General features: G+C 46.2%; 1 protein-coding gene across 2 annotated transcripts; it reads left to right on the forward strand.

Moving 5' to 3' along the window:
• Positions 1-344: 344 nt before the first annotated feature.
• Positions 345-38767, forward strand: SEPSECS (Sep (O-phosphoserine) tRNA:Sec (selenocysteine) tRNA synthase). 2 transcript variants are annotated; one of them, XM_054999345.1, is made up of 11 exons: positions 345-481; positions 1981-2135; positions 12884-13002; positions 13098-13256; positions 18017-18170; positions 27006-27108; positions 29344-29473; positions 29807-29898; positions 35355-35448; positions 37072-37162; positions 37470-38767. In XM_054999345.1, the coding sequence occupies exons 1-11, from the start codon at positions 368-370 to the stop codon at positions 37747-37749; spliced, it is 1491 nt and encodes a 496-aa protein (XP_054855320.1). In that variant the 5' UTR covers positions 345-367; the 3' UTR covers positions 37750-38767. The 2 variants fall into 2 exon arrangements, with proteins under 2 accessions (XP_054855320.1, XP_054855321.1); XM_054999346.1 differs by lacking the exon at positions 345-481 and adding an exon at positions 893-986.
• Positions 38768-71541: the final 32774 nt, after the last annotated feature.

Genomic DNA, 71541 nt, shown 5'->3' on the forward strand with positions numbered 1-71541 from the left:
CTTCTCTTGCTGTGGACTCCCAAGGGGTTGGCCCCGGGAAGGCTTCGTGGAAACCCGACACAATCCAGCACTCGCCTCTGCACCCGCCGGCTCCACCCGGGCCCCGCAGCCACGCGGGAGAAGCCGCGCCCGGGCGCCGCTCGCGAGGACTCGGGAGGCGCAAGAGCGGCGCCGGAGGGGGGGGGGAGGCCGCACCGCCGTCCCTTCCTCCTCCTCTCCGGCAGAGGGCGCTGTCCGCTCCCTGGCGCCCCTCCGCGGCGGCCGCGTCTCGCCGGCGAAAGGGGGCGTGGCTCCCTGGGAGGGGTCCGGACCGCGCAAGCGCGGGCGGAGGGGCTGTTGGGCGGGCGTCGCGGCCGCTGCCTCAGCCATGAACGCGGAGAACGTGGCGGCCAGCGAGCGGCTGGTGGACGCGGCTTACGTGCGGCAGGGCTGGCAAGGCCGCCGCGCCCACGAGCTCCGCCTGAGGACGCTGCTGGAACAGGTGGGGCCGGCGGCGGGGGCGGCGCGGGGCGGGGGCGGCGAAGCCCCGCCCACAGGGGAGGTGCAGGCCGCGCCCCCTTCCCCCCTCCCGGGAAGGGGCGGAGGCGGCGCTTGGGCGCCCCACGTGACAAGCAGCGCCGCCTCTGTCCAAGGGGCGCCTTCCGGTCTTGGTGGTGTTGCGCAGTGGTTAGAGCTCCCCGCCTGGCATGGGACCTGGCTGGGCGGCCTTGGGCCAGTCCTACCTCGCCATGGCTCTTGTGAGGGGGGAAAGGGAGGAGCGGAGAAAGGCCTGAGCCCCCTTGGGTCCCCATTGGAGAGAATGGCGGGGAATAAATGAAGGGAAGAAATAATCAATGAAAATGAAATCCTGCCCTCCTGTCTTAGCTGACTAATGGCGACCCCGCTGGGGTTTTCGTGGCACGAGACTAACAGATGTGGTGGTTTGCCATTGCCTGCCTCTGCAACCCTGGTCTTCATCAGAGGTTTCCTATCCAATTACTAACAAGGTCGACACTGCTTAGCTTCTGAGATCTGACGTGATCAGGTTCACCTGGGCTATGCAAGGCAGGGTGTATAGAAGCAATAATAAATGTTATACATGAGCCTTTCTTGGGCAACTACTATTAACATGAGTATACTCATTGACCTAATTATGGAATCTTAATGCAGATCTGGGACTCTCTTATTCCTTGAATGTGCTACGGCTGGCCTCGGGCCTCTGCAGGAGAATCTGGCCTCTGCCCCTTAGCACCTACAGTCTACCCATGTCTGTAAAAGGAAAAAAATCATCTTTAAAATGGAGTTGTTTAGAAATGTAACCAATAGTTCCTAGTTGGTATTTTATTTTCTGTGAAGTGGTTACATATGTTTCTGTAGCTGTCTAGCGATACATGGGTAGCATTTCTTAAGAATTTACTGTCCTTTTTTTGTAATAGCATATACCGTGCTTATTGGTGGAAGGGAAGGAGAACAGATACTGGACTGGTTCTGCCACCCATCACAGTTCGGATGGTAGGGGGACAGGGCGGTCTCTGCAAACCCAGCAGAGTACAGCATCTGGCTGTGTTCACAGTTCCTTGAGTGGGAGTCTTGCTCTAAAGCTTTTTGTTTTTTAAATTTCATATGTACCCTGCTTTACTTCCTAATGGGGAGGCTTTCTCCATTTTCAGGTAGTGTATCTGTAGCATCACAGACTCAAAGACTCCCATACAACTGTGGAGCTAAATTTAGTTTTATCAGACTAGCAATATTGGCAAAACTTTCATCAATCTAACTATGGTAGAAATATTTTATTGTAGGTTTGTTGATGTAAAAGAATTACCATATAGATGCTTTAGTATTTGAGAGTCATTGTATAGTTTTTCAATTTTAGACTTCTTTTCATTTGCAAACCAAATTATTTTAGAATAACTTACTGTTTTCCTTATTCTAGCCTTGCTTATTTTGATAAAGAAAAATATGATATATATTAACTGTATTTAATTGTTCTGTTACCTGAAGGGCAAATGTCCTGAAGAAGGATGGGATGAAAGTACCATTGAACTCCTTCTTCATGAGCTTGCAATTATGGATAGCAACAACTTTCTAGGCAACTGTGGTGTGGGTGAGAGGGAAGGAAGAGTGGCGTCACAGCTAGTAGCCCGCCGGCATTACAGGTAAATGTGGTGTTTACTGGCTGTGTTTATGTCATTTTATATGGGAATCTAACTTTTTAAAATGCCTGTAGTTTACCGTGGTTAAGTCAAGGGCTGTCGCTTTAATTCAGTTTATCTCACAATCCTAATTTGCTGAAATGGGAAACTGCATTCTTGGGGTGTGGGAGTGCCCATCTTTTCACCATTAGGCTGCGACCAAACCGTGGCATCCTGCTGGTGTGGCAGGCAAATAACACTGAAGTGTTAGTTTTGTTGGAAATAGCAACGTCTAGTGTGCAAGAAGGAAGAAGAGAAGAAGAACCCGGGGGCAGCAAGGATCAGTTAGATAGGAATGTGAGGGCAGCACGTCTCTGCTAAAGGTCATTTCCTTGTCTCCTATTGGAGGGCAATCTCCTCCTCCTCCTCTCTCCTCTGAGTAGACACTCTCTGTAAGATGTAGTTAGACAGCAACTATCCTCTCCTCTTTACTGTCTGATAGTTCCTAAATAAACTTTTACACCTTTAATCAGTACTGCATAACTACTGCTGCTTTATTTGCTGCTCTGCCAACAGGGTTAATGGGCTCCAGAGTGCACATACTGATTTAAAGGCATAAAAGCCGCCTGACACTTTCTTGTTTGCAACGCTTAGAAGCATGGCGGAGAACAAAGGGAAAAAGATGGCAGCCCCCTGGGGTGCACAGCAGGGCCTCTGGATAGACAGGCTCGGAGATGAAAACTACTAGATATGGTCTGAAAGGATGAAAGACCGCTTGATAAAAAAAGATCTGTGGGGTGTCACGCAAACCGGCAGGCCACTTGATAGAGCTGAGGAACAAGCTGCTTGGGACCAGAATGACAATTTAACACTAATACCCCACTAATGACTGATCAAGCAATTGCAAATCAGGCAAGGAGAGCCTAACTGTTGCTTCGAGAAATGGAAACCAATTAGAATGGTTAATTGACTCAGGTGCAAGTTCCCACCTGGCAGGAGACAAAGATTTCTTTGACGTGCTGAATGAACACAAAGAGAGTTTGTGGATCGCCAATGGGCAGTTGATTATTGCTGAAGGTATTGGAAATGGGACATTGTATTGCGCGCTGCCTGGTGGTGAAGCCTGAGAAATGGAATTGACTAATTGCTTGTATATGCCTCGACTGAAATCTAACCTATTGTCTGTACCAGCCATGGGAAAGAAAGGACCAGAAACTGTGTTTAAAGGAGAGAAATGTTTTATCAGAGATGAAACTGATTTGATTTCTCAAGCTACCTTAAGTGAAGACTTAAATAAACTTGATTGCTTTAAAGGAAAGGTGAATTTGGCTGAGACATGCAATCATAAAGGGTTTGCATAAACGTGCAAACTTGAAAGGGATATCCTAACTAATGATATTCAAATGAGAAAATGTCCTGATGCAGAAAGATGTACTTACTGTGTTGAAGCTAAAGGAACTAGACCAAGTTTCAACAGGCAAAGTGAGAAACAAACCAAGAGACCACTGGAACTGATTCACAGTGATTTCTATGGGCCGATGGGAACAGCGACACCCAGTGGAAACAAGTATGTACTGACTTTTACTGATGATTTTTCAAGATTTACTGTGATTTATCTGATCAGAGAGAAAAGTCAACTGCTGGAGAAACTTAAACTGTACCTAGCAGTGGTGAAGAACAGATTCCAGAGAAAACCACTGGCTATCTGGACAGATAATGGAGATAAATACGAGGGAAAGGAGATGACAAGCTTCCTAGCAGCGGAAGGAATAGAGCATCATCTCACAGTCTCATACACACCAGAGAATAATGGAGTAGCAGAAAGGAAGAATCGCGCTGTCACAGAAATGTGCAGAAGTATGCTCTATAAAGCAGAGCTCCCTGAGAAATACTGGGGAGAAGCCATCAACACTGTTACTTACCTGCAAAACATACTGCCTATGAAAGGTGCAAGTAGCACACCATGTGAATTGTGGTACGATCGCAAACCCAACGTACGTCATCTGAGAGTGTTTGGATCAAAAGCCTACACTTAAATTCCAAAGGAGAAAAAGTCTAAGATGGATCTCAGAACAGAACAAGGCGTATTTGTTGGATATGTACAGGGATGTAAAGGATACTGAATCCTCAGCCCAGAAACAGAGATGGTGAAGATCTTCAGTGTGGTCTACATTAATGAAAGGGAGAAACCAGACAAAAAAGAGGAAGTATACATCAAAGAATCTGCACCAAGAGAAATGGATGAAGCAGAGCAACCAGAAATGATGCAACTGTGTGAGATGACTGACACACAAGAGACGCCTTCAAAGCCTACAGAAAGAGAAGGGGATGCAGAACAAAGTGTCAGACCTTCAGCCAGGCCAAACAAAGGAATACCGCCGAGGAAGTTTTCCTACCTGGCAAGAACAGAAGCTGTATCAGAACCTTCTAGCTGAGAAGACATAGAAGGAGTGCCAGGAAGAGAAGCAGAGACATGGAGAAAAGTCATAAAAGAAGAAACTGAATCCATGATCCAGAACAAGACATGGACTCTTACAGAACTACCACCTGGAAAGAGGACGGTAAGATGCAAATGGATCTTAAAGCCCAAGCACGATGCAGATGGAGAAATACAAAAGAACACAACCAGACTGGTTGCAAAAGGATACTCTCAAAAATATGGAGAAGACCAAGTGAGACCTTTGCTCCAGTAGTGAAACACACTTCAGTAAGAACGCTACTGAGTGTAGCAGCCGTAAGAAAGATGCATGTGGAGCATCCGGGTGTGAAGACTGCCTTTCTACACGGAGAGCTGAAAGAAGATGTGTATATGGACCAGCCTCCCGGATTTGAACAGTTCGAATACAGATGACTTGTATGCAAACTGCAGACGAGTATCTATGGGCTGAAACAGGCTGCAAGGGCCTGGAACCAGAAACTAAACCAAATGCTCATCAAGGAAGGATTCAAACAAGGCGGGGCAGACCACTGCCTATACTCAAGAAAGAGAGACAACAAATGGACTTTTATCCTGGTTTACATTGATGACCTGATACTTTGCTATGAAGATCAACAAGACTGCGATGAAATAATTCATCACCTGAATCAAGAAGTAGAGAGAAAACATCTTGTAAATACCAGTTTTTACCTTGGCATACAAATAGAACAAGAGGAAGCTCTCTTCTCAGTCGAAAACAGAAGATTACGGGCTTCCCTGGACTACATGAATATGAAGGAAGGCAGACCAACATGTACTTCTATGGAAACAGATTTCCTGAAACAAGATGGAAACAGTGAACCTCTAAGAAACATCATATGTACAGAGAAGCAATTGGAAAACTGCTATACATAAGTACAGTGACAAGACTTGACATAGCAGCACCAGTGGGCATACTGTGCAGGAAAAGTGCATCACCAAGTGTGAATGACTGGAACGCAGTCAAAAGCCTGGCAAGATACCTGAGAGGCACCGCACAACTGAAGTACAAGTTACTAGCAAGCAACAATCCCGGACTAGTGGGATACATGGATGCTGATTGGGCAGAAGACACTACAGACAGAAAGTCCACCAGTGGACATGTGTTCTTCCACAGCAGAGGAGCAATCAGTTGGACAAGCAGAAAACAAGAACTTGTAGCAGCATCAATTACTGAAGCTGAATACAAATCAGCAGTGGAAGCATGCCAAGAACTTAAGTGGATCCTGCAATTAATGGAAGATTTTGGGATAGATGAACCTAAACCCATACATCTCTTTGAAGATAATCAAGGGTGCATAAAGCTTGCAAAGACGGAAAGAATCGAACTAAGAACTAAGCACATTGACATAAAGAGTGACATAGTAAGAAATACGCAAGAAGAAGGGCTTGTTGAGTTACAGTATTGTCCTGCAGAAGAAATGATTGCAGATGTTCTCACCAAGCTGCTTGCCAAAGAGAAATTTCAAAGTCTACGTGAGAAGATGAATCTTGTGGACTTTGTACACTAGACATTGAGAAGGGGTGATGGGAATAGCAATGTCTGGTGTATGAAAAGGAAAAAGGAAGAAGAGAAAAAGACCCTTCTATACAGGGGGCGGCAAGGATCAGTTAGATAGGAATGTGAGGGCAGCACTTCTCTTCTTTGCTAAAGGTCATTTCCTTGTCTTGTCTCCTATTGGGCTAAACAGGGCGATATCCTCCTTCTCTCTCCTCTGAGCTCACACTCTCTCTAAGATGTAGTTAGACAGCATCTATCTCTATCTCTCCTCTTTACTATCTGATATGTAGTTCCCAGGGCTTTTTTTCTGGGAAAAGAGGTGGTGGAACTCAGCGGGTTGCCAGCACAGGGGGCGACTCTTGGCGGGAGGTGGTGCCCCTGGTACCAAGGCCAATGACATCACTTTGGTCAGCTGGAACAAGGGGGGAGTTTTTAAAAGTTTAAATCACTCTTGGCGAAAATGGTCACATGGCTGATCTTAGGGGGCGGGGCCACCAGCCATGTGACCATTTCCAAGAGGTTCCGGAACTCCGTTCCACCACGTTCCAGCTGGAAAAAAAGCCCTGGTAGTTCCTAAATAAACTCCTTTACACCTTTAATCAGTACTACATAACTACTGCTACTTTATTTGTTGCTCTGCCAACAAGTTTTACCATAGTCAATGAAGGGGGGGGGGCACCAAGGCTAAACCCAAGAAAAAAAGGGTAATTGCACCAATTGCCCTTTTTTCCTTCTACAGTAGAGGTTGTGGCTTCCGCTCGCACAATAGTCCAGAATTCTCCCTCCATACATTAAAGACAAAAGCATGGTAAATGTCATTTATATGCAGATGTTGAATTAGGGCAGTTGCATTTTTAAATGATTCTTTGTGACAGATTAATTGCTGGTAACATGAGAAAACAACCCTGTTAAAATTGATTTTATTTGAAAGATGCAGAGCTTATGGCAAGACGATCTGCTAATAGCGCAAAGTCCTAGGTCAGGTGGCAGCTGATTAGGCTATTTGATATTTTAGAGATGACAGAGACTTATGTGACTGCTCCAGACTGAATGGACTTGATTAGTTGTCATTCTAGCTTTTATGTCTGCAAAGCAAGTAATTACTGGAATTCCAGTTCTTAAGATGTTGGCACAGTTTTATGCAATGGATTTTTGCCTTTGCTTATCAGCAAGCTGTTATTCATAGTCTCATCTCTGTGTGCACTGGAGGGCGGGATGGTCCCTCTAATCTTGTAGAGGCCTTGCAGGAAGCAGGATTGGTGCAAGAGACTCGTGGCTTCCGCAGGAGCCCGATGAGAAATGAAACAAGATTCCAGGCCCTCTGGCACATACAAGACTTGCAGGACAGGCAGGGTTTGTCATGAAACAAAGCCATGGAGAAGGCAAGGAGCATTTTCAGTCCCTCATGTAGTTTCTTTCCCTTCCCCGGCAGTACAGCTATTGGGGAAGGGGGGGAGTGACATGAAGAATTCCTTCTTGCCTTCTCCAGACCACTACGTGAAGTGAAGCAAGGCCATCCCCTGAGTCTTCTCTCTGTGTCCCAGGGACTGGTCTCGTTTGACTATGCAGAGAGGGCCCTTACAGGAACAACGTGGGATTCTTCTGCCAGCATGAAGAGACGCACTCCCCTGATTTCTGTGCAGTTCACAGGAGGGCCAGTTGCCATTGGTAGCCTTGGGAACTCTGTTTCAGCACATGATTCAAGTCAGTTTAGACTTCTTGAAAGTTTCGAACACCCAGCCTTGCAACTGTTAGCACCAGGGTTTCTGAGAGTTTGGCTCCCAGTACTTTTTTTTTCCAGCCACTTGGATCATCTGTGATTCTCCTGTAGCTACTAGAGAAAAGAGAAATAGGTGGGAGAGAATACAAAACAGCTGAAAATTTGAATTAAAATCTTAATAATAAAAAAGAGAATACAACCAGCCCTGCTGTTCTTCTTGAGCCAGCCTTGCCCTTGTTAAGCCCGGTTGGTTGGCCAGATGCAGGCAAGCCAAAGTTCAGATGAGCCTCACAAAGTCAACAGGTGAACCTTGGCAGGAGACTTGGTCGCCCTGCCTTGTTCTGCCAGACGTCAAGAGGACACAGGCTTATTTGGCCCCTTGGACCAGCCGGCCGTGAGGAAGGGACCAGAGTAGTCAAATGAGTGAAAGGAGCTCCTGCCTTTTTCTAGGACTTTGTCAAGGCAGCCGTTCTAAATCAGCACTCTACTTCGTCAATAATCCTATTTCCTTTCAGTGGCAGATTTGAATCAGTATGACGGTTAGTCTTTTTGGCGTGGGGGAGATGGCATCTGATTGGAATTAAAGTCCCTCTCTTCCCTGGCAGGTGTTCTTGTCCTTTCCAGAGAAGTCCTGCTTGAGCAGGAGAAACAGCCCTTGCTTTGCTCCATAGTTGCTTAGAACCCACCCCTCACTTTCTTTCCCAAATTTCCCTTGGACAGAAAGCTTCTCTTCCATTTCATTGGTCTTTAGGAGAAGATGGTAGCAGCAATGGCCTGCTGGGGCTTCCTATTACTGCAAGAGCTAGGAAACGAACCCACCCCTCTTCACCCTCCAAGGAGAACTTGGAGGAGGAACAGAGCGGTGGCTTCTCTCCTTCCTTATAAGGAGTTTGCTTACATCTTGTAAAGCAGAAGAGTGGGATTGGCCAGGACCACAAACGATGCTTGGCTGGTGAGCCTCGTGAACAAGGTCAGAGCATGTGAGTCTGTTCAAATTGTTGTCTCGGGCCATGGTGGTGTCACGTGTGGGACATCTTCGCTGTACTAGGCTGCCCTCCGGACTATTCTGCTAGTCTGTCTGGGTCAAGTGAGCCAACAAAACAAAACTCGAAAGTATGGATTGAACATAAAAACAGCCCTGCTGGATCAGACCAAAGGTCCATCCAGTCCGGCATCCTGTCTCACACAGTGGTCAACTGGCCAACTATGGAGGGCAAACAACAGGGCACAGAAGCGGAGGCCTTCCTAAACTGTTGCCTCCTAGAACTGGCATTCAGAGATTTACTGCCTCTGAATGTGGACGTTTCCTTTAGCCACTGTGGCTATTGTTCGCTGATAGATCTGCCCTTCATGCATCTGTCTAAGCCCCTTTTAAAGCTGTCCGTACCTGTGGCCATCACTATATCCTCTGGCAATGAATTCTACATGTACTCGTTATGTAAGAACAGCCATGCTAGATCAGCCAGTGGTCCATTTAGTCCTGCATCCTGTTCCATGCTGTGGCCTGCCAAATACTCTTACTGAAGGCCTATAAGCAGGATAGAAATCTTCCCTTGCCGTCGTCCTCCCATTTAGAAGGCAACTGCTGCCTGTGAGCATGGAAGTTCCATTTAGTGACACATCCTTTGGCTGTTAATAGACCCGTCTTCTGTGAATTTGTCTAATCCTCTTTTAAAGCTGGCTTAGCCAGTTGCTAGCTCGGCTACCGGCAGATGGAACAGTTGGAACGATCCCTGGACCTCCAAAGTATTTGGACAGATTGCAGATCAGCCCGAGCTTCCCATGTTAGATGTTCACTCAAAGCAGCTGAGCCAAAAGATTTGGAATCAAAAGTCCTGGCCCTAGGAATTTTATTTGTATTTTCTTTGGTCTCATGAAAGAATTTGGAATTTGGGAGCAGAAATTTTTGGTTGGCCTCCAAATTCTTGGTTGGCTTCCCTGGTTTTTAGAACTGCCAACCCTCTCAATTGACAAATCATGTCTCTTTTAGCAATAGGGGTCACCTTCTGGATTTTCAATTATTCCACCTGCCTGAAGGTTGGAAGCTGGACAGTGTTAACTGTGGGCTGCCAACCTAGGTGGATGTCCATTGTTTGGGCTTCTCGCAAGGCTTCCAAGCTACGATAATTCATGGCAGGCTTCTTCCTTGGTAAAACCAGTCAGGGAACATCTACCCTTGTTAGTGAAGTTGAACATAATTACATTTTCTTTAAGATGGTTTAACTTCTATGTCCCAATATATTAAGATGGGACATGTCTTGGAACTTTTCCAGGAATGTATTTTTTTCTTGATCATCCACTGATCAAGAAGCTTCTCCCATCCTGCCTCCTGCTCTCCCCCAGGTCCTGTCATGGAGTCTGTGTTGTGGCGTTGCCAGCACGTACTGTAAGAGGCAAGAAGAGTTCAATTGCCCTGCCCTGCTGGCTGCTAAAACCAAGGGGAGGGCGGCTTGGTACAGATTGCAGCATTTGTGAGGCTGAGGCAGTGCTAAGAGCTCAGGATCCCACCCTGCAGTCCCCTCCATCTGTTGCAGTAATAGAGATTAAAGCACATTATACTAATCAATACTAAGCTAATACGTAGTAATGGCTTGTGTTCTGGGTGAACTTTTAAACTTTTCATGAACTGTCTATGCATTTTTTTAGAGTGTGAGGTAACTAAAACAGGTGCGCTTTAATATTTTGACAGCTAATTAAAAATAGTGGACTCCATCTAGATTAACGTTTCTTTATCAGAGACTGGACCAGCAGTGATCAAGCATCTTAGCTCCTCCTGTCATTTCTCACAGATTTATGGCTTTGTTTTGCTAGTTAGATATAACGTCATTTTTTGGCTAATTAGAAGGTTATACAATAGATGAGTTAGTTAGGAAATGTTAGCAAATTTAATTCTGATTGCCTTTCTGTGTTCTATTTTTGTAGGACTTATATTAATAATCTTATATTTTTAACTACTTGCTTCATTAAAAAATAGAGTGTATTTTCAATAAAAGAAATAAACTCTAACAGGTGTCTGAGTACTTTGATTAGAAGCGGCAAAGCAATAAAGAACTAAATAAATAAATAATAAATAAATGTACTGATAAGCAAACAGTTCAAAGAAAAATTTTGCTTGACAAGTCTTGAACTAATTGCTGAACACTATCCAAGAGAGAAGATAAATCTTTCATTTGAGGTAGTGGAAACTTAGTTAAGACACTGGCCAGAGAGCCTGTTTCGCACCCTTTCCCTGTCCTCAGAAATCCACTGAGAGCAGGGCAAGTGCCACTGCTGTGCATAGGGGGCCCCTCCTCTGCCTCCCAGGCAGCCGTGCAAATCCGCCCTCAGCCTCTGTTCTCTTGGCCCCCCTGCCTCCCCTTTAACCTTTGTGCAGAGGGAGACTCTTTTCCGGCAGTCACTTGAGACCCAGAAAGTGAGTTTTGGGCCACCTGCAATACAAAGATGCTCAAGAGGCCTACAGTACAGAGACACTCGAGCGCCTCCTGCCCATAAAATGCAGGTTACAGAGTCGAGCAGCCTCAGTTTTCTTTAGGGCTGTGCAGGGAGGGGGGTGGGGTGGGGCTTACAACCTTTCAAACTTCTCTTGGCTTTGCTGTTAGAAACCAGATTGTTTATTTCATTAGCGTTTCAAAGAAGAAGATGTATTTTTAAAGAAGGACAGGTCACTTGTTTCAAAATGCTAATAGCAGAGTGGAAGACCCATTTTCTAAAAGGGAAATGGAATGGAGGTTGAAGGGTTGTCCTTCCTACCATCCCTCCACAGTCCCAAAGCAAACTGAGGTTGCACGAGTTTGCACTTTGCATTGTATGACCAAGAGGCATGATTTTTCTTTCCTTTGAGCCCTGAGAACCAGTAGAGGGATATGTGGATCCTACCACTATCCTTTCACTCCACTGAGCAAAGTTTGAAGTTCTCCTCCAGCCTAAGGAGGCTTCCCCCAATGGAAATGCCACTTAAGATGGAGGATGGAGGAAGTTCTTCCAGTATAAAGTTGTATCTATGCCATCTTATGGATCTTGGCCCTGGCTTTGGTTTTATTCTTTTGGATTGCTGGCTGAACAGACTTTTTAAAGGTTTGGAGTTTTTGCCTGGGACCAAGCTAAGCAATACATACTGTGCTCCGTGTGTGTGCGCGTGCGCGCTTGTGCAAGCATATACGTATGTGCTTGAAATATTTAATCTTAAGGTGAGCGTTATAGTGTTTAGATTATGTTGCTGAGTGTGTGACACCAACATGACTTCTTGTGTGCCAATTATCCCCCTAATAAGGTTATCTTTAATTTTTGCCCTGTTCAGTGAGTCAGTAGCTCTTCCAGACTCTTGTGCTGGGAGCTCCTTCAGTTTCTCATTGGTTGCTGCTTTTCTCAGTCATTGGCCAGATCGTTCCTTGAGCCAGGCTGGTTATAAAACTCCTACTGCTGGAAGGTGGCAAAAGGAAGACTTGCTTCTTTGTGCACAGCTGCCTTAGATAAAGCCAGGCCACATCCCTACATGGAGGCACTCGGTGCAGAGAGAGAGCTGCATTGGAGCAAGAGGAGGGTGAGATCTCTTTCGAGTGGCTCTCAGACCCATGGGTGCAATCCCATGCGCAGCAAAGCACGGGATCTGGCTCCGTGATCTGCTGCATCTTGCAGGCCCCTAAGCTGAATGCGACACACCAGCTATGTATTGTGGCCTTCCCAGGAACTCGTCTTTCTCTCATCTTTTTTTTTCTTTCTTTTCCAGCTCCACACATCCAGAAAAAAAAAGGAAGTTTGCTAAGCTTTGGCTAGGCCACCATAGATCACTTATAACCAGTTGTGGAGATGTTCACTATAATGCATACAGTTGCCAATTTCATGTTAGTTAAACATTAACATCATTCATGCATTCAGGTTTCATCCGCTAAGGTGTGGCGCAGAATTTAGGATCCATCCAAATATTTACCACAACCGTCTTCTATATAGGATTGGATCCCACGTCCCGTCTGGCTAGCGGTGGAGCCCTCTGCTGGTAGGAGACGGGTAGTCCACTGGCAGAGGCTCTCGTTGCTCGCAAAATGGATTCTTAAGATTCTGTATATTAATTTTTTAAAACTTTTTTTCTTGGTTTTCAGGTTGATCCATGGGATTGGGAGGTCAGGTGATATTTCTGCTGTCCAACCAAAAGCTGCAGGCTCCAGCCTCTTGAACAAACTTACAAACTCACTTGTCTTAGATATTATAAGACTTGCTGGTAAGTGGGGAATGGAGTGTGTGTTTGTTTACAGATGCTGCAGATAATGTAGCAGTGCCCTAGTGATTCCCCTCTGCCTTGCCTTTTCCTTGCAGGCGTCAGGACAGCGAGTAGCTGCTTTGTGGTCCCCATGGCAACCGGCATGAGTCTGACGTTATGTTTCTTAACTCTGCGGCACAAGAGACCACAGGCAAAATACATTCTTTGGCCGCGTATAGACCAGAAGTCCTGCTTCAAGTCCATGATTACTGCAGGTAAAGAAAGTGTGTTCCTTGTTCTGAAATGAAGCATTTTGTAACTGAAATCCTGTAGAAGCAGGTGGCAGTTTTATCATATACTCTAGCAGGTGCTGTGGCATAGCACTTAAATGGTCAGGCGGTGAATCAGCACTCCACTGGTTCGAATCCCACTCCTGCCATGAGCTCAGTAGGTGGCCTTGGGTAAGCCACTCCTCTCAGCCAGTTCCCCAGCTGGATTGTGGGGATAATAATAACACTGACTTTGTTGACTACTCTGAATGGGGCACTAATCTAGAAGAGTGGTATATAAACACAGTTGTTGTTAATATTATTATTATTAATAATAATAAGCAAGAAATCAGTCTTGCAGAATTTGTGGTCCAAATCCAATGCATGCGGCCCCTTTCTCAGAACCTTCTGGGCCCACAAGGACAGAGGGAGCCTAGAGGGGCCAGGCAGGTGTCAGGAGGTGTGGCAGATGGCTGGGTGGCTTGTTTATAACGGCTGTGTATTGTTATAGCTTACTTGATGCCTGACACCAAATCCTTGTGATTTGCTATAGCCAAACAATGGGCAGAATGCAGCCTTCTGTCTTCTGTCATGTGAACATGAGTCTGGTCATTGGTCTGTCAGTGTCAGTACTGCTTACTTTGACTGGCAGCAGCTCTCTCGGGTCTTTCCCATCACACAGCACCTGAGGCTTTTAACTGGAGGTGCCTGGGATTGAACATGGGACCTTCGGTATGTGAAACAGGCACCCTGCTGTGAAGCCATGACCCCACTGTCCTTAGCTCATGCAGCGCAGACCTCTGTCAATGGATGTAAGCTGGAGTAACTCTCCAAAAGATGGCACTGTCAGGGCTTGCCGCAGCCGCCGCAGCCACCGCTGGGTGGGGCACTGGGCGGTCTGCTCCTGACATCAAAGGGGGGCTAGGGATTCTGCGGGACCCTGCTCTGTGGATGGAGGGGCGGTATACATCACCCAGACTCCCTCTCACTCCACTCACTCCACTTGGTTTCTGCCATCTCCTCCTCCTTCATCCACTCTCCTTCTTGCCTTTGCTCTCGCTCCGCTCCATCACTCCTACTCAAACCCACCACCGCAGAGCTCTTCCCAGCCATCTTTTATAGGGTTTCCTTTCCCCGCCCCGCCCTTCTTCCAGCCTGGATCTGGGCTGCCCCAAGTAGTTGCAGCTGGGGTAGCTGATCTGGCTCCACTGACTGGCACCAGCTGTGTCGTGTTGCCTGATTGCCAAGCCTCCCTGACTCTGCTGATTGCTGAAGGCAGGTCCAGCTGTGGCCCCTTGGCTGCCTGCCCAGCTCCTCCCCCAGAATGCCTGTGGCAGCTCCACCTGAGGTTGCTTGGCTTCTGGCACTCCCTGGGCCTGGCTACTGCCTTCTAGCTGGTGTATAGGCTGGGGCGTGGTTCTGGGCTGTTGGGACTGCTTCTCCTCATTAGGTAAGGGCTCTGCTTGGGCAGCTGCTGGGTCACTATTTCCCCTGCCCTTGCCTTCTCCTTCTACTTTGCCCAGCCCCCTGCCTTCTCCCTGGATGGTAGGGCTAGCTGGCCTTGCCCTGCCCCTTTCAGCTCCCTGGGGCCTTGGACCCTTGCCCCTTTTTCCTGGCATAGGCAGGTTCTGGCTCTGATGGCTGGCTGGGGCAGCAGGGCCGCTGCCTCTCGGCTGTCTCTCACTGTTTCCTCCCAGCGAGGCTGGGGGCTGTGCCTCAGACCCCGGACAGGCACGGACTGTCGTGTAGCTTCCCAGCCCCTTCTGCAGCACCCACTGCTCTTGTATCTTGGAACTACTATCCTTCCGCCAGGACTGCAAGACAGAGTTGTTCCGCCAGGCATATGGCTGAGGCTGGGCCTCTGCCAGCCTGGAAAAAAGGGGTGTATAAAATCTTAACCCTCCCTGTGAAGGCTGCCCACCATCCTGTTTTAAATGTGTATGGATTTTAATGTTGTTTTTGTTGTATTTTAATACGTTGTTATCCGCTCTGAGGCCGCTTGCGGGGAGGGCAGAATAGAAATTTGAAATAAATAAAATAAACTATGTGAGGATCATTCTGAAGCCTCGTAGACACTGTATTTCCCCTACAGCAGTCATTGCTGATGTTTGAGATGGGCGATCTGTCCACTTCAGAGGTTAAAATGCTTGTTGTGAACCTTCTGTGGTATCTGAGCAGCTCGTCGTATGATGGCAGGGAGCTTGCAGGGCAGCAGCAGCAGCAGCAAGAGTCAGTGTATGTGATCATTGCTGAGAGAAGTAGAAGGCCAGTGTGGGCTCTTCAAAGGCTACCTGATTACACACATTCTGATTAATCAGTATTTATGCTCAAGTGAAGCATTCTGGTGCATCTGTTTTCAGAGCGGAGAATGGATGTTCAGACTGCTCCACCCCCCTCTTGTGCTCCAGTCCCTAGCCATGTGCTTTCTTTTAGCTTGTATTCTTTGCAATCTCACTCCCCCCCCTCCATCCTCTTCCTCAAACCATTTTCTCTGACTCTCCCTCCTTTCCATTCTCTGACTCCTTCATCCTTCACCATTCCTCCAGTATACCTTCTGCAGGTTATTCTAGGTGTGTGTGTTTTTCCTCATCCATCCCTTTCCATCTGTTCCTTCTGCATTTTAATCTCCTCCTAGCTTTCCAGTTCCTCCGCTCTATTAGTATCCATTTCTTTGCTTCATTCAGGCTGCCTTTTATCCCTCACAGAGGAAGCCTGAAAATTCAACATGTGTGTGTGTGTGTATATATGTATACAGTTTCTGTGAGACAGTCTTGATCAGCATTGTTTTCAGCACTGACTGCCGAAGATTGATTGCTGTGGTGTGTTTCAAATCGTCAGATATGAATAAGCCTTCTGCGTTTTAAGTATAATGCAGTTGAGTTATGCTGACAGGGCTTGCTTAGGGTGAAATCCCAACTCTAATGTCAATGTTGAAATGCCCGTTGATTCCAGAATTGAAAGACAAGCTGCTTCTCCATGCTTTAAATTTTACTTTGGGTTATATGGGTGGGGGAACTTAAGCTCAGGCAAAACACAAAAATGTAGTGTATAAAAGAGCAAGCCTGACACCGCCCTGGAGCCGGCTGCTACGCACAAAAGCAGATGATCTTCATTGAGCTGCTTTGCGTAAGATGTAAGGAGGCGCCTTATACTGAGACAAACCCTGGGCTTGGCTTGCCCTGTGTGGTCTGCTCCCGCTGATAACGGCCCTCAACAGACTTGGGGGGGGGGGGCGGCTTTCCTTGACCTATCACTGCATTTACTTTTAAGTCAAGAACCCAGGATGGGAGCATGAGACATTCTATGAGAAAACTGCACAGGCTTCCGTGTCCCCCCCACTCCCTCCTGACACATGAATAGATGCCACTTAGGTTTGTTGACAGCGAAAGGAATTCACCACAAGCCAAAACCAGACAGGGGCATCAGTCTGCTGAAGGAGAAGTGAGCAAAAGACGGTGGTGTGTGTGTGGGAGTGGGGGTTCTTACAAAAAAATGATTTGTGCCTCAGTCCAGCAAGGGGAGGGGGTCTTGGACCCAAACCCCTCCTCTCCTTTGGAATGGGTCTCTTTCATTGGGTAACTTGGAGGATGTGTGCTTGGTTTGGAGTCCAAAGTGGGGCAGCCTCTGGTGCCCTCTTCTGGCCATGGCAAGAGTGTGCCTTCCCCGGCAGAGTTCCCTACGAGTACCCCCTTTCTCTTACTAAGAAGGAGGACTTCCAGCAAGGTCGAGGCTCCAGGGCCCTTGGGTGTCACTGTACAGTATGCGGAGCTGTGTGCAGTGATGATGGGAACCGTGGCGGGGGTGTGTGTGTAGTTCCCGTTTCTTTTGGTGCCTACAGACCCTGTGGTGAGCCTGCATGGCCACAAGAGGGAGGGAAGGTCCTTCTCAGGGTTCCCAGCACCCCCACACAAGGCTGCCAGCACGCAAGTCTCCACTGTGGCAGTTGCTTCCCGTTACCTTGTAGTGCATCTCAGAGGAAGCTCCTGGCACTATTTTGGGCCTGAAGTGCATTCGTTTCTGATTGAGTGGAAAGTTTAGAGAGATTTGGACTTTTAAAAAAGGAAATTTGCACTTTCCCCATTATCTGTGCACCCATTGCCAAATCCAGTGCCGTGCTACATATGCTTAATTCCCGTTAAAAGTTGAGCAGGTGTAGCCATGTGCTGGTTTGTGGCCAGTGGGGAAGACCTGGGCGCCGGCATGTACCAGAGCTTTCCATTCTCCTATACTGTCCTGCATCTGTTCCCTTTTTAGAAAGGAGTCACCTCCTCACTAGAGCCCCTTCCTTACGATCTGGAATGCAAAATAAGTGTTTCCCCCAGAAATGTCCATAACACTCTTGAACTAGCTCTTGGTGAAAGTGTGTGTTTTTTCTCTTTGAGATCAAAGTCCATCACAGTAGGACTAAAAAGAAATCTGTAGTTAAGGGGTTCATTGGCTACGCCATGAAACCCTTTAAATCTCTTGCTTGCTTTCCTTTAATTCTATGAGGGTTGTTCTGCCCCAAATATTATGCATGAAATTTGCCAGAGCAGCAATTTACTAGCATGATAATGTGATTAAAAAAACACTTGTTTACTAATGTTCATGGTAATCAGTATTAACTTGGATAGTAATTGGTGGTGGTTTTATTGTTTTTGTTATGAATGGCATTGAACAAGAGGGATAAATTCTGATTCAGGAGAGAAACTGGTATGCAGTCTGAAGGTTGAATTCTAGAAGTTCCTTGATGCCCACTCATACACTGTTTTTGTTGGCTGGACTAGGTTTTGAGCCAGTGGTGATAGAAAATACATTAGAAGGTGATGAGCTGCGTACAGATCTCAAGGCAGTGGAAACTCAAATCCAGGATCTTGGGGCTGATAATATTCTCTGTGTTCATTCCACCACATCATGTTTTGCTCCAAGAGTGCCTGACAGGTAAATAAATCCACATGTAAATATTCAGTAGCTGTAATCTATATTAAGAGTTGGTGAAGCTTCTAGCCATGATTGGCTGAGCTTTTCTGATGTCACAGAAGATGTGGGGGAGGCAAGAGGGTCTCTGGTTGCTATTGGCTGAGCTGCTCAGATCATAGAATCAAGACAGGCAGAAAATCTTATGGTGATAAGAGTGAGGAGGAAAATCATAGCAGAGCAACAGATGGGAGAGGGTCCTGAGGAGGAACGTTGTCAATGGAGATGCATCGAGAAGGCCTGCAGAAGAAGTTTTAGCCGAGAGAGAAGACTGGGTGACCTTTAGTCCAGAGCGTAATCAAGTTATAAACACACACGTTTTGGTCAGCGTTCGGAACTGACTGTATTCTTGACATGGTTACAGCTGAGCTACAGAAACAGTACAGTCGTACAGGACAGGTTTTATAGTTATTTCAGATTGTGAGTAGGGGATTGCATGTGTGAATGCTCTCCCATATTTAAAAGCAAACTCACATGGGAAACCAGTGTTTTAGAGAGAAGGGTTCCAGCCTAGATTTTTTTTTCACTGGCACACTGTGTTTATATGTACATATTCATTTAATAGCCTGACTTTAAATCTCCTGTCTGATACGATACAGTCTACCCAGGGCTGCTTGACATGAAAGTGGAGGTTGGCTCTTAGGAACCCAGGTTGCATGCTAGCTAGTCTACCCAGGAATTCAAGGAACCCAACGATAAGAGTTTCTCTGTCTAGGAGGATTTTGTAGGAAGAATGATAGAGGAGGAAGATTAGATTAATGATCCTACCATCGCTATGGTTAAAATGGTGACATCTGCACATTGCTTTTTTGTGTGGGCCCGTGATCAGGATGGTCTTCAGCTGTTTATTTTCCTTGTAGTCTGCCTTTCTCCCTGAGACTTGAGGCAGATTGCACAGTGCGAGTCAGTACAGTCAATATCAAAGACATTTCAATAAACGTGTAATAGGTATATGCTAATAAGCATCTTGACGTATGTTGTTTTTGCTGTTTCTCTGTTAATACCCTATTCTAACAATCTGATGCGCCTAAGGCATTTTGTGGAGTCTAAAACAGCTTATGTCATTCATCTTAGCCTCACAACAACACTATGTGGTAGGTTAAGCTGAGAGTGTGTGACTGGCCCAAGGTCACCTTCCATGACACAGTGCGGATTTGAACCTGGGTGTCCCAGATCCTAGGTCAGCACTCTTGAACTTTTCACTCCAGATCTGCAATAATCTCTCTCAGAATTTGCATAGCAATGTTGAAAATCTTGCAAAGTAAGACAGAACCATAAGCACACAAAAAGAGCCTTGCTGGATCAGACTAGTTCAGCAGACTAGTCCCGACTAGTTCAGCATCCTGTTTCAAACAGTTGTCCTAGTAAGCCAACAAATGGCATAGAAGTCTTTCATCTGATGTTGCCTCTTAGCTCTAGAATTCAGAAATGTATAGGTGGATGTGATGGTTCCCTTTAATCACCATGATCAGAAGCCATTGATGAACCTTCCCTCCATCTATCTGCCTTTTAAAGCCATCTAAGCTTGTGGCCATGATTACATCATAGAATCAAAGAGTTGGAAGAGGCCTTATAGACCATCTAGTCCAACTGCATGCCCATGCAGGAACAGCCTAAAACATTCCTGACAAGTATTCGTCCAGCCGCTTCTTGAAGACTGCCTGTGAGGGGGAACCCACCACCACCCTAGGCAGCCAATTCCGCTGCTGAATTACTCTTAACATGAAGAAGTTTTTCCTAATGCCCAGTTGGTACCTTCCCTCCTGTAGTTTAAACCCGTTGTTTCGAGTCCTGTCCTCTGTTGCTAACCAGAGCAGCTCCCTTCACTGCCCTAAGTGACAGCCTTTTAAATACTTAAAAAGAGCAATCATGTCTCCCCTCAACCTCCTCTTCTTCAAACACTATGTTTGGAGCTTGGTTTCCAGGCCCCTGATCATCCTGGTTGCTCTCCCCTGCACCCGTTCCAGTTTGTCCACATCCTTTTTGAAGTGAGGCCTCCAGAACTACTCACAATACTCCAGGTGGGGCCTGACCAAGGCAGTATATAGTGGGACAGTGACACCCTGTGAGTTGGATGTTATGCCTTTGTTGATACACCCCAAGATTGTGTTCACATTTTCTTGCTGCTGCATCACACTGACTGCTCCTATTTAGCTTCCCATCCATCCGTATCGCAAGATCATCATGTTCACACGCACTGCAACCCAGAAGTGCATCCCTCATCCAGTATGCCTGCTTTGCATTTTCATTACCCAGGGGGAGAACATGGCACTTACACATGTTAAATCGCATCTTATTCAAATCTGTCCACTTTTCCAGTGTATTCAGATCTCATTGAATTCTATCACTTTCTTCAAGAGTGTTTGCTACTCCTCCCAGTTTGATATCATCTACAGATTTAACAGTAATCTTTTCACACCCTTGCCCAGATCATTTATAAAAAGATTGAAAAGCACAGAACCAAGCCCCGTGGCACTCCACTGGACACCTCCCTCCAATCAGACATGATGCCATTGACAATCACTCTTTGGGTGCGGTTATCCAGCAAGTTCCCTGTCCACCTAACCATCCTAGAGTCAGTCCACAGTTCACCAGTTTACCCATCAGAACATCATGAGGAACCTTGTCAAAATCTTTATTGAAATCTAGATAAACTACATCGATAGCATTCCCGAGATCTAGTAAGCTCGTCACTTGGTCATAGAAGGAGATGAGGTTGGTTTGGCAGGAGCTGTTGGGGACAAATCTGTGCTGACTTCCCTGTATCACCATGTTGTCCATCAGATGCTTGCAGATTGATGCCTTTAATATCTGTTCCAGTATCTACCCTCCGGCCTGTAATTTTCAAGATTGGCCAGTAGGATTGTCTTTTCTCCTTTTCTTGAAGAACTGGGATGACATTGGCCCTCTTGTGGTCTTCCGGCATATCACCTGTCCTCCAAGAGGCCTGGAAGATGATCAACAAAAGGTCTGCAAGCTCTTTCAAAAGTTCTCTTAAGCACTCTCAGGTACACCCCACCTGGCCCAGGAGATTTGTCCACATCCAGTGCAACCAGGTGCTTCTCCACAACTTCTCTGCCCATGTCAACCAGCAGCCCCGAAGCCATGTTTTGCCTGCTACCTTCTCTTGGTGGGCCTGTTCTCTCCTTCAGGAAGAAAACTGAGGCTAAGTAGGCATTGAGCCTTTCTGCTTTCTCTGTCCTTTGTCAGAGTTTCTCCACTTTCACCCAACAATGTGGGTATCGCCCCCTTTACCTTCCATTTGCTCCTCATATATCTGAAAAATATCTTTTTGTTACAATGAGCACACACACACACACACCCAACCAGTCCCATCTCATTCTGAGCTTTGGCCTCTGATGGCTGCCCGACAGTGCCTAGCTACCCCTAGCTACTCCTCTTTGGATGCATTTCCTTCCCTTCATTTTTTCAAACATCTCTTTTCCTCCTTAGCTCATCACAGAGCCCTCTGTTCATCCACATTGGCTTCTTAGATCCTCTACCACATTTCTGTCTTGCTGGAATGATGATAGCTTAAGCCTGTAAGAGCTCTTCTTTTAGGAGAGCCCTGCCTTCACTCTCTGCTTTCTGTTCCAGCATTCTTGTCCATGGACTAACTCTCATATCTCTAAGCTTCTTAAAGTTTGCCCTGCTACAATCTAATTTGCGCATTTGGCTACAAACTCCTTGGTACTCACAGCAAAAGGAATTCTAGGAGGGTGTGATCACTTCTCCTGAAGGTTCCCACCACATTTACCCCGTCAGCCAACTCTTTCTCATTGGTTAATAGGTCCATCATGGCCGAGCCCCTCGTTGCTTCCTTCACCACCACCTTCACGCCCATTGGCAATGAATGGGATTACTTACTTCATGGCTTGTGGCTTCTCTGCCTGGTTCTGTCTCAGGTCGTAGTGCTGCTAGTGACTTGCAGTGTTCCTCTTGAAGTATTTGTGTTTAGAAATATTGTCACAAATTTGAACTTTTGAACTTTTTAAACTATAAGTTGGTTTTGATTAGTCTAAATTGAATTTGAACTGTAATGTGAATTAATTGATTTGATATAAATTTGTTTTAATATGTGATAAGAAAGTATAAAGTGGGATTTATAAGTCGGTCTTTATGCCAAAACTGGGTTGGAAGATTTACTAATGTGGATCACATCTTTGAAAATAAAAATTACCTCATCTCAGATTATAGCCGTTTGCCTTTCAGTCCTTTGCCACTTTCTCTCTTCCCTCCAGTATATTGATGTGGCCTATCTTATCCCCAAGACTATGAATTTAAAATATTCAATGGTATTTGAAAGGCCCTTTTATTAAAAAGTCTTCTGTCAGCCTTGGAAGGTCACACATTTATCTTTTTCAACAAGATTTGTGACAACCTTAGAAAATACCTTTTTTATGTTTCAGGTTTTTATCAGATGAAATGGTATTTTCCTTAAAAATATTTGTAAGCTTTCCTCTGACAGTGTTCCTTTCAGTGGGAAAGAACATTGTTGAGCACAGTCTTTCCTCTTGTCCCAATGTAATTATTGGTTGAGAATCCGTATCTTTGCTTGGTTTGTTGGTTTTGTGCTTCATAATTCAATGGAGTGAGGTGCACTTGAGCCCATTAATTTCAGTAGCCGTAAATGTGCCTCACTTTGCTTTGAATTTTGACCTCTGTTTGTAACTGTCATAGACCAGAGATTGCCAACTCTGTTCTTGAGACAGCTGGATGCTCAGCCAGCGCTATCAAATACCAACCTCAGCCCTGGCCCTGGCCTGGCGGAACGCTCTCCCGCTGGAGATTCGGGCCCTGTGGGACCTCCTACACTTCCGCAGGGCCTGTAAAACAGAGATGTTCCGCCAGGTCTTCAGCTGAGTACCAGCGGGTGTCCCCCCTCATTCCATCTAAGACCACCGTCTCTTCTGTGACTGCCCTCGGCCATGAGTTCTGCCCATACGCCATGGCCTATATGCAGGTTTCTGATTATTGATCTAAAGTAGCCTATGTATAAGGCATGTGGACTATTTTAATGACTGTTTTAAGATTGCTATTGATTTTATAGTTGATGATTAATTTATTGTATTTTATGGATGCTGTGAGCTGCCCTGAACCCATTCATGGGGAGGGTGGGGTATAAATCAAATAAATAAATAAATAACATGCCTACTCAGATTCTGTAATACAGTTGACATGGCTGAGCTCTGGTAAACAAATGATTGGACAGTCTAAAGTTACTGATGTGGGTTCAGGGTAAGGCTTGAGGAAGCAGTGGCAGTTCTGGCCAAAGCCCCTTCAGTATCTGAAGAAGAGAGCTGTGGCTCACGAAAGCTCACACCCTACCACAATTTTGTTGGTCTTAATGGTGCTACTGGACTCTTGCTCTTTTCCACTGCTACAGATGGACTAACATGGCTACCCATCTTTATAATTCACATTATATTCTTTATATTCCATATTTTCCCTTTTAAATGATGTAAAACCTATATTTAGAGACAAACATTTTATATATGTTGACAGCTGCTAAATTGGTTTGTGCAAGGGTTTGGAAATTTAAAATTATTCCAACAAGAGAAGATGTGTAAATTAAACGCAAAGACAATATAATTGCTAGTATATAAACTCTGAAATGTGTATATCTGTTTTGTAGAAGCTTAATATTTCCTATTATCTACTCAGAATAGGTATTGTTTCATTAGGAAATTGTAACTCTTTCTTGATTTTCAATTTAAAGAACCAAAAATCATTCATATTACTTTCCTTCTCATTGGAACGTCCAGCAAATAATTCTGTTGCATCTTGGTTTAAAATCCAGTTGAGCCAGCAGCGAACCAGGTAGAATTGCGTGAAGGGCTGGATCAGGCTGGAGGGCTATAGACAGTTAAATAGGCCTGTACCTGGGAGGGGAGGGAGTGGCCCAGGGTACGGAGGTTGAGGGGAGGGTAGCCTCCCAGGAGGGGCAGAACCAGCCCGTCTCCAGCCCTGAGGGAGGGGTGTTTCGAAGGGGAAGAAGGGAGCCATTCCACCCAAGAGCAGCTGGAAACTGTGGCGCCTTCCAGACTGGAAGGGGGTCAGTTGGATAATGCTAAAAACCCAACCGAGGGAACTGAGGACCCCAACCAAATCTTTGCCAAGGGCCCTGGAAACAGTGGGACTAGGGGTGGTCTAGAGGAACAGATGGTAGAAAGTCTGGGGGACCCAGAAATGTTTCTGTCAGAGGTTCAAGGAGACCCTAGTCTGGAACCACTGCGCAATGGGGCAAGGAACCAGGAAGTGGAGTTCTCAGACGCTCTTTCTGAGCAAGTGGTATGGAAGCAGGGTCGATTATATAGGCTCTGGTTACCACCTAATAGGAAAGGGTCTTGGAAAGCAGTTCAACAGCTTCTGGTTCGAGAGAAGCACAGGCCCGAACTCTTAGAGTTGGCTCATGACGACATACCCTGTGCAGGGCACTTAGGAGTTAACAAGACCAGGCGAGGACTCCTGCTGAACTTTTACTGGCCAAAGTGCAGATTCCTGTGCTTTTTATAAAGAGTGGATGAAATAGTATTTGGTGTCCTGTGACATTATTGTGATTTATGTGAAGACTTAAAAGAACAATATGGGAATTGCTCTTAAAATGATGTTTTTCCACATTTTACTTTCAGTATGCCTAAGCACGGACTATTGACCTGATTGACCTTTCTCACCCACCCTTTGCCAGTTGCTATACTCACCTTCTCCATCCAAGAGGGAAGGGTTTTATACTCCCCAGCGTAATACAGCCTTGGATGGAAATAGAAGCACTCTGGGTGTAACGTCCCTGTTGCTGCTCCAGGGATCCCCACCCCATTAAGCATTGGTGGGAGTCCTTTTCTTGCAGCTGTGGACGGTATTCGTTTTCTCTGCAATAACTAGTCCTGTGCTACCTTTTGACACAGCTTCTAGTGGTAAATGAACAACAATTCCTAATTTTGAAAATGTTAGCTCTTAGAATGTGCTTACTATGTGCTTATTAAATTGGGCCCAAACTAGATGTGATCTTGAGAGATCCATGACGAGATTTTTGTAAGAGTTTTAAAAAACAGTTGTCACGGTTGTGTGTGTCTGTGTATCGGACAATTGCAAGAAGGAGCCTGTTCTTCCCCTGCCCCCTTTCAATGATGACAAACCCTGGGGAAGGTTTGTATTTGGCAAATTTGTGCTGGAGGCAAAAGATTAAACAAACGGCTACCCTAATCTGATTTTGGGCCCTGGGCAGCTGTGGTTTTTTAAAAAAATGCTGAGAGTATCCGTGTGTGGATTTTCCAGCACCCGTTCTGATTTGCCCCTCAAGCACACTAAACCGTTAAACCTCTCAAACCATGGATCAGGACACCAAAGGGGTTGGTTGCAAAGCAAGAAGAATTGAGGAACGATAACTGGCAGAGGAGGCGCTGGAGAGCCCAATGGCAAATTTGCCTTTGTAGAGTACAGAATGGCCATAAATATGCTGACCACCCCAAATTATATGTTTATCAGTACTAAACATGCCAAATAAAATGTTGCTTGTTAGTGAGAGTCCTGGTTTTTTTTAAATCTTGGTGAAGGGTGCCATGGTGTTTCCAAGGGGGTTTCCAAAACCTTCAGCGAGTTTAAAAGTAGAAGATACTTTTTAGTTTTGTGGTAAAAACTAACCACAAATTGAAACTCTCTTTAAAGGAATGATGAATACAGGTGCCATATGTGCTGAGTCGCTTGTTTATCTAGACTTTCTGTTGATTGTTTTTTAAAGTGCTTGTAATATGTGATATAGATCCAGAGGAGCTAGCCATGTTAGTCTGTAGTAGCAAAAATAGAAAAGAGTTCAGTAGCACCTTTAAGATTAACCATCTTTACTGTAGCGTAAGCTTTCGAGAATCCCAGTGCTCTTCGTCAGATGCATGGAAGGTATCAAGAAACTGGTCAGATATATAGGTGGAGAGGGAAGCGGGGGAGTAGATGCAATCAGTAGCTTCTGATAATGGGATCAGTTTGCTTCTGATAATGAGATAACCATTCATAGTCCCTATTCAATCCAAGCCTGACTGAGTCAAATTTACATATGAATTCCAATTCAGCAGCTTCCTGTTGGATTCTGTTTTTGAAAGGTTTCTGTTGAACTACAGTAACCTTTAAGTCCTTGATGGAATGTCCTGATAGATTGAAGTGTTCTCCCACTGTAATATGTGAATGTGGCTAGTATTAGTACCCTGTAATCCATCTTGTGTGCATCTGATGGAAAGACCCAGACTGAAATTGTTAAAATAAATAAAGGTAATGTCCAAACTCTAAATAGTAACAACTATTGTGTCAGCTGTTGAAATATTTTACATTCTCAGAGTTGGCTGAACTTTTTGCAAATAAGTACTCTTGGAAAGGATACTTTTGAAACTTTAGCCAAGCTTGAGGATTTTTACTCTGACTGCTGCTTGTTAGCAAAATCAGCTAAGAGTGGAATTATGCAATAGTGGCTGAGATTCAAAGACCTGTGAAACTAGTTCCATGTGTCTTAAACAATGTTCCCTTATGACATACCAAAAATTGAATTTGGCACCCGAGGGGAGTTGCAAAAGCCATGTGTGCTATCGTGTAGTGGTCAGCGAGCTAAAGAAAGAAGCCAGGAATTCCACTGGGCCATCATAAACCCCTTGATGTAGTCTAAGCAGCTCTTTGGATCCCACTTCGAGTTTCATCCCGTCTTCAATAGTGGGGCAAAGCCTTGATAGTGGATTTGTTTCCCTTTTAATCTATCTTTAGTTTCTCCTAAAATGTTTCTGTTGATCATGTGTCCAAATTTCAATTTTATGATTGCAGACTGGAAGAACTGGCAGAGATTTGCGCAAAGCATGACATCCCTCACGTTGTCAACAATGCATATGGAGTCCAGTCCTCCAAATGCATGCACCTCATTCAGCAGGTAAGAGGCACCTGCCTCAGATGCAGCCCTTATTCTTGGGCCTCAGCGGCCATTGTGACTCTCTGTGCGGCCTTGCTTGTAGGGGAAGCCTGTTTTCAAGCAGTTTGAAAGAGTCAGGGTATTCCCCTTTCCTAATCTGACTTACAGTCTGGCTGCATCTCATGTGAACAGCCACGTGGAATCTAGATTCTGAGGTCTGCTCTGTACATGCAAATAAAAAGCATTTGACTAAATACACATGAAATTGGAGGGTAGAGTACTCAGTGGCTCGCTGTATCTTCAACTTGTAAACTCCTACTTGTTGCAGGTGGTATGAAACCTAGTTACTTTTGGAACAGTTTTGTCTGTGTACAAAATGTAATATATAATATTTATTATTTATAACATACATACAGTCACTGGTATGCACTGCACAAAAGTTAAAGGCAGAGGCCAGGCCTGAAGGCTTAAAATATGAGGCTAAGGGAAAACGGTAGTGATGTCTAAAGTGAGTAGTCAGGTAATGAGGCGAGGAAGGCCAAGTGAAATGACAGGCATTTAACTGCTGCTTAATCTGAGACTCCTTGTAAACCTTGGCTTGGGATGCCTCCCCGGGGGTGCTGCTGACTTCCTCTTCCCATCTTTTGCACAGATTTCCCTTGTCAGCGTTTGTGATGGAACAATGATAGCCCGTAGGAATGTACAGAGTGCTTTGTAGGCCCAAATCCCTGCACTCCCAGGCAGGCTGGCTCCCCTTGCCCTCCAGAAGCTGCCTGCAGATGGTTCTTTTTGGCACACGTCCTCAAAGCCATGTCTGTAATACACACTTGTAAGTAGACCAGCAGCTGGGGAGAGTAAGAATTGCCCACCAAGCACCGAAAGAAGTGTGCATCCGGCACATACATTCTTTCCCCTAAGCTGCCCCCTTTGACCTTAATACTAGAAGGGAGGTATGTTTAAAGACACTGAGATGACGCATGACTTGGAGAACCCCAACCCCCATCCCCAAAAACATGTTTACAAGGCTGGCTTCAGCCAAATTAACATTTTTATTGTGGATAAAATTTCCCCTATTAGACTAAAGTAGCCTAATAAATCATTTCTAGTGATAGCCCAAATCACTATCTAGTGATAGCCCAAGAAGTGCGGCGGGTGCAGTTGGCTATTGGGTCACATGCTATTTTCTGGCTTGTTCTTGTTTTTTATGATGTATGTTTAAACATTCAGAGGGGTCCCCTTTACTTTGAACTTGTTTGCTTTTGGCTGGAAAAAGTAGATGTATTTTGTTGACAAGGAAGTGATTGTTTCAAGCTGCATTTGCCCATGTGGACAAAAGATAAGAGTCCTTGCTACAGCAACCCCCTATACTTTCAAGTAGTAAATGACACAGAAATTGAAGAGGTCTTGCTACTGAAAAATCAGCATTTCCTGAAAAATCCATGGGGGGGGGGGGCTCCTGCTTGAGAGTCTGGAAAACAGATATAGAATGATTAGCCGGGGCTTCACTGTACATTGGTAATTAACTTTCCTTACAATAATAAAATGTCTTAGTCCGTATTAAGTGGTGGAATTACATTGGGGGTGGCTAAGGGTTTGTCTTCATAACATGCCTGGTTTTTGGTGGAGCTGTTTGTGTAGTACCGGGATAGAATCTCCCAGGCTCACTCTGCAGTACCTGCAACCACCAGGTGGTAGGGAGACTCCGTGCTCTTATAGAAAGGAAAAAAACCCTTTTTACTTTTTCAGGAAGTAAAATATCTTAATCAATTTATACAAGATGCATCCTCATATTAACACAGATTGAGATTTGTATTTTGTGGTCTTACACAGATCTCTTACTGAATAGAAATTATATAGATGCAGCCTATGGCACACCTTGAAAATTGTTTTAGTCAGGCTGTATCAGATATAATTCTTTATCATTTTATAGTTTTGCAAAGCAACTCATGACCACAGTTACAGAAAGGAAGCCCGGTCAAGAAACCGAGACACAGTCCCACTGGGAAGTTCTCCTCAGCTGAGTTCTGTTGAAATGAATGGGAATAGTGCATTTCAGTGGGACTTACACAGAAGAGCTCGCCTGATGAATTATACCCATTATCTCTGTTGTCTGCCATCACTTCTTTTGAAGCACAAAACCTAGTGTTATGTTGCGTCATATTTTTAACAAACAACACTACTTGTTCATAATGTGTGGCTAGATCCTTGTGTGGCTTCTTCCTTCCTCAGCTGAGTTCTGTATCCTGTTTTTTGCAGGGAGCACGAAGAGGCCGAATAGATGCTTTTGTGCAGAGCCTGGACAAAAATTTTATGGTTCCAGTAGGTGGTGCTGTAATTGCTGGCTTCAGTGACTCCTTTGTCCAGGAGATCAGCAAAATGTATCCAGGTACATGGTTTTAAATGGATTTTTCTTCGCGGAAACAACTCTGCTGTAGCAGAGTGGTTAAGTGGCTGGGCTTGTTCGACTCCCACTACTGCCAAGAACTCTGCAGGTGGCCTTGGGTAAGCCCCTCCTCTCAGTCCCAGCTCCCCAAATGTATTGTGGGGATAATAATAACACTGACTTTGTTAACCACTCTTGAGTGTGGCACTAATCTGTCCAGAAGAGCGGTATATAATCACACAGTGGTGGTGGTGGTGGTGGTTATAAAAGGAGAACTCAGCTTATAAGAAAAGAACAGTTTTTAGGAGATTGTTTATATCTTCTTATTTTCCCCAGGAAGAGCATCCGCCTCCCCTTCATTAGATGTTCTCATTACATTGCTGTCCTTGGGCACAAAAGGGTATCAACAACTGCTGAAGGAAAGGAAGGTAATGTTTCAAAATTAACTTGATGAAAAATTGTAGCATCAAGTTATCATAACCTTGTAAACTGCACGCTCCTCATACATCTATGGAGCTCCAGTCATCGGCAGCAAAACCTCTCTCTCTCTCTCTCTCTCTCTCTCTCTCTCTCTCTCTCTCTCTCTCTCTCTGTGTGTGTGTGTGTGTGTGTGTGTGTGTGTGTGTGTGTGTGTGTGTGTGTGTGTGTGTGTGTGTGTGAGAGAGAGAGAGAGCATTGTGTCTTGCAGTGTTGTCTGTCTTTTGTGTGTGTGCACAGGCAGAGACTGAATTTTTTTAAGGTGAGGGATCTCGGCAGGTGTAATGACATAGAGCCCCTGCTCCAAAGCAGCCATTGTCTCCAGGGGAACTCATCTCTGTCACCTGGGGATGAGTTGTAATTCCTGAAGGTTGGCAACCCTACGTGCAGGGCCTTCCCGGAAGGGTGTCATTCCCATCCTCCCCCCCCGCCCCCCCACCAGTTTTCATCACAGTATATGCATCATGATATGCAACACTGTGAAGCATAGGTTGGGCTTGGGGGGGGGGGCAGGGGGCAGGCGGATCCAAAAGGGCAGTGTAATTGTTGGTAGTTCTGGAGAAAGTGATCAGTTACCTGGAGCTTCCTCAATTCCTGCTGCCATAGAAACCCCAAGATGGACACTGAAGGTCGGTAATACCTGAACTGCATACCAGGCTATTTTTTGTGCCGTAAGGAGTAAAACTATTAAAGGCTTCTGTGGAGGGCACCTGATGCATCTGTGTATGATTTACTGCTCTGGTTGTGAACTTCTTCCAGTCTTGGGGGTGGGGAAGGTGGTTCTTCTGTGCTTCTCTCTTGAGCATTCTGCAGACGCAGCAGAAATGGCCCTCCCGAAAGGAGGCTGATCATTGCGTCTCTGCACGAGTTGCTGCTCTCAGGCATTCCTCTTAATCCAGAGACATGCCCAGTACAGTAATATGGAGAAACAGAGGCAGTGAACATCTCTGATGGCAGCTGCTTTGTCATCGTACTCTGCTGGGGCAATAATGAAATGAGTATACCATTTAAATTCCAGAAATGGTTGTGATCTTTAATTAGAAACTTGGGAAATAAAGACAGAAGTAGAAAGAGCTGCCATAATTGCCCCATGAATGTTGTGGCCGTGCCTGGGAATGAAACGATGGAAAACACCTAATGATTCCTTATGAAAGGCTCATGGCCATTTTAAAACGAAATCAGCTTTATCGTGCCCATTTCCCTCCCAAAGGCAGTGAACAAATCAACTGACTATTTCAGTCTTCATCGGAGGAGTAGATTTACAGTGACAATAAATAAGTACTGAGGAATATCAGGAATTGCTGGGAACAACAAATAATTTGGCAGATAAAAGCCTCAATGAATGACCATATATCTGTACAAGTAATGAAATGCATTGCTCAGTAGTTAATTCCTTAGAGAATGAAAGGTTGGATATCTCACAATTTCATTCAAGAAGCAGCCTCTTCACTAAAAATTCAGTTCCACTCCATAAACCCGATTTCCTAAGCATTATAAATATGTTTCTGTTGTTGTAGAAATAAGAGTCCTCCACCACCACCCTCCGTTTTTAATTATTGTGCCTCAAATGTGCATATTCCTGAATGGTGAGATTTTAATCGTGATGCTTTATTGCTTTTCTTTCTTTTTTTTGCTCTGCAAGGGCTGAGAGGCAAAACTATTATACTCTCAGCAGGAGCTATTTATAGCTTGACATTGAGTGCTCCTTTCTGTATCAGTTCCACTATACCTACTCAAAAAAGCAGCCAGGCTATAAAAAAACGAGAGTGATTTTCTTCCTTTGCTTGCCTCAGCCTCACCTCCGATCTTACTGCAGGTTGTTCTGGGCTGCTGTTGACAACCAGCATCTTGCAGGGTGTATGTGAATCTCTGCAGCAGAACCAGACAGCGTAGACTTGCCTCTCGCCTTAGTAACTCCCAGCAATGGGGCACTCCAGGACAGAGAAAGGGCTGGAAACCTCAGGTGGTTTTTGTATTATCTCTTTACAGATGCACAGATTGAGCAGGCATTAGGCAGGCAGCGCTACTCTTAGAGCAGCATCTATACCCTTCCCGCCTCCTCAGCACCTCCCATATCCTTGCAGCCTCTCCTGTTTTCTAGGCTGCTTTTTGCCAGCCAGAAGTTTTCAGCTGCCTGTCAGACTACATGGCAAGCCCTGCGTCTCTTTCTGTTGCATACTCATGGATCAAGTAGAAAATACGGGTATTTTTGCTGTTTGTGGAAAGTTTCCATTCTGTCCAGTTTGGTTTACTTCCTGTATAGCGGCCATGATCCAAACCATTTTCTGCGAGAGCAGAAAGTACCTTTGTGTTTGTGTGTGGAATTTCCTTCCACCTGCAGCCCTTTGAACCATATGGGATGCCGTTTGGGAGGACCGCAGGCCTTGGGAATGGCTTCTCAGGGGCAGGGAAAACTGGCGTTTGGTGAGGAGAGCTCCTTGTGGGCAACAGAAACACCTGTCCATGCTGCTTTGGAATTGTTGCTAAGGCTAGCTGAATTTCCCAGTTTCCTCATAGAGTTCACTTCTGTTCCTGTGGTTGGCCAGGCAGTTTTCCACTTGAGCAGCCTGCTCACACAAGAATTCTAATACGAGAGCCCAAAATTCATGCAAGGCTACCCCATTCCCTTCTGTGAAACAGAAGAAGGTGCAGTTTGCAGGTGTCTTTGGTTCAAGCTGTCAGAATCCACTCTCAATCGAATGATTTAATAATGCATATGGAACACTTTGGGAAGAATATGTCATTGTCATCCCCAAACTTGATGCTGTTCTTGACTGAAGCAATGTCTCCTCCCCTCCTTTATTAAATGTAAACTCTCTTCTTCCTCCACTGGAAACGTAGCTGACATTTAGTGCATAAGTTGTTCAGGACTCTTCTAGCATGATAGGATTCTTTTGTGCCTGACTTAAGTATAGTAGCAACAATGCAGAAAAATCAATGGAATTCATTTACCTTTCTTTTAACTAAGACTTGTGCTTGGCATCTCATAAATTCCTCGCAAAATAGCCAGATTTTGTAATAGAGGTTAGGTATGGATTTGACCCCCCCCCCCCCAAAAAAAAGTATTGCCAGATACGAGGCACAGTTAATAGCTTGTATAGTAAACTGCTTAGCTAGCTGCTTATAACAATCCCAGAAGCTTGTTAAAATGGTGAAAAAATAATTTTGAAATGCAGAACATACAATAAATCAGGTACACCGAACAATTTGATTCCCTGGTGTTGCACCCTGGCCCTGCAGCCGGCCCCACGCACAGAGTGAATCAGTGGTTTTACAATCCTACCTTTTAACTTAGGTGGCTTTACCGCTGTAGAAAATAGCTAGAGGCTCAACCGTGCAGGCTGCCTGGCTTGGGCTTCCTCGTGCCAGCCTTGTTCGGGGGATTCGTTGGATTGCATCAAGGAGATGCCAGATGCTTTTGTTTTTTGTTCTGTGCATGTTGGTTAGTTTTTGCATGGATGGACGGCTGGGACTGCCCTTTGTTCAAATGATGCTGTATCCCTCTTATGGCTGTCTTCTGATCCTTCTGTACTACTGCCCTGTTATTAACAGCCACTGTGGTGTAGTGGTTAGACAGTTAAACTAGGATCGGGGCGACCTAGGTACAAATCCCCACTCTGCTACGGAAGCTTGTTTGGTGATCTTGGGCCAGTCTCATACTCTCAGCCTAACCTACTTTGCAGGGTTGTTGTGAGGATAAAATAGAAGAGAATAGGGGTGTGCAGCTCAGGTCCAGAATTTGGGGGGAAAGCTGAATTCTTGCTGATTTGGTAAAAATTGTTGGGTTTTTTGGGACCAAAATAGGCAATGCCAAATCAGATTCGGTATTCCAAACTCAGGTCACCAAATTAATTCAGTAAAATTTGGTAAACAAGGCTTGGCTTTTCCTTTGCTGTTTCCCTGCAAAGAAACATCAGTGCCTGCCTGGGTGGGAGGGCCTTTTTAAAGCAACTCCACCAAATTTGCAGGGAAGCTGCTCATGACTGTCCTGTAGAGACCTCCGAAGTTTCAGGAATATTGGATCCGGGGACCAGTTCTGTGGGCCCCCAAAGAAGGTGTTGCCAGCCACTCTCCATTATTCCGTATGGGAAAAACTATATGGGGGCGATCCAGGCATGGCATTTTTCAAGCAAACTCCACCAGATTTGTGGGACCTGCTCCTAACTGTCCTCTGAATACCCTCCAGGTTCAGGAAGATTGGGCCCAATGGGCCAAGGGCCTCCAAAAAAGGTGCCCCCAGCCACTCCATTGTTTCATATAGGGAAAAAAGTCCAAGCACACTCCCACTGCAGAAACACACTGGGGCAAAGCTGCCATAGCCAAGGCACACTCCCACATGCAAGCTGAGCTCATCCCAGAGAGAGCCCAACAGAACCAAACTGAAGCATGGGAATGAAATCCCCCCCAGAACTGAAGTGAAGCCAGGGGACACCATCACACCAGAGAATCACATCCATTCTGCCCAAACCAAACTGTTGCAACTTAGCCCAACAGAAGCAAACCGAAGCAAGGGAATGGCTTGTGTTTATGGCTGGGCACTGCTTGTTTCTGTTCTGGGGTGTTCCCTCACTGGCTGAACCCAGTGCCTGGCTACTGTGAATGCAACTGGTTCTGTTGGGCTAAGTTACAGAAGTGTCTCTTGCTTCAGTTTAGTTTTGGTGGAATGGGTGTGGTTCTCTGGTGTGATGTTTATGGAACAGCCTATCTGAAGAGGTCAGGAAAGTTCCCACCCTTCTGGCTTTCCATAAATAATGCAAAACTGAATTATTCAAGAGGACGTTTTTACTCAGAGGGCTGTACTGTAAGGAAGTGGTCTCAGAGGGATGCATCAGTATAGAGACCATAGACTTTACTACTGGGTATGATCCTACTGGGTAGTTCTATATTGTTTAATGTGTCTGTCTTAGAATTGTTTATGCTCTGTTTTAGCATTGCTTCAACTATGTATTAGATTTCTGCTGGTTTTAAATCTTTGCAAAGTTACATTTATGCATCATATTACCTTATGAGGAGCCAGTTTGGAGTAGTGGTTAAGAGCGCAGAACTTTAATCTGGAGAGCCGGGTTTGATTCCCCCACTCCTCTGCTTGAAGCCAGCTGGGTGACCTTGGGCTAGTCACAGCTCTCTCAGAGCTCTCTCAGGCGAAGGGCAGTATATAAATCGAATGTTGTTGTTGTTGTTGTTGTTATTCATTGAAATGTCCTTGAAATTGACTGTACTAACTCACACTGTGTAATTGAGTCTCAGGGAGAAAGGCAGACTATAAACAAACAAACAAATAAATAAAATTTTAAAGCCTCAGTTCCTGCTTGCGCTTCCCCTTGCTGATTGTGATGGCGTGGTTGTGGAATCCAGCTTTTTCTAAGGATAAACCTAAATAGAATTTGTCCTGTTCTTCTTCCTCCAGGAAATGTTTTATTATCTTTCAAGTGAGCTGAAGAAGTTAGCAGAAGCCTACAATGAAAGACTGATGGAGACACCACATAACCCAATCTCCTTAGGTAACTAGGGGTACCACTTGCATTTCTGCCGTGGAGTCAGTCACGTGGTGGTGGTAGAAGGCCAAAGCAGCATAAAGCTCCTTGATACCTGCTTTGAGCAAGGGCTTGTGATAAACTAGTAGGGACCCTCAAAGCAATACTTGTGATCTCAGCACCTTTTTTGCAATGACTTGGATCCCGGGAGTTGCTGCAGCCATGTGTGCCTCAGCTTCTTGTTCAAACACTGCTTCCTCAATGTGACTCTGGGCAGAAGCAAGCCTTGTACTGTCATGGGAATGAAAAGGAGCTATCTGTATGCATACTGATTCATGTATCTCGCAGTGCAATCCTGTGTGGAGCTGCTCCAGTCTAAGCTTACTGAGTATCTGCATAGGATTGTACTGTTAACTGTTTTGGTTGGTCTGTTTCTAAAGGCAAGGTGACTACTATGTAAATGCCTTGGGGCGGAGAGCCATCTGGAGCCTGTAGTTACCAGTGCCCTAGGCATGCGGTAACGTGGGACTTTGTAAATTCATACTTGAGAACATAGACTGTATTTCACATAAAAGTCTGTTTTGGCTTAGTTACTTGTGTGTTTTCTTAAAGAAAAGCACAAGTTAGTCCTTAATGCCGTTAATAAAAGTCTTGCTGCTCTTACTGTCTTGCTAGTCTGCAACTGGCAGTTGATGATGATAAAATCTGCCAACTGCTGCTTTGATTCTTGCAGGTTATCCTGTAATGCTTTGAGGACTGCTGTGTAAACCAGTATAAGGGCTTAACTTCTTAAATTTGGTTACAAACTGTCTTTAGCTGTGCAGTTTGCCATAGACCTTGTAAAAAAATTGCAACAAATAAAGCACTGCTGTTCCATCATTACTAGGAGCCAAAACACACGTTAAGAAATACCCAGGTTCAGCACGTGTTCTCTTACCTCAAGGTTTGCCGGGATCTGTAGGCGTCCTGGAAGCTTAAAGTTTAGCATTTACAGAGCAGCAGGAAGGGGAAGGGAAATACAGGCGCCTGTATTTCCCTCCCTGCTGCTCTGTAAATGCTAAACTTTAAGCTTCCAGGACGCCTACAGATCCCGGCAAACCTTAAGAGAACACGTGCTGAATCTAGGTATTTCTTCTCGTGTGTTTTGGCTCTAGGTTTGGTTAAACATCTAGTCTCTGGGTTGGAGTCAACCAGCTTTTCCACTACTGAAAAGGAGGAGAGGAGGGGGCTTTGACCACCAAAAGGTTGTCTGGAAAGAGAGACAAAAGGCAGGTGTGATGAGATGAAAGGGGGAGGTGGATGAGATGAAAAAAGCTGGCTGCATCTAACCCTTGCTAGATTCTTTCTTAATATTTCCAAATGAACTTCAAACACTGGTTTCAAATCATGATGAAAATTAACCCTGGCTGCTAACTGGTTAGCAAAATAAATTAAACACTGAGCTGCCTTTAAAGCCAATGAAGGGAAGAATGGTAAAGTTTTCATCTGCGATGAGAGGAGGAAGGGGAAGGGAGTTTGCCAATAAGATTTTCTTACTTAACAAAAAAAGGTAGTATATATTAGATTACTTCATCAAAACGTTCATGTTGTAAAATACGTTTTTGTTGATAAAAAGAACTGTGTCATAACACGGCTGCTGTGAATTTTCAGCTATGTCGCTGAGGAAGCTGGATGAGCAAAGTGGCACAGCAGTGACGCAGCTTGGATCGATGCTTTTCACAAGACAGGTTTCTGGAGCAAGGTGAGTTCCTTCCAGTAACATCTGGAATTTAACATTTTAATGAGCAATAGAAGCAAGGCTGCTGTCTGACCCCCAAAGATGTGTAGAGTTTGGGAAAGTGATATACAGCTCAATCCCGTGCATGTTTCCTTTGAAGTAAACTGGGTTTCATAGGGCTTACTCCAAGAAAGTGGATGGTAAACCAAGGAGTGTGGCTTTTTGTGTGTTGTGGGTGTTTAATTGCTAAATAAGACTGGCCGTAACTTGCACACTGTTCTTTGCATTTTTGTTAGTTTGTATTTATAGCTTAGTTGTGTTTGCTTCGCAGGGTGGTTCCCCTCAGTTCCCTGCAGACGCTGAGTGGCTACACTTTCAAAGGCTTCATGTCGCACACAAACAGCTACCACTGCGCGTACCTCAATGCGGCTTCCGCCATTGGAATGTCCCAGCAAGATGCAGATGTGTTCTTGAAAAGACTTGACAAGTGTTTAAAGACACTAGCAAAAGGAAAGAACGATGACAAAAATACGCCCATAGCGAATGAAGAAATCGTATCTGAAACGGAAAAATGCAGCACAAAGGCAGCTGAAGGAAATGCCAAATATTAGCTTATGGAAGACAAATGTCCATCTTGTAATGGGCAAAGTGGGGAGAGAGAGGGTGCAGTCTGTTGTGCAATTAAAATTAATCAAAATGTAAACCATCAAGAGCCCAGTCCCGCTGAGCTTCATTGGAATGAAGGGTCGGAGTACAGTTTTCGCCCTCCTCCCGTTACTTGCAGCAGGGCTTGTGCTAGTGGAGAATGTTCTGCAGGGTTGGGCTCCTAGCCAGGATTCAGGTTTAGGAAGGTTGCGGGCCGAAGCTGTGCAGGACTTGTGTGAATCTGCTAGTGGGGGCAAAGGACTTGGCCTGGGGGGGGGGGGGGGAAGACCTCCTTGATGCATGACTGGCGGCAGCAGCAGCAGCAGCATGGGAGCCTTGCCGAAAACAGAACACGTCAGAGGTGGTTCTCTGTTCAGGCAGCTGCTAACTTAGCTCTGGTAAGGTTTTTGATTTGTTAACCGTTACTAAACGAGGACAGACCATGCAATGCAATATCATATACTTTTGAATCTCTTATTTGTCCTGCCACACTTGAATATAGAATATTACCGAACCTTCTTGAGTGTTCCTTGTATATTTGAAATCGTTATCCTGCCTTGCCCTCATTTGTGGACTGCGGTGGGGGGTGACATTAATTGTATTGGTCCTGGTCTTGGAATGGTTAACCCAGGGGTGTTTCCATAGCAGGATTTCCCCCCGTGCGGCACACAGCATGCCCCGTCTTTGTTTAAGGGTTTCCTCATAAAGCCATGCACTTTTCAAGCATAGCTCGTGGGGCTTTCCCCTTTAAGTCAGAGCAAAGAGAAGCCTTACTTGGGTCTGACTTGGAGGGGGACAGGGCTCTAGCTGCAGACAGAGCCTCTGTGTGAAAGCTCAGGCTGGAGTTAATGAGGGGGGGAGGGCACTCAGCTCTAGCACCCCCCTTTTAGCTCTTTAACTTTTTTTCAATCGGCTGTTGGGAGGCCGTTCCCAGGCTGCAGCAGGGTTCCTGGCACTGTTGGATGGTGCGTCTCCATCAATGTGATGAGCAGGAAGGGGACTGGGGGAGGGGCAGTGCCAGCAGCGAGCAGGGCGGGGGCAGGGTGTGTGGGAGCCGCCCCCATGCATTCCGTGGAGACTAGCAGGAACTGTGCAAGAGCATCTCTGCAGGACTCAAGCAGGAGAACTTCCTGTTGGCTTACCGTGGCAGCCTGCTTTTCATGATGCCTCAGCAGGCATTCCCATCTCTGTAGAACGCTGCTTTGCAATGCGCTTGGTGCAGTTGTCGTTTCCCCCACCTTCTCTCTTTGTGGCACGAGAATTTCAAGCCATATGAAGAACTAATCCAGTTTGGAGGGAAACAGCGGCCTCCCCTGAAACACCTTGCCTGGTGAGGATCAGAGCGGTTGCAGCCAGCTGCCTGACAGTTGGAAGTCCCTGGTAAAGCCGTAGCCTCCACTGGTTGTGAAGAGCTGTGGTCACTGGCACTGAGAATGCACAGTGCAGAGAGGGGGTGGGGTACAGTATTGGCCTCCAGTGCAGCATCTTTTTATACTACTAGCAACAAAGCTCGTTGTGGGGAAAAATACAATGGGCTCTAGAAAGGGCAGGGCAGGTGGGCCGTACACTGCCCCTTCTGCAGCATCCTGATCGGGCTGGGAAGCGGTGGAGAGGCAAACCGTTCTGCCCCGACTCGCTTCTTATCCCCGCATTCTGCGCCTGTGTGGGGATAAGAAGTGAGTCGTCAGCAGAACGGTTTGCCTTTTATGTCTTACGATGCCTGGGCAAGCAGAGCATTCCCTTTTCATTCGTGGATAGTGCTGCCTACCCAGCCAGTCTCCACCTTCTCAGAGCTGTCGTCATTGTGACCTCAAGGTCAGTGAAGTCCTAGGCACTAAAAGTGAGCAAAAAAACAGAGAGAGGGTTCATAGCGTTGTTTATTTTAACAGACATTGATCTGGTTACTTGACACGTTCTAAATGGTATAGAAGGCAATATAGCCCTTCAAACACTGTCTTCTATTGTTTTCTTTAAACGGATGTTGACCAGCCCCACCCCCACCTCAAATAAATTATTTGTGTTGACAAGTTTTCATCTACTAGTGAATGAGAAGTATTGTAACCGGTTTTATTTTTAAATGAGAAACTCACTCACTTGTCAGGGAATCGGGTTTGCTTTCTGTGTTTTGTTGGGGGGATGGGATGAGTTCATTGAAGTCCTCTAAAGACTGCAGGCAGAGATACCTTTAAATGAATCACTACCGTAGAGGAACCTCGGGTTCAGGAAAACATTTGTGCGTGAGAAAATGCTTTTACTGAAAGGTTTTTAATTTTCAGTGCAAAGTTTCTTATTTTTAAAATTCTAAGAAGTGTTGCTGTTTAAATGTACAAACTCTTACAACAAATGAAGGCCTTAGACGTTCTCAGATTTATTTATTCCTTATGTTCTATGCCATCGTCCATCAAAATGGAATCTCACTATCCCCCAGAGACACATTTTGGTGCTGCAGGGAGTGGGGGGAGGGGGAGCTGCGTGCCGCTGAAAGAGGTCGGAGCTCAGAGCCCTCAGGTGGGTCCAAGCATAAGCCCTGCTGTATTTTATTCGCCGTGAACACCATGCTAGTCTTGCAAGAGCATCTTGGGTAACTCTTGTAGCAAAGCATGACATAATTGTTAATGGACAGCCACAGATTATGCTGATCTGTCAACAGGAACAAAATAATTACAGAAAATGGAGCTCCCACCGGGCTTGGGGAAAGGTCATTTAGATGCCAAAGAAGCGTTGACCTTTTGGGCTTGGATGTTGCGTTGCCTTTCTGCTCATGAAAGAGAGAGAGGGCAATTTTGACCTGACCCCTTGGCCACCACCCCCCATTATGTTCTGGGGGTCCCCTAACCTAAGGGGGAACCATTTTGAGGAATGTGGGTGACTGCAGTGGGGAGGCAGGAGGATTTCCATCTCTGAAGTCCAGCTCTGCTTGGGCTGCATTAGGACCAAGTCTGTAATTGCTTTAACACAAATAATGCTTGATTTGTAATGAGTAACACCAAGTGTGAGGCTGGGATAATTGCCGCCAGTCTGTATTCTTTGGTTTTCAAGTCAATTTAGGTTGGTATTCTACCCTCATTTGAATAAAAAATGGACTGTGGCTGCAGTGTGGTTCTCTCTTGTACCTCACAGCTGGTCAGCCGCCCAATTCCTCTGGGTGGATCCAGGTCTCGTCTGCGAGATGCTGACTTGAACGGTCTCTGGAGTCACGCATGCCGCGCCACCGCTCCTCGGTGTAAGGCCTGTGCACAGCCGATGGCCGCCCGTGCCGGCTCCTTTTAAATTCTCCCACGAGGCAGTTTCAGAGAGTGAACAGTTTGTAGCAGCTCCACATTCTTACGGGATTATTGTCTCCCAAGCACTGGGGAACATGCCCTCTAAGGAAAAACAAGACACCCTTGTTTTTTTTAATTTTTAAACAATAAGTGTTGATTTTTTAAAAAGGCTTACAAGCTTATGAGTGGTGTGGAAAGTGGAAAATGTTTCTTGATCTGATGATAATAAGGCACAGGGTTACCCAACCAAACTGTTAGGCAGTAAGATCAAGACTTTTCCATGCAACACCTCATGCATGGCCCGTTGGTGGGCTGGATCTGCTCCACAGATCTGCTAGTGAAGCTCCATTCCAAGCAGAAGGAGCCTTTTGCATTAGAGGACGGCTACTTCTGTTGAAGGAAAACCCTTCCGCTAGCAGCCCAGGATCCAAACCAATATGGCGGTGGCTTTAAAAAGAATGGGACCGTTTTATGGAAGAAAGGCCCATCAATAGCTATGAGGCATAACAGCTAAATGAAGATTGGTTAGGAGTGGAAAATACAAACTCTCACATCCATAGAAAAGAGTCCGGTAGCACCTTTAAGACTAACCAACTTTGATGTAGCATAAGCTTTTGAGAACCACAGCACTCTTCGTCAGATGCATGTTGAAAGCTTATGCTACGATAAAGTTGGTTTTTCTTAAAGGTGCTACTGGACTCTTTCCTATTTTGCAGCTATAGACTAACACGGCTAATTCCTCTGGATCTGCATTACATCCGTGTCCTGCTTTGACACTTCAGAGGTTTCTGGCTGGCGACAACTGAAAACTCGGGGCTTAGCTTGATGGCTTGGTGGTTCTTGCCGTGCAAACTCGAGCGATGGATCCCCAGCCCAAATCTGCCCCCCCCCCCCGAGTTCCATCACTGGAACCTCATTCCTATATTCTGTTTGGTTTGTCTGGAGCGAGTTTTTAAAATTATCGTTCCCCCAACCTGGATAGGTTTTACAGCATTGTTTCACTTTATTGATGCTAATGCGTGTGCCCCCTTTTGCAGACACCGATTATTGGTCTTGAGTGGATATTTAAGGTTCTGTATTGATAATTAAGTAAACTGTTTGGAAAAGGAAGAGGTTTTATTTATTTACACCCTTTCCCCCCCCCCTTTGGGTACCCAAAATGACTTACAAAATTTTTCTCCCTCAGTTTATCCTCATTCTAGCCCCGTGAGGTAGCTTAGGCTAAGAGACAGCCACTCACCCAAGACCTCCCAGTGACCTTTCATGGTGGTGCATGTATTTGAACCCAGGTTTCCCAGAGACTAGTCCACCACCACTCTGACCCACTATCTTACGCTGGAGTTATAATAAAAATGTTTCTGTCATGGGAAGGGGTTTTTGCGAGGTAATGTGTGTGCCAAGATTTGACTGGAACCCATAAAATAATTCAGCATTCCACTTCCTGCTACCCTTTGGGGCTTGCTTTCAAAAAAGGAAGGGCCAGATTTGACAGTAGGGTTTTTAAGAAGTTGGGTCTGGGTTACTTGCAGGCACATGGTAGCCGGAGGGAATGGCTTTTTTGAAGCAAAGGAGAACACAAACGGGCTCAGAACACCACCCTGTGGAGAGGAAGGGCTCCTGCCTCCCTCTGCCAAGTTGTTTTTTCCATACTGAAACAGTGCTGTGGAGTTCTTTTCCTGGTTTTGCTGCTCTGTGAGCGAAGACTGTTCCACATGGACTTAGCTCTTAAAAAAAAAAATCTATGTTGGCTCTAAGTTTGTAGCCCTCATGGTGCTGAACGTAGGCTTGTGTATGCATGGACGGCAAGTAAGAGCTGGTGGCAGTTTCTGCTGACGGAAAGGGGGAGTGATTTAGACTGACTCCCTCCTCCTCCTCCTGGAGATCTCTGATTTTCCTTACACCATTTCTTAGGGATCCCCTGTCCCCCCAGGAGCAGTATTGGGGGGCATTTCGGCCTGAACATGGATGTGAGGAAGATCTACTCTACTGCGTTTTTCAATGGACTCCAACCCAATGCCTCCTGCAGTTCCGGAAGCCAGAGGTGGTTTCCCATGGCTGGGAACAAGATCTCAGCATCCGTTCTCTACCCATGACTAGTAAACGCCAAAGCAAGCAAAAGTGAAGCAGAGCAGCTTGTGCAAAACAAGAGGAATGACAGGGAGATGCTTGGTTGGCATGACTTAGACCAGTTGTAGAATCCAGTTTTTCCTGAGTGCAGAATTGGATTTCCTGGGTATGGATTTTTTTTTTTAGGGCAGTGAACACTCAACCGGATTGTAATCTTTAGCAGGCCAGAGGGGTTTGGAGTTAGCACAAACAGTCCACTCCAGTCTGCACGCTGGAAAGATGCAGCCCCACTTCCACTTGCAGTCATCTTTGGTAACGCCTTCCTTGAAATATCACCTCCTGCCTCTGAGTTTGTAATGAACGGCCGAACTGGGAAAACAAGAGGCTCCCCGGAGGTGTACAACACAAGGGCTACTTGTGCATGCAGCATGCGGGCTATTGGAAGTTTACTGCGGCAGAGAATCTACAGAGGAAATAAAAGTCTCCCAAATGCAGCAAGCTCTTGCATTGAGGAAAGCAGAACGCTGCAAATGAAAGAACAGCCTGGCACTGCAGCTTAGCATATGCAAGCCAAGCCATCTAAACGGTATGATCATCAGTTTTTGCAAGAAAAGCGAAGAGTCCAGACACAATAAAGGCTCTGTCCTGTATCAGCATTTCTTGTTATGAGGCTGCTATGTATGTAAGTTAGATTTCTCTCCTGGTTCCAAACATGTACATTTAAAGCACAGATTGTTCCGATTTATGTAATTGGATTGTTCTAAAAGTATAATGATAATTAGAACTGGAGAAAAATTACATGGAATCGTATCTGTATGTCTCAGGTGGAAGTCTCCCATATTATGGAGTACCTGGCCCTTTTAACTAGAGATGCTGAGGAATGAAATCGGGATTTGCGCATGCAGAGCAATGAACCACAACCCTGTCTGGTTTGGTGGCTGATCTGCCATTATTATGCAAGTAGTAAATGTGTCCTGGTGGATAACCAGAGTCCTGCTCAGAAAAGCCAGTAAACTTAGGAGCAGTTTTTGCTATTGCCACCATCCCAAGACTTCCCAGTTTTGGCCAAGCTCTGTCCATGGTGCTTTTTGGTTCAACTAGTGCCAGCACTCCTCCTTGCCAGGTTCCATCTAATCTCGCCCCAGCTCCATCTTCTAGGCTTTATAAAGGGAAGCCAATGGATCTCAAAATTTTAAACAGGCAACCCAATTTGTAATTTAACTACTTAGGTCCTCTGTAAATCATAGTATAAGAAAATGCCAAGCACTGCATGGTAAACTTTGTAATTCCAGTTTAACTCTTGCATTCAGGGACAGTTCAGAGCCAAACTCCAAATGTTCTGCTGTTAAAAATTTGTTTGGGAGTATAAAACATATTGTGGTACTCTCCCCAGGAGAGGAAGTACATTCAGTCTGCAATTTTCTAATCTCTTGCTGGGAACTGCACCCCGTTAACATTCCACAGCAATTTTTTTAAAAAAACAAACCAGCAACTTTCTGTGGTGACCACAGCACCTGTTTTCCCTTGATAAAATCATTACTATTTTTCTTCCTCTCTGCAGTATTTCTGTCTAGAGTAAGCAGATTCCCCTGAACGCTGCCTAGGAATCAGCTGTCTGAGTTGCTGACCTGTATTTCTTTTCCGGGAGGAGGGTGGGGGGAGGCTGCATTAAAGAGCCAAATGGGACAGATCATTTCAAGGGGAAAAAATATCTGACAAACATTTTCTTTCTCAATTACTAAAATGGAGCAGCTTAAAGCCTTCCATCCTTCCGAGGTCGGTAAAACGAGTACCCAGTTTCCTGGGGGTGAAGTGTAGATGACCGGGGAAGGCAATGGCAAACCACCCCGTAAAAAAAATGGCCTAAAATTATTGTTGAAGGCACAGGAGCCCTGCCTGAAAAGAGGCTGGAAATCCTTGTCATTGTTTCATCAGTTTCGTTTTCCCTTCTAGCGTCAGGGTGCCCAACCTTTTTGAGTTTTTTTGGGCACCTCTGGAATTCTGACTCAGTGTGGTGGGCACAGCCACAAAACAGCTGCCACGGGGGGCAGAGCCTGTTGCACGATGGCTGCCGCAGCTTAGCTTCAGCCACACGATGAAGATCCTACAGGCACTGTGGTGGCAGCTGCCATGGAAGCAACATTTTAAAAAATCCCCCCAGTGGCCCATCAGGAGCCTTGCGGGGCTAAAGCCCCACTCGCCCTCACCTGCCTTCTAGAAACATTTGGTGAACACCAGGGAAGGTGTTGGTTCCCACAGGCACCATGTTGGGACCCACTTTTCTAGGGCTTGTGGTCAGTTATGCTGAAATAACAAGCCACCTTTAACCCCCCCCCCACACACACACACAGTCTTAGCCAAAAGGCTGAAGGTTTGCACATGACCTGAAGACAATGCAGGACAGTGAGCAAGGATGCTTGGTCGAGCCTCCCGGCACCCAACGGCCCCGTTCACATGGAAATCTGCTTCAGAGCTGCTAAATCCAGGGAACCTTTGTCGGCTTGCCGTTCCCCCAGTGGCGGTGGGGGGTCCCCTACACCCAGCCTCACATGACCAGCGGAGGGAAGAAAGATGTACCTCGGTACCTACAGTCAGGAGGATTCGTGCATTCTTGAATCTGTGTAATCTCTGGAACTGCTCTTTGGTCTGGTCAATATATGCAGCAGAAGTAGAGGCCAACATTTGTAAAATGAATTGTGCCACCTCAGACTGGAGATGGAGAATCACAGTTGTGACGATCCAGAGGAGTTAGCTGTGTTATTCTGTAGTTGCAAAATGGTAAAAAGTCCAGTAGCACCTTTAAGACTAACCAACTTTATCGTAGCATAAGCTTTTGAGAACCACAGCTCTCTTCGTCAGAGGCATCTGATGAAGAGAGCTGTGTTCTCAAAAGCTTATACCTCAAATAAATTGGTTAGTCTTAAAGGTGCTACTGGGCTTTTTACTTGAGGTGAAAAAAAATCCTTGCAGGTAGAATACCATCATAGAATTATAATCTTCTATGAAAAGTTGCTCCAGTTAGTGGAGTCACACAGGAGCGCACTGCCAGAACGATCCACGATGCTGACGAAGAAGCATGCCAGTGTGTCGTAGTCTATTAGAGGCAGTCCATCTCCCATCAGATACATAAAGATCGGCATGGATTATAAAAAGGGGGGGGGCAAATAAAAGAGGTGAGCAAAATATTTTTATAGGATTTTTAGTGTCATTGAGGATCACTGTAAAACGGAACGTTTAACAGAGGAAACGGAAGTAGAATTATAGAGTTGACTTCAGCTGACTTAAAAGGAAATCTGTGCAGGACTGCGTGCAAAATTGCAATGCTGTGTATACTTACATAGGAGTAAGCCTTACAGAACTCAGTAGGGCATGCTACCAAAGAGGAATGCAGTGTATGAGGCTCCCCATGTGGCAAACAGCATTCAAACCACATGCAAAAGAGCCGGCCAAAGTTGTCCCTCATCCTCTGAGTAGGCAGGATTGGCTGTGTTCTCCCTGGCCTTGTTTCTGTCGCTTAAATAACAGGTGGAAATGAAGCCAATTACACTTTCCACTTGCTTACTGTGCCAAGAAAAAACTAATTTCTGTGAATTAGGCTGCTGCAAACAAACAAAGAGCAGGAATTATCCAAAAATTAAAAGGCAACTGTCTTGTTAATTTCCTTGTGCAATTGTTAGGAAACTGAAACCATCTGGACTACTAAACCAGTTTTAGCTAATCCTCAAGGATGACCAGCAGTGAAGAATTAAGAGGCAAATCTTGCCATAATTTTGGTCAGTGGAATTTGCCTAACATTGAATTTGTATGTATGACAGTTCTCAATGCATAGATGTTGTGGATGGTTTTTTCTCACCCGCTCCTTTTGCTGTCATTGGTAATAATTCTCTTGAAACTTATATAGAGGATGTAGTTGTACATCAACTTCCACTGAGATGAGTAAAGCAAGTACCTGGAAGAAGAAGCAGGGAAGTGCGTGATCAATCCAGAGTGAAATTTTTAGAGAAGCAATTACAGGATACAAAGATTTATACGACAGGAATATAATTGCGGTAGATCAGTCCTGTGAAGCAATCTTGATTTCATGTTTTTATTTTGGTCAATAAACAATAAATTGGAAAATGTGCAGCACTTAACAAATTCAGTAAATTCAGAACGAACCCTATCAAGAACTGGCAGCAGGCGTCCTCTGGCTGAGGTGCTGGACTCTTCAGGTCAAGCTGCGGGGGGACTGTGCCCCGTCCATGATGTCACCACTCCACATAGCTCCCCACTTTGGCTAGGGAACGGCCTTCTCCATGAAGGCTTGAAGGACCCTCCCGGCATTAGATACGACCATCTTCCAGAAGCTTCCAGAGCATACTTTTGTTTAGCCTTGTGAGGGAAATTAGAGAGCAGAACTGCTGCATAATCTCAATGAGAGTTTCTCTTGTGTCATTCCTACAGTGTAGTGATTAAGAGTGGCAGGACTCTAATCTGGAGAACCAGGTTTGATTCCTCGTTCCTCTGCTTGAAGCCAGCTGGGTCAGCCACAGCTCTCTCAGAGCTCTCTCAGCCCCACCCACCTCACAGGGTGATTGTTGTGGGGATAATAATGACATACTTTGTAAACCGCTCTGAGTGGGCGTTAAGGTCCCCTGAAGGGCAGTATATAAATTGAATGTTATTATTATTGTTTTCTTGGCTTTCAAGGTAAAGTTTTTCCTTGGGCATTATGGAAGTGTTAGTATAATGGCTGTGTAATGGCTTTGTGCAATGGGTTTGTGCAATTTCCTCAGACCTATGTAAGCCTTAATTTGCATGCTAACAACTCTTCTGCCAATATAAAACAACAACAATGAACATTCTGAGGCGATGAAGTTCCCTGGAGTTCCCTGGAGACCAGTCATGGAAGCCAGCAGCTGAGCTCATCGGTGTGGCTCATCTGAGCGAAATCCCCGTTTGAGGAGACCAAGGGAAGGTGACATGGGCCAGTCTGGGCTGAGTGAAAGTGAGGACTCCTCAGGAGGAGAGGAGCCTCGTGTAGCCAGCCCTGACTCAGCCACCACTAGTGATCAGGAAGAACAGCTGCTGGCTAATCAGAGTCCACAGCCAGCAGCTGAGGCAGAGCCGCCAGTACCCTCCAGCTCCTACACCACAGGGGACGCCCAGTCAGGGGCTTCCACACACACCCCAGGTTCACCCACACCCAAAGAACGCCACAGACGAAGACAGAGAGTGGAGCTGCAGGAGAGAAGTCGCAGTGCTCGCCTCTTGGGATGATGCCGGCTGCTTATGGATAATGATGATGAGTAGCATCAGGGTAGAGCCCAAGCAGCTGGCTGCAAACCATGCCTGGCTATAAAAGCCAGTCTAGAGGAACTGCTAGGCATGGAAGCAAGGAGTTGAATTCCTGCTACTGCTGCGACCACTCCCTTGAACCTTGCCTCGCTCCTGCGGCCTTTGGACCATGCATGCCCTGTCTCTGCTTGCATCTGGACCTGACTTTGCCGGTACTGATCTACGGACCCCCTGACTTGGGTCTCGAACTTTGGACTTTGGACTTATGCTCTGACCCTGGACTGGACTTTGACTACTCTACTTGGGCTAGCCCGGCACCTGACAGTTTGCTTCCACCCAAACTTCCCGGCATGGATGAGGCAGCACCCACTCCGTGGAGCCTTGCAACACTGCAGAACCAGGTACTGCAATTGGCTCAGCCACTGAGCCATAGAAGCAGACCGCAACCCTCCTCGTTGCACCTGCCACACCTCCACCTGCCAAATGCCCAGTCAATCCCCCTGACAGACTTGATGGCAGGGTGGAGGAACTCCCGGCTTTGTGGGAATTCCTCCACTGTGACACTGAGAGATCTCTGTCTTTTGGTGCTACACCTCTGAAGATGCCAGCCACAGCTGCTGGCAAAACGTCAGGAACTACAATGCCAAGACCACGGCAATACAGCCCGGAAAATCCACAACCATCATTCCCAGCTTTCCTTGCCCAGTGTCAGCTCTACATAGAACTTTGGGCCAGTGACTTCCCCACAGACAAGGTAAAGGTTTGCTTTATCATCAGCCTCTTAAAGGGGCAGGCAGCCAGATGGGTGACTCCTCTGCTACTTTCCAAGTTTCACCTGCTGGAAGACTTTCCAAACTTTGTGTCCCACATTACTGCTGCTTTTGCTAACCCCCAGAAAGCTGAAAATGCCAACAGGAGAATACATGCCCTAAAACAGGGGAAGGGTACCGTGTCTCAGTACACCACTGAATTCCAGTTATTGGCCCAGGATTTGGACTGGAATGAGGCAGCCCTTGTATCCCAGTATTTGGAGGGGCTATCAGACGACATCTTGGATGAGGTGGCTAGGGTAGAATGCCCTGCGGCTCTATGGGCTCTGATACCACTGTGCCTACAAATCAACAGGCTGCTGAAAAGTCAGGAACAAGCTCACGCATTACCTAGCAGCCCTCCACCTGGGGTGTCACCAAGGGACGACAGTGCATCCACACAACTGGGTGCGGCCCGCCCCCACTTGACTCCTGAGGAGAAGGTGCGGCACCATGCCCACAACCTATGCTGGTACTGTGCTGAAGCGGGCCATTATGCTGACAGATGCCCTGCAAAAAGGAGCACCTCAGTTAAAGACCCAGCCCCACATCCTGGGAGGCAGCTCGTCAGTTCCACCGAGGTCTCCTGTGATAGTCCTGGTCTGTTCCTGGTGCCCATAAAGCTCTGCCTGCCTGACACATGCTGGCTGTTCATCTATGCTATGATAGACTCAGGGGCCTCTCATTGTTTCATGGACACCTAGTTTGCAGCCCAGCACAAAATTCCCCTTCTGTTCAAGGAACAGCCTGCCTTAGTTGAGGCCATCGATGAGCGCCTGCTGCACTCTGGCCCAGTGGTCAAGGAGACCCAACCCATCACACTGCAGATTCAACATTGTTATGGTCTCTGACTGCAAATAAATTCATTCAACAGCATCAAGAGCAGCTTTGCTTTGATGTCGCAAGCATGCCTCAGTTCCCCCTTGTCTTGGAACTTTCCTGGCTCAACCTCTATGATCCCATCATCAGATGGGCCCAGCTGGACCTCCAATTTCAGGACCCATGTCTGCACCTGCATCCAACTACAGTCCTGGCCACTGCTGCGGCCGCACCAGCCCCTCCTGTGCTTCCCAACCAGTATATGTACTTGAAGGACATATTCAAGGAGAAGGGTGCTGACCAACTTCCACCCCATTGGCCGTACGATTGTGCCATTAACCTGGTTCTAGGGGCACCCCTGCCTGCAGGACAGCTGTTCTCCCTATCCGAACCTGAGCTGGTCACACTCCTGGACTTTTTGTCCAAAAACCTTCAAAGAGGGTTCATTCGGCTCTCAACCTCACCCACCAGTGCACCCATACTCTTTGTGGAGAAGAAAAATGGAGAGCTTCGGCTTTGCAATGACTACCGGGCCCTGAACCACATCACCATCCAGGATCAGTATCCACTTCCTCTGATTCCGGAGCTCCTGGAACACCTGAGGGGGGCCAGATCTACACCGAACTAGACCTCCGAGGGGTTTATAACCTGGTATGCATCCACAAAAGTAATGAATGGAAGACGTCCTTCAGCACTAGGTACAATCAATACAAGTACCTGGTTATGCCGTTTGGCCTGACCAACGCACTGGCGGTGTTCCAGAGATTTATGTACACCGTTTTTGGAGACCTCTTGGACCAGTTTGTGATTTCCTATTTAAATGATATCTTGATCTATTCCCAGAACCCGGCTAAACATACCCAGCATGTGCACACTGTGCTACAAAGACTGTGGCAGCACGGCCTGTTTGCAAAACTGGAGAAATGCGCATTTGGCCTGCAGACGTAGAGTTTCATGGGCACATTATCTCACCCCATGGGATCCAGATGAACCTGAAGAAGGTTGAGGCCATGCAGACATGGAAGGCCCCATGCTCCTAGAAAGATGTACAGTGCTTCCTGGGATGCGAAAACTATTACCGCCAAGTCATCCCAGGCTTTGCATCCATCACCGTCCCCCTGACATAACCACTACGGCCCCAGGGGCCCTTTTGGTGGACTCCAGAAGCGGACCAAGCATTCCAGACTCTGAAGGCTTGCGTCACCATGGAACCTGTTCTCCGCTATCCTGATAGTCGAGGCAGATGCATCTAGCACCGCAATTGGAGCCATGCTTTCACAGCGGGACACACCCTCAAGCACCGTGCAGCCCTGAGCGTACTACTCTCGCCAGCTCACCTCCGCAGAACAGAATTATACGATCTGGGAGCGGGAACTGCTGGCAATTAGGGCAGCCTTTGAGGTCTGGCAGCACCATCTCGAGGGAGCTCAGCATCCCGTTCATGTCCTCACAGACCATCAGAACCTGGAGCACCTCCAGACTGCCCACCGCCTAAACCAAAGGCAGATCTGCTGGTCTCTGTTTTTCTCCCGATTTCAGTTTAAAATCACCTATATCCCAAGCACCCAGAACAAGTGAGCAGACACCTTCTCCCGAAAGCCAGAGTATGCCTTGCCCCCGGGTGATGAACAGCCCCTGGCTACCGTTCTGCCTCTGGACATATTCGCAGCCACCCAATCTTCCCAGAGGCTCTCTGAGAAAATACGTGCCCAGCAGCTACAAGATCTGCTCGTCAAGAAACACCTCCAGGACCTCCAGGCCCAACAACCCAACCTGGGAGAGTTTGCAGAAGAAAATGGTCTGCTCACCCACCAGGGCCGGACATACATACCACCAGGGCCCCTGCGGACTGACATGCTCCAACTCATACATGATTCAAGACCTGCTGGGCACTTTGGCTGGCACAAAATCACACACCCACTAACACATGAATTCTGGTCGCCCCAGGTCCAATCTGATGTGGCCCGGTATGTGGATTTGTGTGACACTTGTAGATGGGCCAAGGACACACTAGCAAACCTTCAGCCCTTACCCACACCCCAGGGGCCCTGGAAAACTGTATCGATGGATTTCATCTCTGACCTGCCACACTCTAATGGACACACATGCATCATGGTCATGGTGGACCTGTTCACAAAGATGGCCCATTTTACCCATCCACAAGCAGGAGGAATATGGAGTTGTCCAGGTTCTGCCGCCGCCAAGGGCAGCTGCAGTTATCTGGTTGACTGGAAGGGATATGGACCAGAAGACCGATCCTGGGAACCTGCCTGCAACCTCCATGCTCCCAACCTCGTCTGCCGGTTTCACCAGACCTACCCCTGAAAGCCCAGCCCACAGACTGGAGGGGGGCCTGAGGTGGGGGGGATGGTGTCATGGGCCAGTCTGGGCTCAGTGAAAGTCCTTAGGAGGAGAGGAGCTTCATGTAACCAGCCCTGACTCAGCTGATGCTGGTGATCGGTAAGAACAGCTGCTGGCTAATCAGAGTCCACAGCCAGCAGCTGAGGCAGAGCCGCCAGCATCCTTCAGCTCCTACACCACAGGTGAAGCCCAGCCAGGGACGTCCAACACCACAGGGGAAGCCCAGCCAGGGGCTTTACAAAAGCCAGTCTAGAGGATCTGCTAGGCATGGAAGCAACAAGTTGAATGCCTGCTACTGCTGCGACCACTCCCTTGAACCTTGCCTTGCTCCTGTAGCCCTGGGACCGTGCCCTGTCTCTGCTCACACTTGGACCTGACTTTACCAGTACTGACATATGGACCCCCTGACTTGGGTCTCAAACTTTGGACTTTGGATTTTGGACTCTTGCTCTGACCCTGGACTGGACCTTGACTACTCTACTTGGACTAGCCCAGCACCCGACAGTAAACCTCAGAGGGCTGTTACAGAGTGAGAAGTTTTTCCACAAAGGAAATGGCCATGTTCCTAACTTCCATCTGTTACTTTAGCCCACAACCCCCTCCCCTCCTCCCCATACAGCACAACAAACACAAGTTACACCAAATCTGACATCAACCCATCTGACCAATGAAGCACCCTTCTCAAAACAATACCTAAGTAACCATGAAACAAAACAACCACAGATCAACACCTCAACAAAAACAAAACACACTCAAAGAAAAATACAAAAGACAGCTGATGAAACAGTTAGTGGTTGTGTATGTATTTCTTGAAATGTCTGGGTTGTAAATGAGTATGAATTGTTGACCTTATAGATATTGGTATGTATCCAATCGTGCAGTTCCTCTGACAAAATGGCATTTTTGCGTGTGTAATGGATAACCCACCTCCCACTGAAGACACCCATTCCCCCCAGAGGGACTGCTGAGTACCCCCGGGAGAAAAATTCAGGGAACATTTCAGGGGGCTTCGGTGACCTGCTGCAGAGGAAAGCAGGAAAGCCCTGCTCCATGAAAGCCACAGACGGCTGCATGCACACTATTTTGTTCCATGTGTTCAGTGCTATGAAGAACACATTTCCGGTCTGAATTTCTTCTGGCAGAAGCTAAAAACATACCAGCAGGGCTGCCGCCAAACCAAAATCACAGCCATTTCCATACATACCTGGGAGTACCACTGAACTCAATGGGACTGATTTTGTTAAACTGCCACCTTGCTGCCAAAGCCAACAGAAGAACTAACAGCACGTGATTGCATCAAGGTCTTGGATCAAGAAATTCTCACCAGATCTGACCTTTCAGGTGTCCCTATCCTAACTCCTAATTTGGAACTGTTTGTGGATGGGTCCAGCTGGATCACAGGAGGGAAACGACATACAGGATGTGCAGTCATTACACTATAGGGAAAAACAGTTCAATCTCTAGTGGATTCTGGAGCAACTTATTTTTCTGCCCTCAGGGAGCAGACCCACTGCTCAAACTGCAAAGATTGTAGGGGTGGGTGGGACACAAGCAGCAAGTTATCTTATGGCTTTAATGTCCACCACACCCTCACAGGGCAACCGACCAGTTCTTCTGGAGTAGACCCCCGTGTGTGGGCAGAGAATGGGCAACCAGGACTGATGAAAGCCGCTCAGCCCATCATCATTGAATTAAAGCCTGGAGTTGTCCCAATAAAACAAAGGCAATACCCATTGTCCCCAAAAGGCCTTAAGGCTTGGCACAAGTTATACAACAACTTACCAAGGAAAGCAGGGCCGTATTAACCAGCTGTGGCTGTGCCCCGAGGCTTTCAGGTATTTCGGGTCCCCTCGGGCACTTCAATCTTTCACCTCACTACAGCTGACAGCCTGACCTTGGTACAGTACATACTAGACTGGAGTATATATACTCCTATATCCATTTTGAGGGTCTCCTGAAGAATTCTGTTCACAATTTTTGTATATGTTTATATTGCACAAGTAGAACTCTTCGACGGGGTATAATTGTTTTGCAGGTATACTTGTTCAATACTGTAATATTTTGAAGTGAATAAAAATTTTATTATTTATTAAAAATATATGATTTATGGATAATTGTTTTAATGTAAGAGACAATTTGTTTCACTTCACTAAGGAAGCAGTTAATTATCTTATTAACAGAGGTTATATAAGAGAATCAATTAATTGTACTTTATGTGGGGGTGTGCCTCAGCAAAAAAAATTGAAGGGCCCCTAGTCCCTGCGGGGCCCCTAGGCTTCGGCCTAGCCAGCCTTATGGATAATATGGGTATGAAGGAAGGGCATTTAGAACCCTGCACCTCTCCTTGGAATGTGCCTATTTTAGCAGTTCCTAAGGGCCCAACAAACAGAAATGGAGACCGGTGCAGGATCTCCAGTCTGTGAACCAAAAAGTCATTTCAAAACATGCTCCAGTCTGGCCACCATTCCGGAGGGGACGGGACTCCTGGGCTGATTCCAGATGGCCCTCCCCATCCCGAAACGTCGTGCGTTGTTGTGCGGAAAATGTGAAATATCGCGTTTTCTTGCGCGAGTTTTGCGTGATGTTGTGCAAAACTCGCGTGAGAAAACATGATATTTTGCGTTTTCCGCTCGACGATGCACGACGTTTCGGGATGGGGAGGGCCGTCTGGAATTGGCCCAGGTTTACAGTTTGGGACCTTAAAGATGCATTTTATTCGGCCTAGAAATAGTTTTGCATTTGAATGTGACCCAGGGACCCACTAGAAACAGCAACTTCAATGGACCGTTTTGCCCCAAGGATTTGTTGATTCACCAACGTTGTTTAGCCAAGCCCTTTGACATAGTTTATCTCAGTGGCTCTGTCCACCAGGAACCTATTTGCTTCAATATGTGGATGATCTTCTTTCTGGGGAAACCTCTGAGTATGTCAAGAGTGCTACAATATTATTGCTTAATTTCCTTGGCAAATGTGGCTATTGTCCCAGGCCAAGGTTCGACTAGTTCAACCTGAAGTTCAGTATTTGAGCTATGTTATATTTCAATAGGCCAACAGGCTTTAAGGCAGGCCTGAAAGGAGGCCGTTTGCCAACTCCCCTTCCCACAGATGCAACGCCAGTTAAGAAACTTGTGGGGGATGGCTGGGTTTTGCTGAGGTATCCATTTCCAAGTAAATGCGCGCAGGATCAATGATTCAGCGGGTGTTCAGATCATGCACTGCTTTCCAGCATGGCCAACTGCACGCTTTGTATACTTGTTTCAACAACCCCCGCCATGCAGTTTGAGTGCCAGAAAAACTATTATTTTCCTGCAAAGGTAGGCAGATAAGTAATGGGGAAAGGACTGAATGTACAATCAGAGTACAAGCACTTCCTAGAAACTCTGCTCTTTTAAAAAACAACAGATTAATTCAGACAATAGTTGTAGTAGCCTTCTAGAATAACTTTGTCCCAACTCATTTTTTTAAAACAGCTGTAACTTTGGTCACCATTTAATTAGGTGCCAGTTAAGGCATTCCTTGCCGAGTGTTTCAAAAAAAGGCTTTTCTGTTCCCCACATTTATTTTACAGGGTGAAAAGCAGAAAAGGCAATGCAGTCAACAACAGCACAGCAGATTGATAAAACACGCTCAGAATTAGCTTGGCCAGTTTATGGCTTGCCAAAGGCAGTCCATCGGGGACTCCATAAAACTCCTGCTTTGGGTGGGCTGTGTTTCATTTATGAGGTCAGAGGACCAGACCATCTTGCTCAATATTGTTTATTCTGAATGACAACAGAAGAGACTGAGAGCCTCGCTACAAGTGACATCTTTCACGCGAACGGCACTTGATCATTTTCGCAAGTCTTTCTGGGTACTGAAGTCCCTCTCCCACACCCCTTTTCCTTCTGTTCCTTCCCCTCTCCATTAGCACGGCTGCCTGAAGAGATGGAGAAAGCCTACGACAGCAGCTTTTGCAAATCGTCTTGCTGGGGGGTGGGGGATGCTCTGGAGAAAGCTGACATGTTGGTGAAGTCCTCCCCTCTCTGTTAGAACTGTTAGGATCGCTGCCTTAAAAGTCAGAGAAAGCCTGCGTTTGCAAATCGTTTCTCTAGTCGCAAGCCTGCTCTCAATGATCTTTGGGGGTGGGCAGCTGCAACTTTCTTAGCTTTCTCTAGAGTATTCCCCCCCCTCCCCGAGCTGCCCGCTGCAACTTTGCTAATCGTCTTGCTCAGGGAGGGGGGGAAATACTCTAGAGAAAGCTAAGAAAGTTGCAGCTGCCCACCCCCAAAGATCATTGAGAGCAGGCTTGCGACTAGAGAAACGATTTGCAAACGTAGGCTTTCTCTGACTTTTAAGGCAGCGATCCTAACAGTTCTAACAGAGAGGGGAGGACTTCACCAACATGTCAGCTTTCTCAAGAGCATCCCCCACCCCCCAGCAAGAGGATTTGCAAAAGCTGCTGTCGTAGGCTTTCTCCATCTCTTCAGGCAGCCGTGCTAATGGAGAGGGGAAGGAACAGAAGGAAAAGGGGTGTGGGAGAGGGACTTCAGTACCCAGAAAGACTTGCGAAAATGATCAAGTGCCGTTCGCATGAAAGATGTCACTTGTAGCAAGGCTCTGAGAGTCTCTCTACGTGAGACGAACGTTAGCCAGGAAGCTGAGTTTTAAAAGACAAAAGGCTCAGTCAGTTTCACCTCTCTAGAGCCAGCAAAGATCTCTCCTCAGATGGTTTGTTTATTTCCTCTTAGCCTCCCCCAAGGGAGGTGAAATTGACAGAGCCTTCAGGGAGGCAAAGAGGAAATAAACAAACCATCTGAGGAGAGATCTTTGCAGTGTCAGTTCTAGAGAGGGGAAATTGACAGAGCTTTCTGATTTGTTTTTTTAAAATTCGGCTTCCTGGCTAACATTGCATCTCCCTTCATTTGAGCATCCTCATGTAATTTGTCTCATGTACAGAGACTCTGAGAGGCAGCATGATGTAGTGGTTAGTATGTTGGACCCAAGTCCAAATCCCCACTCTGCCATGGAAGCTTGCTGGGTAACCTTGGGCCAGTCACAGAATCACAGAGTTGGAAGGCGCCATACAGACCTTCTAATCCAACCCCCTGCCCAATGCAGGATGAGCCTAAAGCATCCCTGACCAATATTCATCCAGCCTCCTCTTGAAAACTGCCAGTGAGGGGGAGCTCACCACCTCCCTAGGCAGCTGATTCCACCTTGGATCTACTCTGACCGTGAAAAAGTTTTTCCTAATATCCAGCCGGTACCTTTGTGCATGTAGTTTTAGCCCATTGCTTCGATTCCTATCCTCTGCTGCCAACTGGAACAGCTCCTTGCCCTCCTCCAAATGACAGCCTTTCAGATTTTTAAAAAGAGCAATCATGTCCCCCCTCAACCTTCTCTTCTCCAAACTAAACATTCCCAAGGCCCTCAACCTTTCCCCGTAGGGCTCAGTCTCCAGACCCCTGATCATCCTCATCGCTCCCTTCTCCACCCTCTCAATTTTGTCCACATCCTTTTTGAAGTGAGGCCTCCAGAACTGCACACTGTACTCCAGGTGCGGCCTGACCAAGGCAGTATAGAGAGGGGCTATGACCTCCTGCGATTTCGATGCAATGGTCTTTTTGATCCAACCCAAGACTGAGTTTGCCTTTTTCTGCCACCATATCACACTGACTGCTCATATTTAGTTTACAGTCCAAGATCTCTTTCGCATACACTATTACCCAAAAGTGTATCCCCCATCCTGTATATGTGCTTCACATTTTTGTGGCCCAGATGTAATACTGTGCACTTATCTATGTTGAATTGCATCCTGTTCACAGCTGCCCACTTCTCCAGAGTATTCAGGTCTTGTTGAATTCTTCTTGGGTGTTTGCCACTCCTCCCAATTTGGTATCGTCAGCAAATTTAATGAGTAGCTCGTTTACCCCTTCAACCAGATCATTGATAAAAAATATTGAAAAGTACTGGGCCCAAAACTGAGCCCTGTGGCACCCCACTGGACACCTCCCTCCAATCTGATGAAACGCCATTGACCACCACTCTAACCAGTTCCCTATCCACCAAACTTTCCTATAGTCCAGTCTGCAGTCTTCCAGTTTACCCATTAGAATGTCATTGGGGGGCCTTATCAAAAGCTTTACTGAAATCCAGATAATCACGTTGACAGAGTTCCCACGATCCAGTAAACTCCTCACTTGATCAAAAAAGGAAACCAGGTTGGTCTGACAAGATCTATTGGGGACAAAACCATGTTGACTTCCCCAGATCACTAAGTGGTTCTTCAGATGCTTACAGACTGATCCTTTTAAAATCTGCTAATATCTTCCCAGCAACAGAAGTCAGACTGAACGGCCTGTAGTTTTCTGGGTCATCCTTCTTCCCTTTCTTAAAGATTGGGATAACATTCGCTCTTCTCCAATCTTGTGGCACATCCCCAGTCTTCCAGGAAGCCTAGAAGATGATGGACAGAGGCTCTGCAAGTTCTCTATAAAGTTCTTTGAGCACTCTTGGGTGCACACCATCTGGCCCAGGGGATTTGTATTCATCCAATGCAGCCAGGTGCCTCTCCACAACCTCTCTGTCAATGTCAACTAGCCACTCAGGTGTCCTGTCCTGTCTTCTGCCATCTCTAGATGGGCTCGAGTTCTTCAGGGAGAAAACAGTGGCAAAAAAGTCATTACGTCTGTCTGCTTTTTCTCTGTCCTCCATCAGAGTTTCTCCTTCCACTCCCAACAGTGGTCCAATTGCCTCTTTTTCCTTGCGTTTGCTTCTCACATATCTGTAGAAGTTTTTCTTACTGTAGCAAGCCCTCCTGGCCAGACCCAGCTCGTACTGAGCTTTGGCCTCTCTGATGGCTGATCTGCAGTACCTAGTAACCCTCATATATTCCCCTTTAGAGGTCTGCCCTCCTCTCCATTTCCTGAACATTTCCTTTTTCTCCCTTAGCTTATTCTGGAGCTCTCTATTCATCCACATCGGTTTCTTGGAGCCCTTACCATGTTTCTGTCTTGCTGGAATAGTGAGGGCTTGAGCTTGCAAAAGCTCATATTTGAGAAGAGCCCACCCTTCACTCGCTCTTTTCCCTTCCAGCACACTTCCCCACGGAATGACTCTCATCAAGCCTCCGAGTTCATTGAAGTCAGCCCTACAAACATCTAACTGACGAGTCTGGCTACGAACTTCCTTGGCCCCCCGCAGCAACTGGAATTCAAGGAGGACATGGTCACTTCTCCCTAAGGTCCTCACCACCTTCACTCCATTTACTAATTCTTCCCTGGTGGTTAAGTCTAGTATGGCCAGTCATACTCATTCAGCCTAACCTACCTCATAAGGTTGTTGTGAGGATAAAACAGACAAGAGGAAGGAAGTTGTAACTGTGTCTCCATTGGAGAGAAAGGCACAGTATAAATTAAGTAAATTAATAAAACCAGCTTTGTTCTCCAGGATCTCAGAAAAATATCTTTCCCCACACCTGCTAACTGGAGATGCCAAGGACTGGACCTGGGGTCCTCAGCATGGAAAGCAAGTTAGAACTTGTAGCCATGGTGTCAAAAGTTGTACAGGCTGACCACAAATATCCAGCTTTTGCAGACCTCATTCCCAAGCATGGAGCCCACTGAGCAGCAAAAAAAGTGATAAGAAGTCATGGGACATCAGAATCATAGAGTAGGAAGAGGGGATTCAGTGGGCTTAGAAGGGTATAACTCTGTTTAGGATTTCACTTTTAAAGGCAGCTGATAATAAGCCTGTCTGAGAAAAGGACCGACGCCCTCAAGTTGGGAATATGTACTCTTTAAAACCTGACACTCCACATCTCCTTCTTATCAATTGAGAGTTGCCTCCATTTGTGTGGGGTTTTGTTCCCCTAAATGAACTTCATTCTTGTTCTGTTTAAAAGTAAACTATCTTGTCCCTGCCCGTTTACCTCACCCTTCAGTTACTGCTGCAAGCTTAGGTGAGTTTATAGTCAGGCCCAGCATTTATCTCCAAAACTTTTAAAAATACTGCATGGAACAGCAGTACAACAAAGTTGGTGGGAAGTTGTGACAGGCAATCGTTTGTGGTGGTGCTTTAGCTCCAGGTGACCTCACTTTGCCCCCACCTATTCTTATTTTTTAATTAGTTTTTAGTTCCAGCTTACTCTGATAGCAGAGTTAATCAAAAATCTTACATTTTTTGGTTACATGATATATACCATGCATTTCATTTCATCTCTACAAATTCCATCATAATTATTTTATTTTCCACTAAGCTATTACCACTGCAAGTCCACTTTAATTCTAGTACTTTTTTTCTTTCCTCATTCATTTAATTGTGTTTTGCTAACATACAGTTACGTCCCTATGTTATACTTCCGTTCAACCCATCTATAGAGCGGGGTCCATTTTTGTTTCCCATCATGTTTGTTTTTTTTTTCTTTTATTAATTCTGTGTGTCCAGTTCTGCCGTCTCTAAGATTTTCTCTATCAATTCTTCTTTTGTTGGTATATCTGTATTTTCCCAATATCTGGCATATACTATTCTTGCTGCTGTTATTATATGGATTATCAAATATCTATTTCCCCTATTTATCTCCTCTGGAGCATTTCCGGTTTGAAGGGTATATTCATTTCTAGCACCTCTTGCAGCAATTCATGTATCCCTTTCCAATATTTGCCCCCACCTATTCTTGTTTTCTTCTTCACTTCTTGTCCATCATCCTACCCCTCCAAGCTCCTTGCAAGTTAAAAAAATTAAACAATGCCCTTTTATAAACAGCTAGTTTTTTAAACATGAAAAATGGATTTGGGGAGGTGGAGAGGTGGCTTTAAGAGCCAGCCGCTCAGCATTGGCCAGAGCTGTCTTCCGCTGAAAGCACAGCTGGTTTTTCCAGAACTTCTTTAGAAAAACTATACATCGTAGCAAGTAGTGAAATCAAAATTACAGCTACCTGTTTTCATCTTTTTTAAAAAAACCTAGGTACTCATTTACTTCATGTATGGTTGTATGTATTTTCTTGAGTACATTGATTTTAACATAAAACCCATTTTATAAAGTGACTGTAAATGTTTACTTACAGTGAAATCCTAAACAGATGTCATTCCCTATGTGACAAATGAAGGCTTCTGAGCATATGAGATGTATTCCGTGGCTCCTGGGCCCATTTCCCATGCCTTCCTGCCACCACCCCCTCCCAACAGCCAGGTGAGGGGGGGGCAGAAGCTGGAAGCGAGGAATCCTCCCCCCTCCCCCCCCCCGGGGGACTGGCATCCCTATGGTAGTTTCAGAGAATGGCCAAAACATCAAGGTGGTTATGAGGTAAAAAAGGATCTTTCTTTTCTTAAACAAAAGTAGAATTTATTTATAGGTACATAAATGTGGGGGTTGCAGAGTTTTCATAAGCACATTGGTTTCAGAATAATTCTTAAGCTTCGTGGTTTCACAAATAATTATCTCTTCTTAAAAGTATATTCACAGACTAATTTTCCACACAGGACTTCACTAACAGAAGAAACTCTTTTCACATCCACATGGATATAGATTCATTCAAGTCTTTTCACACAGCCTAGATTGATTAATTTCTCTCTTGGATATACACAGACTGTCCCACACTCACACAATTTGCCTGACTTTGACAGAATTTAGCCAGAATCCTTTCTCTGAGAAACACACTGATGCTCTCAGGAACACGATGCCATTGAACTTTTTTTTTTTAAGCAACCACACAGGTGTTTCTTATAGATTTTGCGAACCTGTGTGGTTGCTCAAAAAAAAAAAAAATTCCAATGCACGCTTAAGCTCACACACACACAAATAGCCATGCTGAAAATATTAGTGCACCTCAATATTCACAATTTCTCTAAGAAGCACGTGTGTGGATACTCAAAAATATTTAGAAGTTTTCGAGTCTGTTTTCGAGTGCAAATTGTTTGTATGATTTTGCTAAGCATTTACTATTCAACTGAGGACCCTTAGAACTTTGCATACTTTTCTAAAATACTTTTAATTTTCACTTCTGGACTGCATCTTGACTGTGAGAATTTTCCAAGGGGATGCAAAGGATTCTGGGTCACATTCTAGGATGTATTAGAGGTCAGGCAGCACACCAGTTACACTTGTGGGATTTTGTAGTCACATCTTTTGGACCAAGAGTATGTCCTAGAACATGTCCATTGTTCCCTGTCCAAAGAACATGTCCAAGGAACACATGGCAATGGAAAACAAACAAGTATTAGATACCTTCACTGTTATAAGTCTTCTCACTGAAAAACCTGCGGTATGTTTCTGAGGAACTCCACGGTTTCCCCCCAAATGCAGGATCTGATCCAGACCATTTCCTGCTAATAGAAGGCACCTCCTTCATCAGAACTGAACTTGTCTTCCCCCTTCTGCTGCAGCCCACTGAGATCCCGAGGGACAGCAGGGGAACCACAGGCACAATAACCCCCAGGTATTTCCCTTCTGCAGCAGGAAGCGGGGATGGGTGGAAATTACAGCTTTCTGTTAGTGGAAAATTTAGTCTGGACACAACTTGTAGTTTTGAAAAATCACCATTTTAATTTAGTGGGAGGTCTGAACAGCTCAAGGCTGATCTTTGCAGTATCGTCTGCGGAAGTTCCTGTGGGCTGAGTGAGGCTAAAAGTTGAATTTATTTCCTAGTAAGTGCTTCATTAATTCATCCCTGTAACTCTGTTCATTGTCTAAAACAAAGAATTTTTAAAATTGCCAATATATGGTGGAAATGAAAATATGGTCCGTTCTGCGCATTGTCATTGATCTTTAATATGCAGTGACTGTTTCTGGAGGGCTATACCGCAATTGGCAATTTCCATCTGGAATGTGTGGCTGCAGGGGAAAGGAATGAATAAGCACCAGAGTTGTTCTTTTTTCCTCGTGAAAAGCCTGAAAATTGCTTTGTGTAAATGTGTGGAAAATGCTGATATTTTGTTTCTATAAATATCTCACCTCCTGCATGCCATATTTCATCTGTGCCGTTTCCTAGGAGTGTTTGACTTTTTATCACGGGGACTCAGAGTGTGGAATACAGATGAGCCTTCCCCTGCGAAGAGTTTACCCGGCAACCAAGCCTTGGAACACCAAGCAAGGCCGTGCGTTCCTGAGTGAAACGAACTACTGACTGAATCAAATTTCACTGAAACACTTGAGATTAGAAAACATACAGCTCCATTATAAACAGCCAGGATTATACTTGGGCAGGGCTTTTTTTCAGCGGGAATGCCGGGGAACAGAGTTCCGGAACCTCTTGAAAACGGTCACATGGCTGGTGGCCCCGCCCCCTGATCTCCAGGCAGAGGGGAGTTGAGATTGCCCTCCATGCCACCAATCTAAACTCCCCTCTGTCTGGAGATCAGGGGGCGGGGCCACCAGCCATGTGACCGTTTTCTCCAAGGGCAACCCACTGAGTTCCACCACCTCTTTCCCCAGAAAAAAAGCCCTGTACTTGGGTGCTGCTTTCTCCGCACAGGAAGACGTGGAGGCAAGGATAGGGTTAATCACTCTCGCATCCTGTCCTCCTCCTCACAGCATAGTTGTGAAGATGAAATGGTGGAATATGTGTGTGTAGAAACATCTTATGTAGAAACATCACAACAGGAAAGGTTTTTCAGCTTGGAAACTTCTGCCAAACTACAGAGTCATCTGTGTGCATTCTATTGTTTGCTAAAGAGACATGAACAATTCTTTCAGCTTTTCTCCCATTCAATAAAACGAAAAACGTCTTCATTAACTTGAGAGATAAGCATTTATTTATAAATATTATTTATTTATAAATATTTATAAGTGTTATATTTATAAATGTTATTTATTTATAAACGTTATCACTCAGGTTAATAACACACTAAGCACGGCACTCACCTCCCTTTCGCCATATCCCCTTGAGAACGTGTCCGTGTCTGCCATTTTCTGAGACTCAGGATTCACACCTTTCCGGTGCACACAAAAACTGCTCGGCAAGTGGAACAACCTCTTCCCCGTTTACTCACCGTGGCTTTCTTTCCCCCCCCCAAATTCAGTTCATTCATTTCTTCCTCCTTTTCTTTTTGAGTAGAATTTTCTTTATTTAAACTATAAACTGTAAACAATAACATAAAAACTATAAACAATAAACATAGAGGATAAAAAATCACAGCATTCTGAAAAGAAGACACACTAACAATACATAAACAAGTAAAAAAAAAACCCACACACCCTAAAACTACACTACAGGTTGAGTTCCGATTATCTCTGCAACAAATATGTATCATTTCTAGAGTCTCACTTATTCTAAATTAAACATAAGAGCCCTCTTTTTTTCTATTGTTCCTGTTTCTTAATCCATAAATCCAGATGTCATCAAATCCTTGTTATCCATTTCATGTAGAAAGTCAAGAAGTTCACTAATGTCCTTTCTCTAATCAATGAAGTAAGTTTTGCCATTGACGCAAACACCAAAACTTTTGTCCACCATTCCTCCACTGTAGGCAATATTGGAGTTTTCCACTTTTGTGCATAAAGTACTCTTGCTGCCATAATAAAATATAAAAATAAAGTTCCAAAGCTTTTTTCCGACTGGCTGTCCATTATTCCCAACAAAAATGTCTCTGGTTTCAAATGGATTTTAATCTTCAAAATCTTCTGAATCGGTTATTGTCTCTGCAACCAGAAACTTTTTGCTTTCTTACATGTCCACCATATATGAAAAAATGTCCCTTCTTGTTTAGCACATTTCCAACATACATTTGAAGCACCCTTATACATTCTAGTCAATTTTTCAGGAGTCATATACCAATGATACATCATTTTGTAAAGATTTTCTTTGATACTAGAGCTTAATGTAAATTTCAACCCTTTTGTCCACATATTTTCTCATTGCTCTATTAATATGTCATGTCCACATTTTTTTGCCCATTTAGTCATACATTCTTTTACTTGCTCTTCTTCCATCTCAAACCTCAACAAAAGTTTATACATTTTATAAATAACATGTTCATCATTTGTACAAAGGGCAATTTCAAATTCAGTTTTAGATTGCTCAAAGTCATAATGACTCTTGTCTAATTTGAATCTCTCCAAAATTTGCATATATGGAAACCACTGGCAAGCGTGCCCTTCTGCTGCTAAGTCCTCTCTTGGTTGCTCCTTTTCTGATGCTTTGGTTGCTCCTTTTCTGATGGTTTGATTTTTTTTCTTTATCATGACTGCACTTTTCCTATTATTTACCATTCTGAAATAAACAATTTTTAAAAATCTGTGTACCTACTTAGATACCTTGAGCAGGGATTGTTTGTATTTCATTTATAAAGCTGCCCAGCTTATGTATGTTGCTTTGTCAGCTTGCCTTTGGGTGTACTTCCCCCCTCCTTTTCCACCTCAGTTTTTACTTTCTCCCTCCACTCTGAGAGATCAGGTTTCTGGTTGCTTTGCATTTTCACTGCTTTGCTGTGTTTCATCACCACCCCTCCCAATTGGGTGGGTGAGAACACTGTGTCAATAACTTCCTCCCTTTGGCTGTCATGATGGGGCATGTGCGAAAGTGCATCTGCTAGGAAATTTGCTCGCCCTGGGAGGTATTTCAGTGTAAACTTGAATTTGGAGAAGAATTCTGCCCACCGCAATTGTTTTGCATTTAATTTTCGGGGGGCGCGTAGGGCTTCTAGGTTCTTATGGTCTGTCCAGACCTCGAACCGGTTTCTGGCCCCCTCCAACCATTGCCGCCACATAGTGAGGGTGAGTTTTACAGCAAATGCTTCCTTTTCCCATACACTCCAATTGCACTCGGTGTCTGAAAATTTTTTGGACAGATAGGCGCAGGGGTGCAACTCCCCCCGCATCAGGCTGTATTAAAACCCCGCCCTCTGCCGTATCACTTGCGTCGACTTGCACTATGAATTTACGGTTCTCGTCCAGGTGCTGTAACACCGGTTCCAAAACAAACTTTCGTTTTAATTTTTCAAACGCTTGTTGACATTCCTCTGTCCAGTTTAACTTAGGGCTAGGTTTTTTCTCTTGTAGCCCCTTGCCCTTGGTTTTCAACAAATCTGTTAAGGGTAGGGTTATTTGCACGAAGTTTTTTATAAACAGTCTATAGAAATTGGCAAACCCCAGGAATGATTGTAACTGCCTCCTTGTTTGGGGCGCGGCCCACTCCACTATTGCCTGGATTTGGGCAGGGTCCATTTTTAGCCCCTGATGGGAAATTCTGTACCCTAAAAAGTCTAATTCCTTTTTATGAAATTCACATCGTGACAATTTCACCGGCAATTTGTGTTTCATTAAGGCAGTTAATACTTTTCAGACTAATTCTATGTGTGTCTTTTTATCCGCGGAATAGATAAGCACGTCATCTAGGTAAATCAACACCCCCTTGTACAGGTATTTGTGCAGTACTTCATTTATGAGGTTCATATACACACCTGGGGCCCCTTTCAAGCCAAATGGCATGACTAGGTACTCGAATTGTCCCAACAGGGTATTGAAGGCGGTTTTCCACTCATCTCCCCCCCCCCCCCGTATTCTCACCTGGAAGTAGGCATCTTTCAAATCCAACTTCGAAAAGATTTTGCCTTGGGCCACCACGCTTAGTAGGTCACGGATTAAGGGGAACAGGTACGCATTGGACATGGATATGGCATTTATCCCTATGAAATCTGTGCATAACCACAGGCCTCCATCCTTTTTCTTGACGAACAAGACCGGTGCGGCATAGGGGGAGCTGGACAGGCGAACGAAGCCGCGTTCCAAATTTTTATCAATGAAATTCCTTAGCTCCTGTCTCTCAGCTGGGCTCATCGAGTACAACTTGCCCTTAGGTAGTTTCTCCCCAGGGACTAGTTCGATAGCACAGTCCATGCTCCGGTGCGAGGGGAGCTCATCTGCCTCCTTGTCATTGAAAGCTGACCGGAAGTCTCGATATTCCTCGGTGAGCAAGATGACCTCTAACGGGGAGGGTGCCTCTCTGCCCCATATCTTCGTCCATGCATGTGTTGTGCATTTGTCTCCTTTGAACACTATCATCCCCGTGGACCATTTAATATAGGGGTCATGATCCCAGAGCCAGCGACTCCCCAGTACTAAGGGGTATTTAGCTACATTGCTGACTATATATGATCTGGCTTCCCAGTGATCTCCCATTCCAGTCAGGACCGATTCGGTTTCATAGGGGGCAGGGCTCATGCTGGACCCGTCCATTTGCTCAAAGATTATCAGGTCTTTTAGTTCTTGGGTGTCCAGGCCGAGCCCATTTACTAAGGCGGGTGACATGATATTGAACACCCCGAGTCTATTAAGGCTTGCACCTGCACATGGGTTCCCTTTTTCGGGTTTACTAGTATTACAGGCATAAACAATATGGCCCCCCTTTCCCTCACCTGGGGTGGGGTGGTTTCCTTTGCGACCTGCTGCCAGGGCCGTCTCACGGCAGATCTGTCCCATTTCCCAGTGGTAGGTACATCTCATTGGCTAGACTCTCTGTGTCACCTGGGCTGTCTTCTGCATCTAAGCCGGTCTCCGGCCTTCCCTGCTTGGGTGGCAGCTTGGGTTTGGCCTTCGGGGGCCGAGGGGCCGGCGGGGGTCTTTGGCCTCTGCCATTGAAGGGTGGACGGAGGGGACATTGTGCGGCGAAATGCCCTACACCCCCACACTGTAGGCACAGGCCTTGTCTCCAGCAGGTGTCCCACATCTCTCAGACGGGTCCAGGTCTGTCCGGTGGAGGTGCTTGTCTGTAGGTATATACGGGTGGGGGCCTCCGCACCCCCGTGAGCTGGTGTTGTTTTACTAGTTCGACTACTTGTGTTCTATTTTCGAACTCACACGCCAATTAGATCCAACCCAAAAGGGTTGATGGGTCATCTTGCATAAAGGACCAGTCTAGGAGGTCCGTATTCAGGCCGTTCCAAAACAATTCTATCTTGACTTCCTCATGATAGTCTGGGCACTTGGTGGCTAGTTGGTGGAACTCGGCGGCGTAGTCCCTTACCAGTCAGGACCCCTGCCTGATGGCTCTGAGTTTGGTATGGGCCCGCTCCCCTTCCATTGGGTCTTCATGTTGGGCTCTCAGCGCATAAATGAATGCTTGTAAGTCAAATAGCTCGGGGGCTCCCGTGTCATGGAGGGTTACATACCATTCCGCAGCCGCTCCCCCCAGTCTGGATCCCAGATGGGTGACTCAGCTTTGTTCGGACGGGAATAAGTGACCCCATTCGTTGAAGAATTCCAACGCTTGTACAATGAAGAATCATAGTTTCCTCGGGTCTCCATCAAAGGTGGCCTCTAGTTTAATCCAACCTAATGGCAGTTCTGCTGCCCTCGCTCTTGCGTCCTGGTACTCTCCCGACGGGTAAGGGGGGGCACAGGCTGTCCCAGTTCCTGCTTCGGTGGTGGTGGCGCCGCAGCTGCATGGACCCTTGCCCCATAGGGTGGTGCTCCCCCGGCCAGGGGAGTTGAGTCCCTCTGGGTTGCCCTCTTGGGGCTTGGGGCGGGGCAACGAGCGGTGAACTCCTGCGTGCAGGAACCCCTGGGGGAGCAAGGCGCTGTCCTGGCCCCCCTTGCTGGGATTGGCATGTTTGGGGGAACCACCCCCGCCCGTCGGGTTCCTGGTGGCACGGGAGGGGACGCTGGCCCAGGTTGGGGTATGGGGGGGCAGTCCTTGTTTGGCACCCTCAGTCCCCCCTGTGCCTGCCGCTGCCGGAGCGTGCGGGTATCGGTAGGCTCAGGCGCCGTGCACGACCTGGGGGGCTATTATAGGGGGCAGCGGCGGTGGCTCCTCTCCCAATGGTGGCTGCGAGGGGAGTTCAGGGTGGGTTGTTACAGGGGGCCCAACCGGCTGGGTTATCATGATTCCCATCAGGTGCGCCGCTTGCGCCAACTCTCCCCTCATGGTTGCAACCTGGGCCTCCAATGTTGCATATCGTGCCTCCTCGACCTGGGTGGGCTGCTGCTCACCATCCCTGAGGCCGGGGCCTCCTGTGGCTTGGACGGCTTCACGGCGGAGTTCTTCTTCCCAGGTGCGCTGCCTTTGCCACGCGTGCTCCCATTCCTCCCGGGAGGCCTCTGGAAGGAAACCTGTTGTTGCCCCCAAGTCCTGAGGCATACGAGCCCCGACGGGCATCCCGGAGGCATCTTGGTACTCACTCGAGCTGGAGGCGAGAGATGCTTGGGATCCCTCGCTTGCATAATCCATGATTCCGGGTATTTGTACATCCAGCAACACCGGTTGTGCTGCATCCAGGGGGGTTTGAGGGGGGTGCACTAGTCCCAGATCTGACAGCGCTGACTCCACACCTGGCCCCCCCTCGACTCCCTTCAGAGCCACGGGATATAAGCCAGGATCCCCAATCTTGATGAGCTCATGGGGCACTAGGGTTGGTTGGACGCCACGAACGCAATCCACCCATCCCTTCGTCATCCAAATGATCCCCTCCCTGCTGGTCTTCACCTTCGGTAGGCTCTGTTGCACCCTGCTCTGGATACACACGTTCCCACCTTTGGAACTCCTGCAGGGGCATCCGGCTCAGGCCGAGCAGGGGTTGTAGAGGGGCCTCCAAGTCCCCAGCAGCCGAGCTCTTGCACGGCACTGGCATCTCCACATAGTGCCCTGCGGCCTCGTCCCACCATAACTCCTGCCTGCCGCTGGCCACCATTGGGCCCTCCACTTCCACAGAGAGTTGGAAAGTCTCCCAAGTGTAATCCGCCCCGACCTCTTGTCCCAGCTGGGTCTCCGGAATGGACTATAATTGGGGGTCCAGAACGCTGCTGTGCCCTGTGCCCATGGAGTAGCACACAAACAAAGTCCCACGGTGCCACTCCTTCTCTTCCCTCGGCCGAGGAGCCCATTGTCTCAGGGTGGGCAAGGTGGACCACACAAGGTGGGTGGCCCCGCTCCGGGGAATTGCCCCCGGGTGCATAGAAGTCTGCCTGGTTATAGGCCCCAGCTCCAGGGGTAGGACCAGTTGGATGGAAAGGTCCTCCGAATCCATCCCTCCCAGGTCGAGCAGCTCAGTTGACGAAAAGCCGGAATCCATCTCTCCGGGGTACAGGTTCGGAGGTAAAGGCGATTCCTAACAATATGTCAGTCTATGGAAGACAGGATACGTTGAAGCTGACTCCCAACCCTTGCAGCAAGAAATCCAGGCTCTTTAAGTAAATGGATTTTATTGAGATATCTTGGCTTTGCCATACATATGTCCATAGGATATACAGAAGCAATTAAAGGCGTCTGGCTGTACACAGGTTCCTTGTTAGGAATGACGCATTGAGTACATGATACATTATATCTATCCCTCTACATGTCCCCCCACCCTCATAGTCCATCCAGCAGAACGTAATCAGTAGCGGGACGGAAGGAGCTGTCCCAAGGCCGCTGCAGCAAGCCATCCGAGATAAGGGCTCTGCTGTACTGGAATCTGGAAAGCAACAAGGGAACAGTTGCACGAGGCTATTGCAACATATATCTGAGCTGGGTAACAATATGGACTGTGGGCAATGGACATTAGGTTTTGCAGCTTTCACTCACAGTGTTCTAACCCAAACTTTGCATGATTTTGTGATGGTGTAAAGTGTCATCAAGTAGCAGCCGACTTATGGAGATCAGTAAGGTTTTCAAGGCAAGAAACATTCAGATGTGGTTTGCCATTGCCTGCCTCTCCACAGTGACTCTGGTCTTCCTTGGTGGTCTCCCATCCAAATACTAACCAGGGCTGACACTATTACCCTGTTTAGTTTCCAAGAGCAGACAAAATCAGGCTAGGCTGGGCTATCCAGGTCAGGGCATATTGTGGCATAGATATTATATATGTCAGCGTTTCTCAAAATCATGTAACGTCTGAATGCTACCAAGGCAAATATCATTTTGTCTTAAACCTTTTATGTTTCACATCCTATATCTGCCTGACACACAGGGGACATCATGAGCTCAGTCTGGCATTTGGTTCCAGACAGGAGAATAAAGGGCCATAAAGTAGCTTCGGTGCAACTGAGAGACCCTGAAATGGTAAATGTATGGAGAACTAGAGTTGCCAGATCTGGGTTGGGAAATTCCTAGAGATGTGGGGATGAAGCCTAGGAAGGATGGGGTTTGCAGAGGAGGGGGACCTCAGCAGGGTATAATGCCATAGTGCCCACCCTCTAAAGAACCAATTTTCTTAAGGGGAACAGATCTTTGTAGTCTGGAGATCTGTAATTCCAGGAGATCTGAAGACCTATG

The sequence above is a fragment of the Eublepharis macularius genome, chromosome 15 (assembly GCF_028583425.1).
Source record: "Eublepharis macularius isolate TG4126 chromosome 15, MPM_Emac_v1.0, whole genome shotgun sequence".
Taxonomy (NCBI): domain Eukaryota; kingdom Metazoa; phylum Chordata; class Lepidosauria; order Squamata; family Eublepharidae; genus Eublepharis; species Eublepharis macularius.

Excerpts from the sequence above, each read along its gene's own strand:
- SEPSECS (XM_054999345.1), top strand. The coding sequence starts at position 368 with ATGAACGCGGAGAACGTGGCGGCCAGCGAGCGGCTGGTGGACGCGGCT. Across the intron at positions 35,449-37,071 it reads ACATAACCCAATCTCCTTAG|CTATGTCGCTGAGGAAGCTG; the intron begins GTAACTAGGGGT and ends GTGAATTTTCAG. Across the intron at positions 37,163-37,469 it reads AGACAGGTTTCTGGAGCAAG|GGTGGTTCCCCTCAGTTCCC; the intron begins GTGAGTTCCTTC and ends TTTGCTTCGCAG.